The sequence below is a fragment of the Filicampus tigris genome, chromosome 1, assembly GCF_054856515.1.
Source record: "Filicampus tigris isolate MCC_2025a chromosome 1, RoL_Ftig_1.0, whole genome shotgun sequence".
In the NCBI taxonomy this organism is placed as follows: domain Eukaryota; kingdom Metazoa; phylum Chordata; class Actinopteri; order Syngnathiformes; family Syngnathidae; genus Filicampus; species Filicampus tigris.
Genome location: NC_141217.1, coordinates 28,799,892 through 28,871,980, shown reverse-complemented (window position 1 = coordinate 28,871,980; position 72,089 = coordinate 28,799,892). Strand labels below are relative to the sequence as shown.

Genomic DNA, 72,089 nt, shown 5'->3' with positions numbered 1-72,089 from the left:
ACCCCAGCAGACCCGGCAAGATGCGAATGTGTGCGTGTGGAAGTGAGCGAACCCCTGAGCTATTATTCTCCCATTAATTTTTCCATTTGAAATCAAACCTCGGTGGGCCTTCATGGGGGAGTCAGAGGAGGAGGAGGAGAGGACAAGCGTGCTGATAACCTCATCACGAGGGGGTTGAACAAATGTTGGTTGTAGCAGCCGGAATGTCCAACAGGGGAGGCCATTTCTCTATCAAATGAGAATTCCGCAAGTTGCTAGAAAGTGTTCCCTCTTTCTCCAAAGTGGTGTGGTAAATATACAGAGACCTTTTTGGAAACATTCCAGGGGAAGTTTGGATGAGGAATTTTGGAAATATTCAGTTGGATGTGTGTCAGTGGAATTAACTGGATATGTGGAGTATTTGTTTGTATAATTATACAAACATAATGGAGATTTTCTTTTATTATAAAATGACATGCAGGGAAGCTAATCAATACACAAAGGTGATGATTCTCAAAGTGTGTTGTACACAGACTCTATAGTTTGTACAAATATATTTTACATTTAAAATGTGCATCTATGCATACATTTTTTTGGTAACTTTTAACTTTTTTGCTTTTCATGTATATTTTTAAAGTACAATTCAGTTCAAATCTTAAGTACAGCACAATACATTTGCATTTAATCATTTAAGCACTGTAATGTTCTAAACATTTTTATGTGGAATTTGAAATCAATTTTATGTGCAATTCAATTGAATCAATAGCCTCATTTTCATCAACACATAAACATATTATGTCACTGTAGTTTAGTTTAATGTTAGTCACAATGTTTGTACTTGAAGAGCTAAATAGACTGTTTCTTGAGGTGGTACATAGTGTTATAACCACTGTACTCTAATATGTGACAATGATTTACAGTATTTGTGAATCATGCTATAATCCCGTTCTTCTCTCTAATGACCACTGAGTGGGGACTCAAAACATGTTCTGCTGTGAGCAGGCTTTTAGAAATAATCTGTGGAATAGATGGAGAAATCCACAGTGCATGTAGTAGCTGTTGCCTATGGTACTGTATTTATTTATGATATTCCAATTCATTTATTTAAATTCCAATATACTTTGTACCCCGAGCTTGCAGTTATCAGAATAAATGACAGTCAAACACTTACTAGTTGAGGTGTTCAGATTTCTGCTGATGACTAAACTTCTCAAACCAGCCTCAAATCGTACATGTTTTCATTTCAAGACCTGCTGACCTCCATTCCTCCGCATCCACAATACACTCACCCCTGCCTCCACACCATGTCAATGAGTCTCCTTCAATTCCAATCGGCACGCCTCACCCCGCTTTCCCCATCTTTCTTTGCAAAAAGCGCCGGCGCTTGCTAATCTGTCAATCACAGCTTGTCCCGTTCTGGCACTGACGGGAGGTCCATGACGGTGGGCCCAGCACCTCCAGCGGCTCGCTGCTCAGAGAAGCTTGATGATTAACAAGGCAGGTATAATAAGTCAAAGTGCTGACATCAGAAACACACTGACAGCCGATTTGGAAGAGAATGGGCCCGCTCCCTCTATTTAACTCGTCATGGCAGTCAAAGCATCTTTTCTATCAACCCATGTGGTAATATTGGAAACGATACAAGACAGAGAGGTTTGTTTGCAATATTTCAATGTGCAAATGGAAAAAATGATTAATTAACTGAGAAGGTTAAGGGTACTGTTATAGTTGGGCTATGAGTGTGGGTAGAATGGGGAAACTTCATGGCTTTCTCTAACTACGTACCCAAAAAGTGAAAGCAAATGGGGATGCATGGCAACACAGAATAGGAACCTCAAACCCATCAATATTTTTCAGATGAATGGTCTAACATGATGTTTCCCTACTTTTATTCAGTCAAGGCACAATACTGAAATAATTATGCTTTTGTCTCAACTTACTAACAAATTTCCTTACATGGTGTGAAAAATGTTTGACTGTGTAGTTGAATGACAAGCTATTATTTTAATATTTTCTTGTGCAAAAGGCACTATGTGGATAGACAGGTTAATTGGACCCTCTGCCATCTAGTGAAAGAGCATTCATAGTCAAGTCTGTAAATATTGGGAAACTGGCAAAATTCTCTTAGGGCTGTAAACGCAACCACAAAGGATTTACAATGATGTGCTTTAACGGTAGATTTTCAGATTGAATTTGAGAGTATTTACACAGAAATCAGGCGAACAGTGTAGAAATTGCAACAATTTGTATACAGTATGTACCTCCCACTTTGAAGGGACCAAATGCAACGGGATAATTGGATACTCATTTGTTCCATGGCCAGGTGGGAATGTCTGGCTGCCAATGGAACTGTTTCCATTGTAGCCATTGATGATGTGACTGCTGACATGTAGCAGAATGAATTCTGATTTGGGCAATGTGTTTATCTGCTCATATTCAGCCAAACATGTCAGAACTCACTAGACAGCTGGCGCTCCACAGTGCAGAAATACAATGTCCCAAAGCATACTGTGAAAGCAACAAAAGTGTTTTTGAAGGCAAAGAAGTGGAATGTTTTGCAATGACCAAGTCAATCACCTGACCTTAATTCAACTGAGCATGCATTTCTCTTGCTGATGTGTGCCACTGTGGTGGTGTGTACAGCCAAAAATATTAAGACTTGTTTCCGTGTCCCAATATTTATGGACCTAATTATAGTTGTCATCCTGTCACTTCACAAGGCTGGCACTGATAGGTGAACAAAGCTCTACCATTTTTAGTTGATAAATACTCATTTCCAGACCAATTAGAGGCAATTGGATAATTCCCCACACCTGACGATGTCTCACGGCACAGTGATGTGCTCGTCTCAGTGATTGGTAATCACTACTCTAACACTTCCCACTTATTAACCGCGCCAGCAGTGTACCATTCATATTCAAAAACTTTTCCCTCCCTCCACTTCCTGTGTTTTGTGTCTTTGCAGGAAGGAATGGACGACACCGGCACATCTGTCAGTCAGACCCCCGCCCCATCCCGCTCCATAGCCAGCCGTCCATGCAGCTTCAGTGAATCCAGCACCTCTTCAGCTCAATGAGTAACTAACCTGCAGGTATTGAATCAAACTGCTGACAAGCAAGTGGAGGGGAGTAGAGGGGTGGGAAGATGGGGACTGTGTAGGTGGATATAGAGAAAGCTATAAAGGGAGGGGGAGGCTGGGGATGACAATCACATCATTTTGCGGCCCACCTTGGTGACGTAACCTTTAACTTTGCAAAGAAATATGCCTCCCTTTCCTGTCCTTAGCCCCCCGTCCCCTCTCATTTCTGCCACTGTAAATGGCACTCTTTGAGGGGCTGTCCCTTTCCCTCGTCTCATCTCCTTAGACGAGTGCTGTCAGCGCTGCCATCACTGGCCAGCTAAACATTAATGACTTTCTCGCCTGACAAGTGTTGGCGGGACAAAAGGGAGGTGAAAGGGATACTTGTGGACAAACCAAAGAATGAAAAGGAAAAGTGACGGCTTTATCTGCTTGACAGATCCTCTTTGGTCTCTCTGAACTTGCCTATATGTATTTGTGCCATCAGCAGATTCTTGACTCCACATGACTGTTTTATTGCCCTGTTTTTCCTCCCCTCTTTGGAGATGGACCCCTTTGTATTCCCATCGCCCCTCATCCTTCCTACTGGCATATCTGACATTCCTTCAAGTATCTGTGCATGTTGGTGTGTTTGTATCAGCATTTGTGAGCTCATGTACGCTTCCCCTGAACACTTTTTTATGTGTCTTGGAGAACGCATCCTGGACTTTGATGCTGCTGCTGTTAGTGGTGATGTGGGGGTCACAGAGAGTAGAGTCATCCCAGAGGGATGTCCTGTGAGCAGAGAAGAGGATGAAGTGAGAAGAGTAGGGAAAGGAAATGCAGCATATTGTGTGTTGATCAGGATATACTGTACAGTATGAGAAGGAATAAAGAACAGAGAATTAAAGCATTTAGTAGAGCATAGAGATGACCAGATGTTGGGTTTCATCCCCGGTGATGCTCTGCAATGCCTCTTCTGCAACTGTCTTCAGTTTGTGCTTGTTTTGTCTTTATAAGTGAATTGCATACTCATTCAGATTCCTGTCAGCTAATTGACTTGGCCAATGCCATTTCACTTCTAGGCCTTGAAAAACGATGTGTTTCTCACAGTATGCTTTGGGTCATTGTCCATCTGCACTGTGAAGTGTCATCCGATGAGTTCTGAATCATTTGCCTGAATATGAGCAGATAATATTACTAAAAACAGAACAAAGCTCATCCTGCAGCTTTTTTTCAAAGAAATACAAGGGAACCATTTCCATTGGCAGCTAATACATACAGTATATGCCAACATCGTCATGGAACGGCTGAGCAGCCAATTGTCGCATTACTTCAAAAGAGGGTGACACATATAAACTGTTGTAATTCCTACACCGTTGACTCAATTTGGATGTACTGTAAACACCCTTAAAGATGAAGTCAACCCAAACATATTTTTTTCAAGAATATGTTCTACAGTACGCAACAGGACCCAAATGGCACATTCTGATTAGTATTGCGTTAATGGAATATAGCAAAATCCACCCATTTTCAGCCATCTCAGGGGGCGGCCATTTTGTCACTTTTGTCAACTGAAAATGACATTGAAGTTGCTCAGAGCTCAGGTAACGACCAATCACAGCTCACCTGTTTTCTGAAGGCTGAGCTATGATTGGTCGTTCCCTGAGCCCTGGGTATTTGTGATGTCATTTTCAGTCGACGGAAGTGACAAAATGGTCGTCCCTGAGATGGCTAAAAACGGGTGGATTTTGCTGCTTAACTCATATCCCGCAAACACAATATACATCAGAATACCTTGTTTCAACTAATGAGCCAGCATAGAACATATTCTTGAAAAAAATATGTTTGAGTTGACTTTCGCTTTAAATTAAAGTTGAAAGTCTGCAGTTCAATCACATCTTTTTTTTTTATTTCAGATGCATTGTGGTGGTGTTTAGAGCCAAATTGATGAGAACTGTGTCCATGTCCCAATATTCATGGGCCTGACTATCCTTTCTGCCATCATTTGTGACAGATCAACAATGATGAACAGTTCTGATTTGAATTTAGGTTTATTTGGTTAAAGTGACAGAATACTGATCTTAATTCTGCTGTGTTGCAACCTATTGACTCCTGTGACTTTTGCAAACGTGCTCGGCGTCCATATCGCCCAGTGTGCTGTCCTGTAGCCTCTCTCGCTTGGTCCCTTTTGAAATATTAACTCCTCCAGCTCAAGGGACTCAATGGCTAATGCTGAGTGGACACAGCACAGTTCCGGCTCGCCATTGCACACATTTCGGAAGTCTACCCTTTTCAGGGGATTACGTTGCCGCTCCACCATGTAGACTTCCAACTCTATGCATTAAGTCTTTTGTCAAACTTTGGATGCTTGTGTTTCTTCCAACCGGCATTCCTTTACTGTAGAGCCTCAGGCCTCCTGTGGTGAAGCTACCCACGCGCCTGGCTAACTTCTCCCCAGGCAGCCTCTATCCTCTCCGGGTTCTCGGCGCAATGATTAACCCTGGTTCTGATCAATGCTTTTGCTGACTCTGATTCATCACTGGCGCCTTGCAGCTGCCATGTAAAGGAAGCGTAGACTCTGTGCTACTTGTGACAGAGCTTACTCACTCCATCAGTTACACAAGGACGCACATGCACACACACACACACGAGGTGGCCAAAATAACAGGAGCATGTGACATTGCTATGTAATCTAGGTTTTATAGAGACACACTGAATTATTGTGGATTCATCTCCCATGTGCTGGCTTGTATACCACTTGTGTGTCCATCCCCTCGTCCATTATTAAACAACCATCTGTGATTTTGTTTTTGCAGTGAGTCCTATTTTTGCTGCAACATCATAACTATTCCAGGTGGGCGTAGAGAGAACCAGATAAATATAGGGGACAAAGCGAAAGGAGGAACCAAGAGAGAGAGATTGACATCGCTCGTCACCCGCTGGTGCTTTACCTTGACAGCAGGGGAAGCCCTGATTTCCTGAAGATGACAAGAAGCACAATGGCTGGGTGTTCTGTCAGCACATCCTTCTCACACGGCCCGGTTAATGATTCTGCAGCCGCAGCCGCACTGGAAAGCGGGATGAACCCAGGGAGCCACTGGGAGGAAAAGGAGGTGGAGTGGCTGGCATTTTCCTACATTTAAGGTGTCACTACAGCCACAATAAGAATGATGGTGTGTTTTTGTCGTTTTAATTGCCCTCGGTCTGAAATCTTCATACTCCCGATATTTGTTAATGAGGCGGAACAAAAAGAACATGTCACACGTGTTTTGCAGTCAACCACACTATTAGTAATACAGCTAATATGGCATTGTGGGTAAATTGAATGAGTGCTCTGCATTCTCAACTTTAATAACAACTTTAGAAAAGATTATAAATTAAGAGTTTTCAGGAGACTATAAATTAAGAGATCTCAGGGGACTGTTATGACCTAAGCTCAAAGGCTGCAACAAAAAGGGAGACAGACTGCGTAAGGATGACTCAAAGAATAATGTATTGTAGTACATGATTGAAATGAAACCCAGATGATAACCATGAACATCTTTTTCCAACTGCTCCCAGTCTCAGATTTTGAGATCTCTCCACAGGTGTTCAATCTGGTGTCATTGTTGGCCACTTCAGAACTCTCTAGCACTTTGTCTCAAGCCATTTAGTTTCATATTTGAAGTGTGCTTTGGATCATTGTCCTGTTGTAAGACCCATGATCTCTGACAGAGACCCATCTTTCTGAAACGGAGTGTACTTCTTGATGGTGTTGCGCTCGGTAGACACAGGAACATTCGGATCTCTGGACATGGACTTGTAGACTTGAGATTGTCCTTGCTTTTACACAATTTTGGTTTTCAAATCTTCTGACAATTCGTTGCTGTTCTTTCTTTTTTCCATGCTCAGCGTGGTACACACAACACGAAGGTTGAGCCAAATTTGTCATTTGATTAAAAATTAAAGTTATAGTTGAAATTCAAATAACTACCACTTTTTACTTTTTGAAGTAATCCCTCTGGACTGCCAGCTTTCCCAGCCTTCTTCTCCACACCTTCATGCACTCCTGGCAGGATTCTTCCGGGATTCTTCACATCTCTGTCATCCATTTTGATATAACCCACATCTTCAAATCGGGCCCCCTTGATAACACACCTGATCTTGGGAAAGAGGAAAAAAAAATCACACAGTGCCAGATCTTGTGAGTAGGACGGGTACTTCTGCACGGTAATGTTCTCCTCAACCAGGAACTGGCGAATACTTAGGGCATTGCGAGCAGGCGTGAGTTTTCCTTTTGACGACTCTCGCCGCTTCTTGAGCACAGAACGAAGCAAATGATCTATTTGTAGACATGCTGGCTCATTGTCTGGCCCTGTGGCAAGAACGCATTTTTATTGAAAAATATTACCATACCCACATTGTTGTAATTGTTACAACAGTAATGGCTTAGAGAAATAACGGGGTAAAATGCAGTAGGGCTACTGTAAAAGCGGGAGGAGTGGCTGATGGTTTCATGTTTCCTCCCTATAGGAATTGGACCCCAGGAGTTGGTTAAAGTATTAACCCACTGCTGCTTAACAATATTGCTGACTGTTGTGTGGAAACAGGAGGGATCAAAGTTATCATGTCGAGGACAAAGGTGCCTTTCACTGTGCCTGTACAGCCTGTCCACTCTGTCTTAACCAGCCCATTCAGACGAGCCACCCAGAACAGCACTTGAGACACTCCCATCCTCCTACTCCTTATTCTCCTCTCATTTTCTTATTTTCCTCTTTGATTTCACACATCCTCCTCCTACTTTTCTGCACTCCTTCCTTCATATACTAATGAATCATCTCTTTCCATCTGGGATGTGACCCTTTTTTTTTCTTGTCCTGTACACCTGACTTCCTGCTTTATTTGTCCATCCATCTCGACATCTGTCACCTGAAGGAGTAATCACATCCACATTTGATAAGGCTGGTTAGGTGGGTCATAAAAAGTTGATGCTTGTGATGCTGGAGCCTCATTTATTATCTGTGCTAATGTAGCTGTATGAAGTGGACGAGGGGGGGGGGTAAGAGTGCAAGAGGTGGTGAGGTGGGGAGGTGGTTGGGGGGAAAGAGAGGCCACCACATTAAGAGATCATTACCCGTCTATATGCTGTGTCCCTTGCTTTCAATGCTACATAAGTCCTCTTTATGCTTTATGGCCTCGATGAGACCAGAGCTTTCTGTATTTAAGTGTTCAATAGCCACTAAGAGTTCAAGATGCTTATAGCACAGGACGTAGTTACCATTCTCTAACCACAGAACTATTGGTTGTTGCTCTAATGCTTGCCTCTACACTGTTTACCTTACATTTATGTCCATGCATTGGCTTTCAGTATGCATTATATAGTACAGGGTGCAATTAGAACAATTGCACCAAAAATACAACACTGTAGTCGCTTGGCTGGTGAATGATTTGTATCAGTGGGAACTCGGGATATGTTGGCCCTCAGAAATGTTTTACCCCTTTTTGTCACATAAGTACCGGTAACACAAATCACTTTGAATCCACTATTCATTTTAGTCAAGAGCGCGCTTACACTCAGTTAATTTACAACGAAAATAACCGTTTTTATTGTGTGTTCTGCCCATTCCACGATATACATGTTACATTATGTTACTGAAAGTGGAGGTGAAAAGTTTTGTTTTGGGGCCAATATCATTATAAAGTGACTTTGGTGTCCTTAATCATGAATGATGAATCATTCAGTCATCATGAAAATGTAGTAGAATAAGGAAACTTTAAAGAAGAAGTCAACCCAAACTTCCAAAGCATGTTCTGTGCAAGTCCACTAGTTGAGACAAGGCATATATTGTGTTTGTGGCATATGAGTTAAGCAGCAAAATCCTCCCGCTTTAACACAAAAGATAAGAAGTTCAATGGAAAATCACAACCTTTCAGGGGTGAAATGGGGACACCTAGAAGTCAATCTTTGCTGTGAGTGTGTATTGTTTATGTTGACTGCGACATGGGCCACAACAGGGCAAACAGTGAGAGCATACTGGAAGGTTTACCACTAGTTTGCAGTCCTGCCATGAAATTTTACAACACAATGATAATATGCAGTAAAAGTAAACTATATGAGCATTGTTTACAGTGAAATAAACTCTCGTTGCTCAAAGTACCTCAACCAAACATCAAACACGATTCTGCGGGAGAAGCTATCCATGATGGGAACATGCAAATGGTGTATGGGCATGTATGAGTGTGTTAGTACAAGGGGAGAGGGCCAGGAGGGGGGGGGGGGGGGTTACCCAGAGGCAGAGATAATGATAGATTGGCCTGGGAGAACTGCGATGCAGATCAACTCATCAAGATTGATGTTCTGCCATTCTGCTTTAAGTGCAATTAAATTGGCCCCTGTGTTAAAAAGCCCGGCCGATAACATGGCTGAGGATGAGATTACGCTACATTTCCCTTGCGTTTTCCTCCACCTGCACATCCCCGCCGCACTTCATTGTAGCTCTCTGGCCTCCGTCTGAGCTTTCCTGGCATGCGTGATGTACAACTGTCCATGAAGCTTGGACATTTTCCACAAAGCCTGCAAAGTAGTTTATAAATCAATACACCCTAAAAGTTGTAATCACTTTCGGGTTGTTTCCATACCGCAGAATTGATTAGTTGTACATTAGTGCATGCTAATGTGTAATAATGTATGGTGATTACTGAGAGCGGCAGAGAGGACGTTAAATGTCTTCATGAGCGATTCAAATGTAACATAAGGCAGCAGATATGACAAACTAATCTGTAGGAATTTCTCACCCATTTTTGGGGTGTTCAAAAGCTCCCCAAAATTGAATTCCAACACCCCTAAAATGTTAGATTTTTCTTTCTTATTGTATGTCCTTTTTAAACAAACTCGAAAAGTGTATAACCAAACAGTATTTGGTTGGATCATAATATTCTTCCCTTCTTACTTCTCTCCGACTGGGCTAGTAGCGCTCTCTGCATAGAGCAACACACCGCCAATCCAGTGATATTATACATTTATGGTGTGGGTTAAACTAGGATATTGGGAACATTTCCCAATTTGTACCACTCACGACCAACACACCATTCTCAATACCATTAATCATTTTTACTGCATTTAAGCTCACATGTTGTTAGCTAGGAGTTAGATGATTATTTTCTAGCTAGGAAACGTTCAGGTGGGCAGAGAGCAAACCATGTGTCTGCTCTCCGACCTTGCTCCAACTGCGCAAGCCCTGTTGCCGCTCTCTGAGTCGTGCGGCCTCCCTCATCTCCTGTGTGGCCCCCTGGACGGCCACCGGACTGGCCCTGCCAAGAACCTCTCGCCTGGCCATCGGGTCGCCAACCAGACTGGTCCCACCAAGAATCTCTTGTCTGGCCTTCTCCAATCTGTTGTTGATTTTGGTTTTGATTTAGAATTTAGTTTCATGTTTTCCTTGTGTTCTTTTGTTTGTCTCGTTAGGTTATTTTGTCCACCTGTGCTGTGCTCGCTTACTGGACCCCTTGTGTTACCTAATCAGCTCCCTCGAACACTTTTGTGTCTTGTCCAGGTGTTCCTCGTTGTCTCGTCAGATGGTTTGTATTAGGTTCCTTAGTTTCATTGAGTTTTTGTTGGTTCATTGTCTTTGTAACTGCTGTTTGTTTGCTGTCTTAATCCAAGTCAAACTGGTTTCTAAATTTTATTTATATAGCGCATTTCACAACAGCCACAGCTGTAAAAAAGCACTTTACATACAACAACAAAATAGGCCTGAGGTCTTAGTTTATAAGATCAAGTTACTCAGTGACACGTGGTCAGATTTATCTTTGCGTGAGGATGCAAGCTTTCTTCCAGTCAGAATTCCTCCAGTCCTGCTCTATGTAGTTACTGGTGCAGTTCTTTGTATTTTCATTGATGAAGACTTACTTTTCAACTTCTGTGTTATGTCTGCTCCTGGGTCCTAATCTCGCTCCACGGGTGAGAATACTATTAATGTGCTTGTAGATGTGCTGCTGTATTAAAATGAGTTGTCTTATAGATAAGAGAAGGGTGCAATATGTTTGTTTAAAAAATAGTCACAGACTTTCCCAAAAAGTGCTTCTCTTTCATAAAAGTGCAAAAGACATTGCATTAAAATGTCCAAAACAGTTTTTTTTTCTTGCCTGAATGACCATGAGCTCAGAACCCCTAAAGCTCTGAAACTCGAACTGCCCCTGAGCTCATTTATTCCATCAGAAATAATATTCTGAGATCCGTGATGCATGATAATGCATGTCATAAATAAATGTTTGTTTTCACCAAACAATCACAAGAAAACAACACCATTTGTACGTGTGACAACAGTAAGGAATGCCTCAGTTTAAATCATCCTCCGCCAGCTTGCACACTTTATGTCCACAATTTCCTACTTAATGGAAATATTTGCAATCATTCAAATTGAATGTCGATCACAGTCCAATCCATCTTTCTGCAAGTCGGCCTCCGTCTTGCCGCGAGCATCGCCTACCTCTGTCAGTGTCAAGTTGTTAACCTTGTGTCAACAGTGGCGCAGGGCGTATTTGGGCACACTTGATGGATGGGTCTTGGTGGACTTGTCCCACACAAACATATTATGCGTGTCAGCTGAGAGCGGTGCAGCACGTGCGTGTCACAGACTCCACCCACACATGCAGGCTCATGCTCGCCATGTTCGCCGGTGATCTTGTGACTGGTGCGCTCCATGACAACACGTTTGGGTCCAAATGGGTTGAGCTCTGACCCCACTATCACAGAGCCAATGAAAAAGTGATTCCTTTTTTTTTTTTTTTTTTTTTTTTTGAGCAAATGGTGAAATTGACCCGTGTCCTTCGCATCCCTGCATATCTTACTGAGGGCATGACATATTCATGTAAGAAAGTGGTCACATTAACTGCAAGCACACCCCAAGGGAAGCGTTCAGTAATCAAGGGGATGGCCTATGCAAACTAGTGACAATGTCTGTCTTTTGTCACACTCTTTTCATTTGCTAAGCTTTTTAGTAGTAATGTTACTTGACAGGTAATTGCTGTTGTTTTATGATGTGGAATTATTTGCCTACGACTTCTGCCTCTGTCAAAAATGACATACAGAATTTGATTGCAAATATATCTACACTAGTAATATTACATAGGTCATTTTCATTTAATTTGATCAGGAACAGTTAAGGTATGCCCCACGGAATTTCCTTTTTAAACGCAATCATTTTTTATTGTTATTATTATTATTATTTTTTTTTACAAATGGTCCATCTTTTTCACTGAAATTGCCTTTACTGTTAAAGCCACTGTTGAGAACCTTATGTTGTTGCAATGGAGAAGTGGGATCTGTGAGCCTACATACCGGGGATCAGGCAGCCATTTTGCTTTAACATAGTAGGCACGGTTCTCTGTTTATGTTTGTCAATACTGTATGTGCCCTGCAATTAGCTGGCGACCAGTCCTGGGTGTACCCCACCTCTTGCCCCAGAGTTGCCCCATCCAGCTACTTGAAAGTGACAAGTGGAATGTAGTTCAACATCAATGGAAAACAGAAAACATTAAAAACAATAAATACATTTTAATGAATGCCTGACAATGTTGAGCAAAATTGAGCATTATGGAAGATTTTTTTGGAGTGCAACCTTTAGATAGTGCTAGGCTGCTGTGGTTAGTTCCTGTATGTCATTACATGCAATCATTTAGCAACGTCCTCTTTCGTTATCATTGGTCTTTTTCTTCCAATCCCACACGAGAAAACTGCATTTGTGCCATCACCATATGGTTAAGGGCAGAGACGGCATCAGTGCATGACTGATCACTCGTCAATAACGTGAGTTCATGCAGCATCATTAGTCATCAGCGCTGCATCCTGTCACTCCACACAGCTGCTCGCCATCTCTCCCTCCTCCTCGGTTGCTTGTTTTCCTCTTTCCGACCAACTTTCTCGTGTGTTTTTACACTGGATATGTGCAGCTTCTCGGGGCTTCCTACGGTTAGGAGTCAAAGTAAACCACGCAAGAAGGATAAGAATGTCGCGTGTCATGCGTAGGCGGGCGACTTTAGCTTCACGCCATGTGTCCTTTTTTTGTGTTTTCGGAAGGGGGTTGTCATAATGTGTCGTCCACTCTGGCTCAGAGGGTCAGATTAACAAGGAGCCTGGCTCCCTCTTTGCAGCGGTCCCCTCACAGAGCACAATGACAGGAGCGATCCATCACTTCTGTCTCTAACAGGGTGGGGGTCACTGGGGGTGGAGGCAATGGGTCTGGCTGATGGAGGGTTATGGAGAACAGGATGGGGCTGGTTAAAATTTAACCAGCTCTCTTCCTACACACCGAAGATCACATTCAGCAACCATTCTGCGACGCGGGGAGATTCTGATGTTTCCTCACCCGAGACCCATGACCCGCCGCCCACTGGGACCCCCTTTCGCCCACTCACAGCCCCTGTTTCCATATGGATCACTATGGTGAGACACCAAACTTTTGACCATGGCGTGGGAAGAAAGTCACCGAAGTCCTCCGCCAATTGGCTCCATCTATCTGTACTAGACAGTGCATCTGCAGTGGGGCGCAAATGCCGGCAGATCTGGATTTTTGTGCATGTTTACCAATTTGGCAGTCAGGTCTCCGCCAAGATGTGGGTGCCGGTGCAGCTGAGGGAGTGTTGCTGGTGGAGTGACAATTTTAGGTATCAGCGCAGCATAGACCGCGAGTTAAAATATGTTTTTGGTGAATTTGATGGTAGGTGCAGGCAGACAGATACCAAGTTCTGTGGACATGTGTTGCGGGTCTCAGGTGTATTACAGTCGTGAATATGGAGTGGGCATCAAACCCTCAGAATAATTGTAGAAGTCAATTCACTGCACGTGTTATTATTGTTATTATTATTATTTATATATATTTATACATATTTATTAATATTTATAGACTTAAAAATGAGCCCACTGGTCAGCACAGCTATGGTGTTTGGGGTCCAAGTGCCCACTTACAGTGCAGATGTTTTGGACCCCTATGCACTCACTTTGCCCATGTCAAAAGTCGGTTGTCTGCGCTCTGCCATGTTGACTGCCAGTGCGTGACTTTAACGGGATGCATTTAAAGGGAATGAGTGGAGCCACTGTGATTGGCTATGATTGAAGCTGTGAAGCTTGAGCGTGTGCGCCACCCTCATACACTGTGTCGACACTTTCACAATAGCCATTGCCACTGGATCAATAGCAATAGCCCCGCTTGTGATTGCAGAAGGGTTAGTCCCGGGGCACGTCATGGTTATGGCATGAAAAATGATGGCTGGCCTTTTGATAGTCATTTAATACACAGTTGCACGCTTTGATAGAATTTGGCAAAGCCTTCTCCCCAGTGAGTTAACAATGCGTTTGCAAAATCATATTTCCATGGCGGCCCGTTCAATCTTTGGCCCCAGCTCCAGGAAAAACTGCAGTGACAAATGGGATGTGAGCGCACCATGGGTGGCTGTGAGTCACGTCAGGTGCGGAGCAGGTTGAAGGTGTTAACCCAATGTGTTCCTGTTCACTGGTCCAATCATCTCCATTGATTGAGCCAATGATTGAGAGGGTCTTACCTTTCTTTTACGATACCAGCGGGAGGAGGTGAGGGCTGCTGTATGGAGAAAAAGGCTTTGTTTTACTCTTCATTCACTCACTGTATGTCTAAACACAGAATACTATTTATAAATATTTGCAAAAACAAGGAGCCCGTAGGTCTTTTAAAACTCCCTATTTTTGCACCATGTCCATAAGAGGGGTCATGTGGCAGTTTGATTGAATTAGATTTGATGAGATGACTTGGCTGTCCACGCACACTTAATAATGCAGCGATTTCTGCCCATTTGACATGGGGAGAGTGAACGTGCGACAGCATGCTTTGAGATGCAGTCAAAAAATGGGGGTCGAGAAAAATTAAGCACTCCTGGCTGGCAGAGGAAAGAGGTTAGAGGTTTAGGCTGAGAAGGCGGGGAGCTGGGGAGATGTCCGTTTGTACAAACCTAAGAATCTGTCATGTGTCGGGTCACGTTTTCTTCGCTGAAGCGCTAAGGTGCTTTTGACAGCCACGACTTTCTCTCCTTCAACCGTGCGGCAAATGACATTACCAAAATTGTGTTTGTGGTGTTGCCGAGGCCCAAGACTCTTGGGAAAATGGCAGGGTCACGACAAGAATGACAACCAAGACGTGGTTTAAAATTGTATTAAGAAAACAAAACAACAAAAAAACAAGTTGCATAAACATTAAACATGAACAACAGAATTATATTGGTCCATCTAATTAGCTTCAACATAGCTCGCCTGGACCAGAATGTGTAAGGATTGCACGAACCAGCATACTGTATATCCACGACTTTGTTGAAGATTTCCTACTTCGGGTCTCTTTGGGCAAAGACTTTTAAATATTTCAGCAGTAGAAATTAACTGAGGCCTCAGGGGGGCAATGCTGCACCCGATTGCCCTGGCCTTGCGTTTATGACTTGGTAAGTCCCGGTTTGCCTCAATGAGGCCTTTAGCCCCCAACGTTCAGGTCCACATCTCCCTAACCTTCACTAACAAGGACCCAGGGAGCACCTGAACCGGAGTCCCTCTGTAAAGCACAATTACAAGCTAAAGGCAGGATTTTGTGTTGGTATATGTGTATGATTTCCCCTTTTACAGCTCACAATTAATCTTTAATGAGCCATTGAATATTAACTGGATTTGTAGAAGCTGCGTGTCAACTCCCATAACTGCAAGCTTGGGGCTCAAGATTTAGGAACGATGAAGAAAAAAAGAGGACTGGATCTGCAAGGTGTGTGTGTGTGTTGGGCGAGGGGGTGTTTTACATAGTGGTGACATGTAAAAAGTGGTTATAGTCAATTAAAATTACAATCAGTCACCATCGGGAGGACAACCGGTGAGACGGTAGTCTGAGTACCCACATTAAAAGCCTCATCAGAAACTGGATTACAGTGGAGCAAATAAAAAGAGCATCGCCGATTTTAGCTCTAAGAGTATAGAAGATCTGTTAGATTTGTGCACCCAAATCTCACTTGTGACATTTGGTAATTAATCACAGCTAAACCTAAATGGAAGCCCTTGTCCGGTCCTTGATGTAGGCCTGGAGCATTGCCAGGGCCCTGCACCAAGACCGGGGTGCCTCCCCTGCTGGGTTTCCACTTTGTTAATGGGCTTCCCACCACTGATTAATGGACGTAGTCTTGTGATTAGAAGACTCGGACGTGGCTTAGGACCTTGTCTAGCGGACTGACAGATTAGGCCTTGATGCTTGACCCTATGGAGAGACCCCTGAGGTGGGACAGCCCATGGGAGCCTGGGGATAATGGCACCCCTCTCACTTGTTTTGCAAGAGAACATGTTTATGGCTACTTAGAGGAAATTGATTTGATTGTGCCAGAAATGCATGTGTGAATACGCCTGGCATTTTTATTGGCAATTTGTCTTTTAAAGTCACAGTGGAAAAAAATTATGCCCACGTTGGGCGTTAGGAGAGTGGCTGCCTGGCTGTGTTAAGGAGACTAAATATTAATTATATGCGTGCATGCCCACTGTCATGTATGCACAGCACAGGTTGAAGGTGCACTTTCAGTCATGAAGTATTAACATAGAACGACTCAAAGTGCATAATGGACGCACTGGCAGGAAAAGAACACATTCATTCAGTGAATTGCTATTAACATCCAGGTCCTGCCCTTTTCGGAGGCTATTTGGCTATTAAATGACAAATGTGCTAGCCGTTTCAAACTCCACAATTTTTTGGGGTCTTTGAAAGTGAAAAAAGAACACAAAATTATGGACACAAGAGATTTTACTTCTGATTTTCAAAATATAATTCAAATGGGGGCAGCACGGTGACCAACTGAAGTACATCAGCCTCGCAGTTCTGAAGTTGTTGTTTCATATTCAAGCTCCGGCCTTTGTGAAGTTTCCTGTGCTTGTTGTATAATGTTTTTATATTTCATCAGCCCTTAAGTGCGCTTATCCCCTGCGAGAATGCACCTAAATGAAATAAATTCATAAGCGGAAGCAAACAGTTTTCCTCTGTTCTATTATTGTGATTGCAAAGGACTTGAAACTTCCGCATATATTGAACCGAACAGCAATGTTCTCCCACGTCCCGTCCTCATTGCCATGCCATGGTGACTGCGAATCGGGGCTCCATTCATGCTGTCTTTTCATAGTCGAGGTGCACGCGCTTAACTCCAGGTGAAGGTACTCCGAGTTGAGTAAACTGATTCAAATCAGCTGCTCAGGAATCTGAAACTCAGAATTTCCTATCTCAGAGTGGAGTCCAAGTCAGACATCAGGATTAGAGTTTGATGAACCTGCTTTGTGAAATAGACCCCAGGTGCGCCTCATTTTCTCTTTCGTGTGTTCGTATTTAGCTCCTTTGTTTCGTTCAGTCTTTGTCAGATGATCGGTGCTGTTGTTAGTCTCATTAGTCTATTCATCTTATGGTCTTGTGATGAGTTTATTCCGTGTGTCTTTGTTACATTGTACCTTTGTTTTTTTGGACTTTGTAAATTGTGTATTTTGAGTTTTCTACGTTTTTGTAAATAAATCCCCTCTTTTTCTTTTGTTTTAGAAAACTCCTCCCTCTCTGCTTCCTACTCTTGGGTCCACCTTTTAGCCCCGCACCATGCTTCCATCCATCAGAGCCCAAACCTGAGAACACCGTGTTTGACATGACACGTAAACTGTTATACCGCCCATTTTGCATGATGTAGTTGGCCATGTGTGACGTGTGAAATTGGAGACAGCCTTGCACCTCCCGATCGTGCGTTCGTGTGTGACCCCCCACCACCAATAGTGACAGGCGTAGTATCAAAATATTTTCAAGATGATAATGATTATAATTCCTTCAATGAATTGATTACTGCAATAATTCAGAGGGATTGCCCCATGTTGGTGTCATATTATGAATGAAATACCACGAGGTCCACCACACACGTCCGCAGAGCGTCTGCCTGCGCCTCGATTACATACACCAAAATCATGCTAGCCAGTCTAAAATGTTATCTACTTTTTGTCACCAAATTGTAAGATGTGCTGGGGGGCGCGGAAGTAACAGCCAGTGAGGAGCAGCGTGGCTACCAAATTCAAATTCACCTGGCTACAAGCACAGTATACAGTAGTTATGAATATGTAATATTTGTACCCCCCCAAAAAAAACACGTAAGGACAATGACACTCAATTAATGACATGTTAAAAGATGATGAACCTCAATCATTACTACTACATCACTACATTTCAATTTTAGCTCGCAGTAAAACAAAATAGCAAGCTGTGATATGTCTACAAGACATTTTGCGAGTTTTTTTCTTTTGCAATAAACACTACAATGTCCTTGTTTTGCATGTGTTCTGTGAGGCTACTTGAATGAATTATTAAAAACAATTTAGCAAGAGCTATTAACAGCATACATGCGATACATACTTTTTTGTCGATGTGCTAAATTGTGGGTACAGAAGACTAAACTATGGGTACAGGTAACTAAACTGTGAAAACAGAGCTACATTGGACACGTACTAATGCTAACAGTGTAACGCGTCATTCGGTGGCAATCTATAGCCGTGAGCCTGTGAGTCCAAAGCTATTATTCAAGATTCAAGCAATTTTATGCAGTACATTATAATTAATTAAGTGGATATACACGTTATTGACTTTACCTGCTGTGAAGATGCCTGCGTCAATCGGAAGCTGTCCGACTCCGAGGGGCTCACGATATTTGTTTTCTTCTCTACGCATGCGCGAGTGGAGGAATTGCGGCTTGCCTAGCTCCCCTTGGGAGCCTGCGTGACGTCATCTTAAGTTGCATGTGGTGATTTGTCACCTCACAAAAGTGATTCGTATGCTCAGCTGGCAATTCATGCATAGTGAAGATTTGTCATCATGGAAGCGAGATTTGTATTGACAAAACAATGCGCTCATAGATTTTGGATTTGTACTCATAAGAAAAACATTTCACACCCACAATTTTGATTCGTACTCACAAGAAAAAAATTCAAACCTTCACAATTCTGATTTGTACTCACAAGAAAAAATTTCAAACCCTCACAATTTTGATTTGTACTCACAGGGAAATAATAAAAACACATTATTACGGTTACGCATACAAATCGTTAATCACGCATATGTCTTTTTGACAGCTATCTTACCCCATATCAAAGTAGTTGTGCTTGCTATGTTCTGACTTTGTTGGTCTGTCTTTTTTTTCACTTGAATTCTTTTTAGATTTCCCATGATGTGAATCAAGAACTGACAGCTATTCTGTTTAAGCACTGAATATCTGCTCATAACTGCCGCGCAGTATCTTACTTTAATGTTGGTTTGTCTTTCACCTTTGGTCTTGCATCCAACGAAACAGCTTCACTTTTATCATCAAGTCTAACAGGATTGTTGAAATTGCAGTAAAGGTAAATGGCTATGGGGGCCGGAAATATTCAAAGCGTTTGATCACATCATAAGGAACTTGGAGGGATAGTGGATTGAGTGAAGGAAACAACAGCAATTGAGTTATGCAAATAGCAGAATTACCTATTGATTTGTAATTCATTTATTTTGAAACACATTCACAACTGTTGTGTTGACACTTGCAGCCGCCTGCGGTCCCCCTGCGTTAAGACAAATCAAATCCATCCATCCATCCTTTCTCTTGCTGCTCATCCATCAGCCTCATTGCATCACTGCTGACAAAACTGATGTGTGTGTGTGTGTGCGTCCGTGTATGTGTGTGCACAAACTTGACCTAGCAACCTCCACCTATCTTGGAGCAACGTGCCGATTTAAGAGCAAATCAAGTCACACATGAAAATGATGGACACCGAAGGACGGAGCGACGAACACGTGCTCACGTGCACAAAGGTTATACCCAGGGTTTGAGTTAACATCTTTCGGCAACTTTTTTAGGGATCTATTTCATTAAAGTGTATAGAAACGATTTTTACTCATTTTAATATGTTGTATTAAACAATATAACATACATGTCGCAATTTATGGTTTCTCATATAAATACACATTAGGCAGGTATTTCATAGATTTAGCATTACGCTTTGATAATCTTCCAGGCGGGACCAGCACCACAGTCGTATCGTAAAGAAGGCGGATATGACATCATCGAGCTACTTGGCTGTGGCTGTGCAATGTGCTCATGTTTATTTCTCTGATTTATTTCATTGTTTCACTTGTATTTTGCCGCCACGTTGCGTGTGCTGGCTTTTTTTTGAACGGACCGGAGGATGGCGTGAGCCTGTTTCAGTTCCCCAAAGATGCGATTTTACACAAAAAAGACGTGTAACGCATGCTGGAAAGAAGCATAAATCGAAAGCAATTCAGAAAAGAGAAAGAAAAGAGGTAACAACTAAAATCGGTTAACACACACACACAGACACGGTCACGCACCCAGTCAGTCATCCACTCGTAGCCACCGTCGTGCAAGAGAGAAAGTATACAGTACATGTAACAAATAACTGCTGATGCAAAATTAATATAGGCTACGGTCTGACAGTCAATGAAAATGTACCAAATTTATGATGCTGAATTGTACTGAACAGTTTTCATTGACTTCTAGGATATCTATTTTGAAGGTTTCATGCACAAGTTAACAAAGTTCAAAGTTTTTGTAATGAATGTGAAAAACAAATGGCCTTCCACCTTGTTTTCAAATTTCTAACTTACATATAATTTACCTACACTACTATGTCCTTGGCTTTTGTGTACTGTGAGACTCCCTCTATTACAGTAATTACAAAACAGTAAAAATGGAGTGCCTGACTTACGACAGCTTGTCATCGCGTTCTTGAGAGCCTGAAGACGACCCCATTGGGCCAATGACGTCACGCACGCACGCACGGGGTCAAACTAGATGGGGTGGTCAATGAGCTGATGTGGTTCATGAAAATATCGATTTTTCGATTTTTACTTTTTCGAGGCCTTTTCATCGCATTTTTACAAAAGTAATAATTGGAATCTTATTATTTGTACTGTTTCTTAAAAAAAGCTTGTAGGGCAGGGGTGCCCATGTCCGGTCCTCAAGAGCCCCTATCCAACCTGTTTTAGGTGTATCCGTATTCCAACACACCTGATTCAAATGATCTCTCATCAGCTAGGTTTGCAAAAGCCTGATAAAGATCCTGAGCATTTGAATCAGGTGTGTTACATGACTGCCGGATTTGGGCACGCCTATTGTAGGGTGACATTTTTTGTCTACCATACACTTTAAACAGTGTATATATTCTATTCTTTTCTTCCTATTGTTAAAAGGGCTAATAGAAGTCTGTGTTTGTCTTAATGATGGACTGTGTGCAATTATGTGTGTGTGTGTGCATGTATGCTGGGATCTGTTTAAACCTAGAGTGTGTTAATGTGTAGAGAGAGAGAGAGAGAGTGAGAGAGAGAGAGAGAGAGAGAGAGAGAGAGAGTTATTTGGTCGTCCCCACGGGCCAAGGCTTCTGCTCCTCTCTCTCAGGTAATGGAAGCAATGTGTCCATAATCCCAGTGAATGACTAATAAAAGAAAGTAGCGCCTTGGGCCTGTTCCCTCAGCAATATTATGTCTAGGTATTAAACTGAGTGCCTGTGTAATACTGTCAACTCACAGTTTTTTCAAACACACTCCACATGTGCCATATTTATTTATCTTTCTTGCATATCGATGGTACCCTTTATGGGCCGAGATTGTTCTCATCAGTGTGAAAGCAGTTTATAAAGCCTCAGATGCGTTGGATCCATCCGTTTGCGATTGACGCCTTAATGGAACCCAAACGCAGCTTGAATACTAATAAGTCATGACACCATAACCCGCAGCCCTGCACCTGATACCTCCATACTCTCTTTAAACGCTCTTTAATGGTCATGTTAGTGTTATACAAGACGCTCATTAGACACTTTAATTGGTTTGGCTGCTGTTGACAGCGGTGTTGATTGGTCCAATGTTCGTATGGCGGTTTGCAGGCTTGCACAGTTGACTCGCGTGGTCATAGGGGACGCTATGTCCCGGCTGAATGGTTGATTTTGACAAACGGCGAGTGGGGGTCGCAGCGTAGCTACATGAGGTCATACTGTCTTGTGTGAAGGTCTGTTGACACAGTGGCCAATGAAGGAAGGTCAGTATGCACTAATTAGACAGGCGGATTTCAGAATGTTCGCTCTCCCACTTGGTAGAAATGGTGACATTTTTGATAGCATGGTGTCAATTTGATATGCCTAGTGCTAAGATAGCCGGTTAGCTCTAAGACCAGATTTGAAATGTTCGTGACAATTTCCATTTTTTTCAATGAAATTAACTTCTATCACAATAGATGTAGCTCACCGCCATCTAAAACAGTGATTTTCAAACTTTCCACCATAATGACCAATATTAAAATACAAGTCGTGTAGTAGGTCCGTGGTGTTACATTCCTGTTTTCCTGTCTCCTGTTCACTTCTTTTTTCTGTATTCTCAGTCACCTTTAAAAGTGCTGATGGGTGGAGCTTCCCTGTAGCACCTGTTGGCAATTATTGCCATTTGATATTTAATCTCTGTCACAGCAGAAGAATGGCGCTGGGCTATTGCATCTTATTGCACCATTGTATTTGCAGTTTGGTGTTTGTGTCTTCCATAGTACTCTGTTAAGTACTGCTGTGACCTTTTTCCAGTTTTCTACCAAGTGCAGATCACATTTGGTTCTTTGTTTTTGTTTGTTTGTTTTGTTTTGTTTTGTTTTTTCCTTGTGTAGGTTGGATATGATTTTGTTATACGCTCCGCTTGGAACAGTGTTTTTTTTTTTTTTTAGATTCCACTAGCTTATGTTAAGAGATTCTTTCCTTTGCACTGGCTCCGTCCACCTCCTTGAGTTACTATATTATGTGTATTAATTCTCAATGACCTACTGTGATTGTTGTTTTACGTTTCTGTTATTCTGTTGTTTTGCGTTTCACACTTGCGGTCTCCTTTCGTTTTGAAAAATAGAATTGAATGGCTCAATTGTTATCTTATAAAGATTGAAAAGTATAATATTGTTTCAGTTAAAGCACGGTTGGGCAACTTTGGTCCTCAAGGGCCGCTATCCTCCATGTTTTATATGTATCCATCTTCCAAAACACCCGATACATGTAATCAGCTCATCAGCAAGCCCTGTCGAAGCCTATAACAATCCTGAACATTTGAATCAGGTGTGTTGGAGGGGGAAAACATCTAAAACATGCAGGATAACGGCCCTTGAGGACCGAAGATGCCCACCCATGAGTTAATGTGGTATTGTTGCGAAATATCTGTAATTTGCACATTCCCATTTTATAGTTTTGTCTAGTTGATATTAATGCTCAAATTCCAAAGTTACCCACCAGTTAATTTGCAAGGTCATACTGGGATCTTCCCCCCACCATCGGTGCCAACACACCCACCAGGTGGTAATCGGTTGACAGCTCCGTCCACTACTTGAGTATTTTTGGAGTTGTCATGTTTACTATATGCCATAAAAGCGATGAATGTGCTGTGTAGTCCAGTCTTCCCTCTACCCACTAACTGCACCATCCCAGCCTGGCACTGTAATTTTGATTGATTTGGGTCTTGGACATGCCCACTTGGCAGGCCCTGACTGTTCTTCATCACCAGTCATGGCTAAATGGTTTAAAAGCATTGATTTGCCTGAATTACAACAGGGCATCAGACCTCTCAACTGTCTTTGCAAGAGTGTGAGTTGGTCAATGGGGGTGGGGGGCGGGGTCGATGGTGGAGACAAACCTCCCCTCCACATATCATAACGCTTGGCTCTCCACTCGGTTTATACCACTATGTGCCCAGACACCACCGCCCTCCCTCATCATCTCCATCCCATCGATTTGCCCCATAAAAGGTGTTTAATTCAATCAAGAGGAAAGAGAGTGCCTGTTTTCTGGGTCCCTGTCGATAGCTGTATAATCAGTTTGAGTGAGCCAATACCTTCCTCCTGTTTCCCACTCTCCCACACACACTCGCAACCTTTTTTTTCGACAGAGCAGTGCAATTCATCTGAGCTCACCACAGTACGGCAGAACGGTAAACCCTGATCAAGCTTATGTAGCCAGGATAGTGATACAATCGAGGTAAATATTGTGATTTGGCAACGAGTTAAAAAAATGTGACCATCTTCTCGACATGTGGGGTGATACCACAGTATCACTCATCCCTAAATGCAGAACACGCCGCACTGTGCGTTGGGCCTCATCATCCGTGGAGAGCCACATTTTGCGCGAGGGGATGAATTTGCACAAATGCGCAGTGGATTATGCGCAACGCATGTGGATTTCCGCATCCATTGCACATAAGCGCTCCAATGAGATGTCCAAACTACCACCATTTACTTAGGAAAGAGAGAGGCAATGATTGCGGCAATGAGCAGACTCCACTTCTAACCAATCAGAGGGAACGCTCAGACCCAGACTTGCATAGCAAGACTTCCGTCCATGCAGGACAACCACTAGGCTATCAGGGTGCTAAAATGCTACCTTCAGAACTGCAAAATGGCATTTTTAATTCTTAATTTTTGCTGGATGCATGACGAAATAACATTTGTTTGAAAAAAATGATTTCACCACTCCCCAGTTCATCATGATAATGACGATGGCAGACTGTTGGACCGGTGAAATTTGCTGATGGTCCTAAAATAACGGTGACCAGTGAAAGTAACTAAATTTACTTAAATACTGGTGACAACCTGTAATTTAGCAATGACAGAAGTGTGGTTAAAGTAATTAGGACAGATTGATGATTACAATTTGGTTCGGCTTGAAATAATGACAAAGTGATGCGATGGACGGGTGGCGAATGATGTATGGGCAAAATATGCACCTACCACTGTCTAAACTCAGAGATGGGCACTTTACCCTCTCAGCTTCAGAAAACAGGTCAGCCGTGATTGGTCATTACCTGAGCCCTGAGCAGTTGTGTTGTCATTATCAGTCGGCAGATGTGACAAAATGGCCACCCCCAGAGAGAGGTGAGAACAATACTGCAGGGAGGGAACGCACATAAAAAAGCACTGTACAGTGTTGCGCAGGCTTAGTCATGGCGGCTCCGTGGTATCGTGGAAGAGAACAGCGGTCTTTCTTTTTAAAAGAACCCAACACAACACGTCAGCTGGTACTTGACCCGGTTAGGGACAATTAGGGAGACGGCTGGAAACCCACCTCTATCCTTGCTTAGTCCGTTCATTTAAAAAAAAAAACTTCTGTCCATTCACAAAATGACGGACGGACGGACCGTTCCATCCCTGGGAAGGAATGCCCCTCTCTGCGCATGACACCAAATCTCATACAGATGTTCGGGAGGAACACATCACCAACTTTTTTCAGAGATATCCAATTCACACTCAATTTACCTCCGTATCTATCATTGTGTAGTGTAACATGCTGTACTTATGTTCATGCACATAGTCGACACGCTCGAAAGCACAAGCGCATGACACATAACCACCCGACAATAAAGTGAACGGAAGAATAAAAACTCGGATTCATCAAAATCACACAAGGCTCTGCTGCCCAGTAAATTAAACAATATTTCATAATCACACTGACAATAAGACAAGAGACAGCAATTTGGGCTAAGAGCTCCTTTGTGCGCACATGCACACACGCACGCAAGCACAATTATCAGAACGGACATGCTCTGGAGACCCGAGACACTCCCGGAGTACCTGCCCAATCAACTTTCCAACAACAGACACCCAGCCAGCCTTCATTTATCTTGTCTGTGTGTGTGAGCGTGTGCATGCGCGTGCATTTGTGTGCGTGTGTGTGTGCGTATGAAGCTAATTACCACCATGAACCATCCCACACACAGATCTAACCCAGACATTGTGGCGCTGTCCAGGGACACGGGAGGTGGGTAATTAGCTTTCCATTATTACAACACACACACATACACGCACAAACACACGCACACATGAAAAGCGTAGGAGGTCTTGGGGTTCTATACCTGTTCAAATAAATTGCTACCATGTTCATCGTGATTTCATCTCTGGATGGAGCATGTCTATAAAATATCAGATTACAGTGGCACCTTGAGATAAGAGTTTAATTAGTTCCGTGACCACGCTCGAAACACAAAACACTTGTATCTCAAATCATCTTTCCCCCATTGAAATGAATAGAAATGAGAAATGATAATATAATGAGAAAAATAGCACTCTATAATACTATACTTTATTATATAACATTATAGAATTAAAAGTAACTGAAAAGTATATGTCAAAGTTTCTCTTTCAATGCACACTGTACTGCTCATTCTGGTGTGCACACCTTGGACACCTGGGGGCAGTTTAAGACAGATATATGGATATATTGTACTGGGGACTCCGATCCTCTCTTGGCTTCTCAGCATAGTATTACTATTAGTTATTATTCGCAGGGACAAATAATGTACGCAGGGGTGCACATAAGTGATGTGCAGGTGTGTATGCATATTGTAGATTGCCCTGTGCGCGCCGATTCGTTTGCCCAAGTGCGCTTTTGCGTTCCAAGAATATTGCAGCATAGACATCTGTAATTGCAGCCCACTATCAAAAAGTCAAAGTCAAATTAGCAGACGATTGCTTCCTAATGTTAATTTCAGAATGAAAGACTACTAAGCCAGTGATGTCCAGCAGTGATGTCCCCAAACTACGGGGACGGCCGGATACAGCCCGCCTTCACATTTGGCCTGGCCCCCTGAACAATACCAGAGACTTATTCTTTTTTTCAGTCTGGCCACGCACACTAATGCATGCATTGATCGTGACATTATATTGCACCTTCTCGTTCAGATTTTAGAATGTCGGTTCTAAATTTCGATTCGTAGTTAGCTGCACAGAAGAAGCACGAACAAAGTAGGATGTATATGAATATGCCCATTGTGCCGCTGAAGCTGCGCCGCCTATCCGTCTATGACGGACGCCTATTGTGTTGGCGATAAACGATAGACGGGAAACTTAAAAAAAATAGTCCGACAAAGCATAGCCAAAGCCCATTTTTCTAGTTGGAAACACTAACGGAAGCCCGTTGTGTCTTGTTCGGTGTGCCTCGTTGTCTTGTCAGTTTGCGATTATTTGGTTCCTTGGTTAATTCCAGTCTGGGTCTGCTTATTGTTGTTGCTACTATGTGTTATGTGTAACTACTTTTGTCATGTATCCTGTAGTGGTGAGCATTTTGTTTCTTAATGTTTCTTTGATTCTTGATTTTCTGAGACTTTGTGAATTCAGTATTTTAGATTTTTCCATGATTCTCGTTTGCCTTTTTTAGTTTTTGAAAATTAAATACTTGTGTTGAGATCCATCCTGCCAGGAAATCCTACTTCCCTTTTTTTGCCAAGTGAACCATGGAAACCTGCAAGCTTAATGAAAAACTAAAACTAAAACTCTACTCTCCAAGAAATCCAAACTTTGTAGAAACCCACTCTGCCTGGTGCCATATTGTGAGGAGGAAGGTGCAGTTGGAGTGAAAGTAAAACATTTTCCAATAATGCTAAGCTGGCCCAAATACAAAAACATCTCACCTCTGTCCCAGCTGTTGTCTGGGAGCATATAATCAAGTCAAAATCCTCAATTCCCATCCAAGTGCGCTCCCCTAAAGCAGTTACAAACTTCCCCCCCACATGGTCATGGGCATCATCATTTTCCAGCGAGCATCCATCTTCGGCCTGCGATTAATTCTCTTCATTTTCAAGCACAGGCCATAAATCCTGGCACACTTAATTAATTTCACGGCCAACGCGGGGCTCCTGTAAAGCGGGGATTGTTCTTGCAAAAGCCCATATTAATTATGCTATTTTACAACCATCTCATTGAAAGCTGTGTTTCATCTTTCATAATTACATTTGCGACAACAGCAGAGGCAACAAAAGGAGTCTCATTATGGATTTGGTGGCACATTCGCATGTAATAAGTCAATGTTAGTGCAGCACTTACGATATGGTGCTGAGGTGTTGTGACACTCCGCGTGTATTAGGTTGACAGTGATTTTAGCTGCGAGGACAATTGCAACGCAAAGGCATTTGCCGGCCTGCTGGTGTAAATTGTGTTGATGAAGTTAGAAGTGATTATTGTCACGTTGACGCTGTGCTGATCATTACTCTTGCGATGGAGCTCAGCGGGCTTCTGCAGTTGCCCGATGTATTCCTTCCCGCCTCCACTCAACACACAACAGATGCTACGAGTCGTGGGACCTAGGCGTCCTAATAGAACACGAATTAAAATGAGCTAACACGATGAAGCGGATTCAAACTTTTCAAACTGGGGTCACAACTGGTGTATGCCACAGGTCAGGCCCCAGTCATGATGGGTGATGACGCCTGTGTTAACCATCACCTACGCACGCTCTCGGGTTTTTAACCTTCCGCCCACTCACTCCACGCGCCCCTCATGCAATGACAATATGTTGTAACCACAAAGAGATGTAGTGGCATTGTCATCGCCATCTGGTTATTGGGAAATTTGAGGCGCAAATTGTACACGGCTTGCTGAAACAGAGCACAGGATTGACTAAATTGCATTGTATTTTTTTTTTTTATCTTTTTTTATTTAAAAATAGTTCAATAGTATTTTAAATAGTTTAATAGTATTTTTAATCGTTTAAAATACATCGTACTCCCCAGAGATGCAGACCCCCTTGATTTGCCTCTGCCTGTCTTTATAAATTAGCTGTAGTGTTCATATGTGCTGCTCTCCAGCTGCCGGAAAGAAAAATGTTTCCATGTTGAAACAAGACAGCTGGTAACAATGTTGGTTGAACTAAGCTCACAATGTCCAATTTTGTTTTCCTATGACACACAATACTTACCTTGGTGACTAATCACAGAGTACTGTAGTAGGATTATGTGTTCGCTTGACCCAAGTCACGTGTAGTGGGATCTGCTCTTTCAGTTTGTAAACCTGTGGACCCCTCTAAGTCAAACGCAGTATATTCTTGGGAGTTCAACTTGTTTGGAAATCAGATACTTGTCCAACTTTTGGACTATATATTTTTTTACCTTTTAGGTCAAAAGCTGTAAGGGTTCACTGTTTGTCATTCAACCGACAAAGTCATATGAAGGTATTTTATAGACAAGCAAAGCCCCCAAAGACTGTTGGAACTAAAGCATGCACCTGCAACGTTATCATAGGAAAGACCCTAAAAGTGAATTTGCCATAAAGGCTGGTAATAATGGCTGCCTCGCTGACCTCAAAGTGCTCCTGTGTCACCTCTGATCAGTGGTGTCACACTCCTTTCACTTCCCATTAGGCTCTTCACACTGGGGCAAATGGTGAGAGCCCTCAGTCCTCTGACAGCGACCTTGAACGTGTGTGTGTGGTGGTGTGTGCGTGCGTGTGTGTGTGTGTGTGTGTGTGTGTGTGTGTGTGTGTGTATGCATTCATCCATGTGCAACAATTCCCAGTCTGCACGTACATGTTATCTATTCCTTCGCTTTTCTCCACTTCCTTCTCGTCAAGGCCATCGGTGATCAGTGGAGGTTAAAAGTTACAAATCACCCTTCCTCCTCTGTCCTACCGTTCAACCCACCTCCCCGTCCTACAACATGCCGCACTCCGTACGCTATCCCAGACATGGGCCTCCGGGGGAACAAAACTCATTCATGTGAGGGGCTATGGCTCCTGTTGAAGGTCCGTCGGGGATCAGAGGCAGCGACTGGCAATTACTCTTCTGCTTTAATTGCCATTATCATTTTAGCAGGCTGACAGAGACGGATCACTTGGCAGAACCCAGTTGGTACTGAAGCAAGGGGGTTGTCCAGTTAAAGAGTTTGGGGAGAAAGATGGTGTTAGCCTAGTGCAAGGGAGCATGGCAGAGAAAAGAACATACAGTATCTTTAAAATGTGACGATGGAATAAGTGATGGAATTCAGCTATCGGCTGAATGCACATGGACAAAATCATTAAGGCAAACTCATCAGGTGTTGGATGACAAATTTATTCTGGACCTTATGGGGACATGTAAGAATAATTGTAAATACATTATAATATTTGGCATAATTTTATGACAACTCTTCTCTTCCACCTTCCTGGGAACATTTTACAGAAAGCTCTTTTCAGTGCAAGGCATGCTTGAGTGGGTTTTCAATAAATTAATAAATTAATGAGTTCTTTACTTCAAATGTGTGAAAATAACATAAGAAAAGAACAAGAAAACAGACAAAATATAACTAATATACAAATAAAATTTAAACTAAAATTACATTGTAAATATTCCAAAAGGAGTAGGAAGACAAAACATTTATCTAATCCTACTCCTTTCTTGTAACATATTATTTTTACAATATAGTACTATAGCAATATAATAATAATAATTGGTCAGAAATATAATAATATTGATATATACACATCCATATTCCTCTATACACTAATGTTTACCATTAAATTGTCAGTGAGCAGTTTGCGAAGTTGTGATATTAACGCAAAATCAAGAAAATCTAGCGAAATCACACTTTTAGGCAACTTTGTATCAACACCATAACAACTACGTTTTAAAAATGAACATTTCACGTAAGTTTGGTGGTTATTTTGACTGAAATGGCTCCGCGGGCACCCTAATGGAAATAGTAGTGATAACTGACTTCACGAAGAAGAAAATCCCTACATCACATCCTGTTTTAGATGATGGCGAATGTTGACAGCAGAGAGAGATGTTGAGCAGACAACTAAAACCACGGCACAGGACCATACAGATCAATATCCGGACCTCCTGCATGAAAGCAGGGGTAAACTGTTTTGTTTTGAATTCAGTGTCAATTATAAAAGTATATTATAAAAGAAAGTCATCCATCTACAAGCACTTTACGACTGTATCATTCCAATTACACGCGAAAATGCTGGAGGGACTGATTGAGTAAGTTGTTTATACAGAATGTTAGCACAATAATACAAAACTGTTGAAGGAAAGGAAAGATACGACAACAACACTTATATAACAGGAGTCGGGAACTTAGTTACTTAGTTAATAAACCTATTTTTTTCCGAACAATTATATTGTGGCTCGAAATGACTTTTTCATCAGGAAAACCCTGCTTTTCCAACTAAATATATCTTCTTTCCAGTTGGGATGTAACAATACCAAAAGCTCACTGTCTTGATCAGACTTGAATTTTTCGGCTCTTTTCCAGTGTCAATTGTATATAGTGTTTTATATCAATATATTGGCTTTATTCATTTATTTTTATATATTATTTAACTATATTTATTAATACATGTACCACAGCCTTTAATTGTTTTTGTTTTATTTACTGTATTATAAAGTGCTTTGTTACAGCCCTAGCTGTTATGAAATGCGCTATATAAATAAAATTGTATTGTATTGTATTTCATCTACAGTCAGTACCCTTCCGGCCTCCGTTTATCCGCCATTTTGTCCGGCCGGCCCAAGTAGCCTATAGGCCGGTCCGACTATCATTTTAAACGGGCTTCCATTAGCGTTTCCGACTACCAACTTCGACAAAATACCGCTAGGCCCGGAAATACACCAGTAATTCGAGAATATTCACATATTTTCTAGAACTTCCCGATGACCAGCCCGTGCCTGGTAGCAGCCAAAAAGATCATAACTGACTCTGTGCAGTTAATGTTCCTTGCCTGTCCCTTTGGACGGCTAAGGTTAATTTAGGGGAGAGTTGAAGAGACTGTAGTGTAGTACACTCACCTGTTATTTATTTTTATTCACAAACCACAATACTTACAGTTGCATTGTAATTTTATAGTTGTGTAAAAATGTTGGTGTTTTTTGTCCATCCATCCATCCATTATCTGAACCACTTTATCTTCACAAGGGTTGTGGGCGTGCTGGAGCCTATCCTAGCTGACTTGGGGCAGTACACCCTGAACTGGTTGCCAGCCAACAGCAGGGTGGTGTTGCTTGTTTCCGAAGAAAATCATTTTGTTGGATTTGTCTGGTTTTATAGTGAAATGACATCAGATATTTCTTTGAATTATTTATAAAAACATTTCACCCCAAATTAGTCTCTTAATTGCTTCATTTATATTGACTTGGAATACATTAAAGTAAAATGTTTTAGTTTTAACCTAAATAACAGAAAAAACAACCTAATTTTACTCCATTCACAAAAAAATGTGATATGTTCTTCTGGGTGAATGAACAATAATCCTACAGACACATTCAGAAATCTCATCACCACAATTTACTGTTCTTGTATGCATTGAATGGTCTGGTCTCCTAACATTTGTGTCCATGTAACACACAAAAGTGTGTGGGGGGATTGTGTGGCAGAGAATCGCTCCAGAAACGTGAATATGTGCATGCATAGCCTATCCTAATTTTATGCAAGTGTGTGCAGGGAGAAAGGGCAGAGCAAATGGGAGGAGGCATATTAGTGTAACCTACTGTGAAGCTTAACAAGCAGCACAACTGCGCCGCCATAATTCAGGTCCTGTAAAACTGTCAGTGGAATTAAGAGGCCCCCATTATAGGTGCCCGCGCAAGTGCCTCAATGCAAAATATCAGTCTCTTCCCTTGGGCCAGCAGCGCCAGATAAATTTAGCTACTTAGTGAATCATCTTCAAGGCTCAGTTGAGGTTACATACCGACTTTATATAAATTCTCAAACTAGGTTCATCTCATTTGGTGCTTTCGGAGGTCAGGCGTCAATGTCCTCACATCACCACAGCCTGAAATCATGACAAAGGGAGGGAAATGATGGATGGAAATATATTACCAAGCTGTCCAACCTGAATTATGGGTTTGTATGTTGATAATCCTGATATGTCTACTGCTGCCATTAAGACAAAATCCGTCAGTGGGGACAAACAAGCGAGGGACTGTTGATGGAATATCGAGGGGAGGGGGTGGGGCGGTGGTTGGGTTAAGGCCACTGCCTCTTTTAGGGAAAAGAAGATACTTGAATGGAAACCTCTGCTTTATTTCCCAGATGTGAAAAATGAAAACTATAAAGGAGACAATAATAAAAATAGCAATATGAGTGGACAGGCCCGAGCAGTCCATTACTCAAATCTGCTTTGGTCGGCGTGGTAAAAATGTGCTGCTCACTGCAAAAGCATGCATCACCGCCAGCCCAAAACAAATGGGCTGTCTCTCACGTCTTTACCTCCAATTGTTCAAGCATTGGTGGGGAGAGCTGCGGCCTGTCTGAACAACTCAGGCCTGTCCTTCTGAGGGACGACAGACTGCTCTCGAGGAGACGGCATGAGAGAGACACCAGATGCATGCCATGACAACCGTGAAGGGGGAGGCTGTGTTTTAAGTGGAGGGATGGGTGCACTTATGGGCGACAATACTGCAAAACAATATTGTATTCAAATATATTTTTCTAATAATACATATTTTTATGACAAGATCCATTTGAAACTGAAGAGATAGTAGAGGTGTAAAATTACAGTGGAAATGTTTCTTGACCTTTATAATGTCATGCCCCACCATTTCTGTCTGTTTCAATCTGTTAACTTGCTGGCGTGTTTTGGATCGTTGTCCTGCTGCAGAAGCCAAGTGTGCTTCACCCTGAGGTCGCAGACTGAGGTCCAAACATTCGCCCTCCGTATTTTCTGGCGAAGAGCAAAATTTATGGTTCAATCAATCACAGCAATTTGTCTAGATCCTGAATGAGAAAAGCAGCCCCGGACACACAACCACTACCATGTTAGACTGTGGTATGATGATCTTTTTTCTGAAATGCTGCATTACATTTACGCCAGGAAGGAGACACACACCTTCCAAAGAGTGAAACTTTGCCGTGTCAATCATTCAGATGTTTTTGTTTGTTTTTGGAGGGGGAGGTGTTTGTTTTGTAAAAATTAGACAAATTTTGATGTTCTTTTTGGTTAGCAGCGTTTTTCACCTTGGTACTCTGCTGTGGATGCCATTTTTACCCATTCTCTTCCTTGCTGAGTCAGAAACGTTGACCTTAACTGAGGTGAGGGAGGCTTGCATTTCTTTAAATGTTGTCCTGGGGAGCTCTGAATGAGCTTTCCTTGATAAATAAAATCACCATTTAAAAAATGAATTTTATGTTATACATGAGTTATGTTTGTCTGACATTTACGTTTGATGATCTTAAACATTAAAGTGGTGAAAATATGTATGAAAAAGTAAGAACTTGAGGAGAGGGCAAATACTTTTTCACGGCACTATAAATGAAATTGAGTTGAGTAACATTCTCATGATTAAAGCTGTATTTGTTTAGCAAGCCATGAGGAGGAGGAAAAGGAGTATGTAAACACAGCATAGAAGACAGACGGAGCGAGGGAGTGTCACTGCCCTCCCTTGTCTTATTGACTTAGCTTGAGAGTCCCTGGGAGGCCATGATTGAAACATTCAGCGATGGATATTAATTTAATGCGGCTGCATGTTTTCCACACTTATCTCGCATTCTGTGACTGTTTTTTTTGCTCAGAAAGCGCTATTAGGGCATCATTGGCCCCCTGCGCCGCTCGAGGCTGTGGCCTTTGCCGGCGTCATGGCGCAGCTTTACAGCTCAATGCGGGTCGTATCCTGGTGCGACGCAGCTGGGCTTAATGACACAGCTCCACTCTCAAACAGCACTCCTGATGAAGACGCCGCTGCGCAACGGCTCCGTTCGTCTCCAGTGCGGTCATTAGCTGGAATGGGCCCGCTAATGACGAGTAGTTTACAATATGGCATGGCGGCATAAACGGCCTCCTGTCGTCATGTTGTGGCAGAGGAAGCTGCCGTTTTACAGCCTGTAGCTCTTTACACGTCATCCATCTGAAAGACGACACATTGACAGAGATGAAGAAACATATTTTCTGTAATGATGATCAAATATCGCCTGATGAGGATTACATCGAAATCATTAGCTGAAGGCTAAATGAGTGACAGCCACCCTCACTATACAGTGAAATTTGCAGCACTACTGACTGATGCATGTGTGACATTATATTACATCTACAGTGTACAAAATACAATGAAAACATCTAAAAGGAAACACAGATGTGAGAAAATCAGTAAGATGAGTGTGAGATTGAATGTGTGTAATAGGAATGAGTGGCAGTGATGCATGAATTTGTTAGTCCATTGACAAAAGAGAGGAAATGTATATATTTCATATGAAAACATTCAACTCGGAGTGATATGGCCACCATCCATCACACATTTACAAACAGGCGGGATAATACTTCTAGCAGTGTGACCCTGGCAAGCACACACACACACACACACACCCACATGTGCGCACACGCACACACACATACACGCGTACATGCATGCACCCATGCACACGCACACATTCACAGGCACGTGCACACTTGTTCTTTTGACCTATTGACGCCAAGTAAACAGACCCTGACTAAAAATGAAAGCTAAATTGTGATGTCAAAAATGATATTGTTGCTATCTTTTTACGAACCAAAGCCCTTTATTGGACAGGTTGTCCCATTTGTCTGCAGGAAGAGCTGCAAGTCAAGAAGCATTATTAAGAGAAATGCCCACACAAGGGAAGACAATTCATTCAGTGCCAGATTCTTTGCAGAGTACCGGTAAGTTTGTGTGTATATGTGAGCGCAAATATGAACATCTCTGAGTAGAACCTGCTTTCTTCATTGAGAAAATGTGGTAACTTTTAAAATATAAATTAGGCTGAACTATCCATTATGTAATATTCAATGGCCTCCCTTTGGTGGCATATCATTGTGACTCAAAACATTCCCGCCAAGGTGATTTAATCTTCATTAACATCACATTTCATCAAAACACAAATTGTACTAAAAATGTATATATATTCACTTCAAGAAGTTTACATTTAATTAAATTAATAAATGTGTAAATTCTGTATAACTGGTGTGCATGTGTGCATGTGGGGGTGTGTGCATGTGCGCGAATGTGTTGGGGATGTATTGGGGGCATCTTCGCTGCGTCTCGTCGTCCAGATGGATGACTTGTATGGGGAGTGTATTTATTTTGCAGGAAGGCGACATCAGGAGATTTGTTATTCCCAGGCATTGCCGAGTTTTTCACATTGCTCCACATCCCTGGAACCATATTTCATCCGTGCACCCCCAATCCCCAAACAGATTTATTTACAGAAACCACCCCCTAACGCACACACACACTCACCCCCACACACATACATACACAGGCACACATCGCGACAGACACATAAAATCATGCATACAAAAAGCAGTGTTAAAGCTATGAAAGCAGAAAACACACCTTATCTGGAATCAAACACACAATCACACATGACACACTAGAAAGCTGTAGCCACATATCTATATTTATGGATCTATTTTCTGCAACGTTGTGTGATGATATCTAACAGTATTGCCTTATTACCATGGGGCAGTAGCTCATCTGACAAAGACGAAATCCACTGTTCATGTTCTTAGCATGATTAGAAAGGAAATGAGAACCCAGTTGCACAGAAGTGACTGTTAAAATCAAATGATTATTACTACCATTATACTCGGTATTCTGTATAGGCACGGGCACACAGACTGCAATCGGTGCTCGAGCACCAGCCCTTTTTCCCTGGATGAAAAAAAAGTGTCCTTTTTGCTGCAGCTCTTTTTTTCCCTTCATTCATATATTTAAAAAAATTGATAGAAATTATGTCTGTCATCAATTTGACATTTGAGTCCTTGGGAAAAATGTACAACCATCCATCCATCCATTATCTATACCGCTTATCCTCTCAAGGGTGGAATGTACATCCTCCCACCTTAATTTATTTGGGATTAATCAGAGGCACTTTAAATAGTGGCAGGAAGTGCTGACTCCAATTTAGAATATTATGAGTTCTAGATGAATTTTGAATGTGATTGCTTCATTCTGAACACAGCCACTCCCCATTTATGAGAGAGTGTGTGCACCTGTGTAACTTCCCCTCTAATTTTTTTTTCAATTGACTCATACAGGTTATAGGTTAACTAATAAATATTTATATTTTTGGTATACCATGAAAACCTGCCATTTGAACAGGGGTGTGTGGATTTTCCACAATAGCTTCTCTTCACCTCCTTTTTTAATGTTTTTTTAATTGACTGCAGAAGAAAATACATGCTTTAAATATACAAACATCAGGCTACTGTTTTTTCTTAATAGAATGAATAATTTTAGTGTTGACTACCGTTTTATTTGGCTTGAGCGCCTTCCCCAAAAATGTCTGTGAACATGGCTGATTTCGATATACAGCACATGTATACAGGCCCACCCACACACACACACACAGTTAATTTGCAATGTCTCCAACCTGGAAGGGTGAGAAAAGCGGAGCAAGGCAAAGAGAAGAGAGGATAAGAAGTGGAAATGAAATATTGGGACAACTCAAGAGTGAACAGGTAAAGAGCAAGGGCACAAACAAAAAGGCCCTCCCATAGGGGAATCCTGAGTATGAGTCACGAGTCCATATGTAGGTGAGGGAGCACTTGCAGTGAAATGCCAGGCAATATACATGGAATATCCGTGTGTGTGTGTGTGTGTGTGTGTTTGTGTGTGGGTACCTGCAGTATATAGGAGGGAGCACGAGAGAGCTGGAGAATATTCTGGATAGCTCAGCCCGTGGTCTCTCCCGATCAGTGTGAGTGATGATGTGGACTGCCAATACGCTGGCGTCTTCAAATGTATAACCATTTTTGCGAAAGCTCACAGACCTGCAAACACACGGGCAAGAAGATTCATAAGAAAGGAAATGGGGCAGGTGGATGGACTCGGCACCAAGCTGTGGTCATCCATTCAGACTTCAAATAGACATGCTGTTGAGACACATGGGTCCTATTTTGATAGACAGGTGCACGTGTGTTTGATGTAAGAACTGTCATGTCTTCATTTTTGTACAAGTGTCAGTGCCAGTACAAGTCTAGTTTACCATGTTTGGGAATTTGACAGACCGAGTTGCACCTGGCTGGGCTGAAAGAGGGCATTTTTCATTACATACTCCTGGCGCGCCTGACAATTTGGTGATAGAAAGTGGACTAGAATTTAGACCAGTTAAAAGCAGGTCTAAGTTGTGGCACAGGTATTGTAATGCGATTTTGGTGGATTTGATCCAGGTGCAGGCAGACAGATTCTGCAATCAGCAGATGCGTGTGATGTATGTCATTGTATTTCATTCATAAATACAACAAAAGCTTAGGACAATCCCTATGCATCATTGTAGAAACAATTAATTGAACAAATTATTATTATTATTATTATTATTATTATTGTTATTATTATTATTATTATTATTATTATTATCTTAAAAATATTTTTGAAAGCACCCCCCTGACTGTGGCTCAACTATGGGATGTGGGGGAGCATGATCAGGGGTAGAAGGCAGTCTCCAAGTGCCCACTCCATAGCAGCCAACTTTACATCATCCGCAAGTGGAGATCTTGCAGTTCCTTTTAAACGTAGGCACCTTTGGGCACGCTGATCTACTGCATCTATAGAAGTGATATCTAACCTTTAGTGAGCCAAAGTACACTGAAAAAAATGGTGTTGAATTTACTCAATTTTCTTCTGTCAAGTGGTTGCACACAATAGAATAATTTGAATTTAAATACATTTTAAGTATAATATATAACATATTGTATTTATAGTATAATTATATCTGCAGCCAGATTATTTTATTTCGTCATGCCCATTGAAGCCTCGCCACGATGAAAGTGAAAGTTTAATCGGACTCGCCGACGGGGGATGGCCGTTTAAAATTAGAGACGGACCAGCCTATAGACGGGTACTATAAGCTATCTATCTATCTATCTATCTATCCATGCCCGTCCGTCCGTCCGTCCGTCCGTCCGTCCGTCCGTCCGTCCATCCATCCATCCATCCATCCATCTATCTATCTATCTATCTATCTATTTATCCGTGTGTCGATCTGTCTGTCCATCCGTCTGTCTTCAAAGTTATTCTACAGAACCATAGTTTGAAGTATCGGAGGTCAAAAGGCAAAGCAGTAAATGTTTTTCCAGTAGTTAAACAAATAAAAAAGGGTTTTCATTATAATGGTTCTTTGTTTATATGTTAAAGCAAAATATTGTAGATTTGAAATTATATTCTACCCTTTACTGGTATTTGATTTCGTAAAAAATTGTGTATATAACTTTCTTCAGTTATAATGCTGTCCAGAATATACAAGTCAATAGTAGAGTGGGTTCAAAACAGCACATGTATCAGTAGATGTTAAATTGTTATGGACACCGGTCTGAGGCTGTTTCAGGAAACAATCAGCCAGTAAATAAAACTACCTTTGCATTACATGATGTAAGTGAACATGAGAGCTGCTCCTGCGGCTTTAGAGTAGGCTGGGTGTGGTCCAGTGGTCAGGGAAATGGCCGGATGACCCGAGCCGTGCTGAGTCATGTCCCAGGTGAGGGATAGAGCTGCCTCCACTGAGCGCCGGGACGTGCACTTAACCTGCAGTAATTACTGGAAACAACACTGAGAACATGACCAACATGGAACTGGTGAAAGGCGGCTGGAAGATTTCACATTACTCTGAGCCTCTTGAGGCTCGCCGTGACGATGACTGCCAGGATTGTAATGTGGAGTGGAAAGTTGGTTATCAACATGCTTGGGATTCATTATGCATTAGAGGCAATCAGCTGGTGGGGAGTAGATATCTGGGCCGATACCAGCCTTATTTCAATGTATCTCATTGTACTCATGAATTTAGCCAATACCAGCCACCAATGCTGATGTGTACAGTATGACTTAAATGAACGTTTTGATGTGTGAATTTTATCCTGCGCCATATATGCCCATTCATTTATATATATATATATATATATATATATATATATATATATGATATGCTCTTTCATTGACTGACAATAATAGAGTGTCATCATTATTCAGCATTAACAATGTATATTTTTCCTGTTGAATGCAATAGAGGCAACATGGTTAGTTTACCTACCTGTGTGTGTTATAGAGAGCGCTATACTCACCTGTTGCCTACTGTGGGAGCCTGAGCGGAAAAAATAAGGAGATGGAGTATGAGAAATGGTCTTAAGGAAGAAAAGGGAAGCATTACAAGTGGCAAAAAGAGGGCGTAAGAAGAGAGAAACGGGGTAGCACTCTCCCGAATAAGAACCAAGTGGCTGCTAAAAATCATTAATCTTGTGGGGATCTGTGTCAGCGAACAGCGGCGACACAAAGAGCTCTCGGAGCAGCGAGGAGAGCGGCTCACTGACCCGGACCCAATTGGCTGAGAAAGGCCCACTAGGCTTTAATAGACTTTTGCTGATCCGACACTTGTTTGCTGGGAGCCACAAAGAGGCGATTGCAGCGGCTGACAGGGGCCTGCAGGCCCGGGGGCTCCCCTCCTGCTCCATGATAAATGACCCGGGGTGGGCAGGGCCAGGGCCGGAGGAGAGGGGTGAGAGAGTGTCGAGGCGAGGAGTTGACCCAAGCAGGGTGGACACGGGCAGAGTGGACACGGGGAGAGAGGGACCAAGAAGAAAGGAGAGGGAGTATTCAAATACTGTTTTCCAAAGTCAAGTCGGCCAGAGAGCGGGAATCGGAACAGTGGACCCTCCGGTTACTGGACGATCTGCTCTTACCTCAGAGCCACAGCCGCCCATAGGGGTAATCCTCTTTGTTTTATTTTTAGTTTGACATTGCTGACAGTGACAATAAACAGCTTGAAGACTATCTTTTGGTGAATACTTACAAATATTATCTGCCAAATCACTTGTGTGAAGGGAGTTGAGTCACCTGCCATCACACAGCACTCGTATGTCAAGACACCACCGTTGCACATTTAAGACCACACAGAGAAGACTGTTGTTAACAACCCTGTCAAATTTGAATGATTTAAAATCGCAACGTATATTAAATGAGTATGCTGTGGGCATGTCCGCTGAATGTTTAAATCACATCCGCTGAAAAATGTATGTTACTTCATCCCGCGACTTTCCTAAAGGTTTGAGCCACAAAAATATATCCACATAAAGCCTCCACTGGCTGGAATATATCCCACCGGGTCATCGCAGGAAGAGGGACTGGGCAGCTCAACCTCTTATTTACTAGGGGAGTAGCCACTTGTGCTGGACGCCCAAATGTATCACTAGGTGCCGTTTTAGCCATACCTCGAAAAACATCTGGAAAACTTAAAAGCCAAAAAACAATTGAATGCAATATCCGCCTAATTGAGTACAGTGCTACATAGTTCTCAGCATTATCTTCATAATGTATTGGATCTCTGGATTCCCTAGAAAGGCTCTTATTCGAACACACACCACACACAGGTCATGAAATAACATACTAGCAAGACTCATCCACCTGTGCCTTCGTCACAGCAATATGGTCACACACGCAAGATGATCTGGAGTCAGCTAGTGCCTATGGAAAGAGTTGTACTCACACCTTTTTTTATTCCCAGCTTCATCACAAAGTGCATTGAGACATTGCAAAGGCCTTGTTTTAATATTATCCTATTAACCTGTCGGTGAAGACACATCCTTTACATGAGTTGGACAAATATGTGACAGCACATGAGCAGCACATGAGCAATGTGCTTGTTTCAAAAACGACCAGAATTGAATATTCAAGTCATTATTGGAATTGATTTTACTTCACAGTGCTGAATGTTTCTTTCTTAGCACTGGTGCAACTTCCAAAGAATATGACTTTTAACCATTTGTTTGTGTTGGCACTACCCCAAATTTGTGATAAGATTCCAATGGCATGCATGAGATTCTGAACAATTAACTTCTAAAAACAAGGCAGACTATTGCGCAAGGTTTTGCAATCAATATTCGTGAACTACATCAATATGGCCGATTCATTGTTGCTTTTACTGGCATAGCAAGTCAATAGGTATGTGACATTTATTTCTTGTTATAGTTATAGAATGCTAAGCAGAGACATCTAAGCCCAAAATCAGCCACCATTATACCTCCCTCTTTGCGTTGTAAATTGAACAAAGCTATAATAAGTTGATGTTGTGAAGTTGGAGCTGGGTACCTGCACGCCACCAGTGCGGCTCATCATTAAAGTGCCGGTAATGAACAAACGTGCCACCAGGGGCGCCCAGGCACAACAAATAAACGAAAGATTGTTCATGCAACACTAAATAACACTGATGGACAATTGCTGAGTTGGTGGCAGCAACAGAGGAAGCAAAAGTTGGTTAAAAAAAGAAAAAAAGAAAGACGAATTATCTCACTGTTTAATCGAAACGCGTTCTATATTAATGAGTTTGACAGAACTTGCACTTATCTCACCTCGCGTTGTTCCTGTAAGAGTGGTTGGTGTGTGTCAATTAGGTCTTATGCGGCTTGCAGTTGGCTTCCTTCGCAGACTGGACTCGCCCTGTTTACACAGACAGCGACTTAATAATGCATGTTTTCACAGAGATAGTCGATCAGTCCGGAGTAAACAAGAATGCCTGAGTAAGTACACGCTGTTAATGGCCAATTAAAACGGTAATGCAAAAGGACCGCCGCTTGTGTATCTTTTAGAGGTTTAGCATGCATGTTGTTACTGGAGTGATTTATCTTTGCAAATAATTATCGAGGTGCAATGAAATTCCTTGGAATTAAGTGAACATGCGGTGAAATGGTGTTAATAATTTTGGATAGTGATTGTTTGTTCGATGTAAATAATAAGATAAATTCCCGTAAAGTTTTACCCGTAATGTCCAGTTCTCAATTAAAACTCCCACGCGTAAAAGTAGCTGTTCAAGCAGCGGCTCTTCATCGTTCTTGTGCCCGCCACTCGGCCTTGAATCTCGGCTCCCCTCGGGTGTCTGCTCTCGGCAAACTGCCATGAGGCGACGTACAGTGGTACAAAAATATAACTGGGAAAAAATGATCAAGTATTCCTTGCAGTGCTAATATCCCGGTATATCCAAAAAGTTTGGCGACATACCCAGGTGAGCACAGATGTGTGCCCACCCGGTCAGAGATCCATCGTGGGTGCCCCGGGCCTCGTGTTACAGGTGTGACACAGCACAAGTGCGATGTGAGCCGCTCAGTCTCGAGATGTCGAATGTGAGCAGCAGCCTCCGCAGCCTCAACTGCTCAATGCAACATTTTAAGGCGGATTTCATTTCGTGCTATTCATTCCTAAAATCCGTAGGACGGGACTCTCATTAGGAGGCGAATAAGCAAGCATCGACACTTTTCCCGCTGCCCATAAGCACACGCATCACTTAATAGATCATTAACCGCCGATATGATGCTGACACAAACGTTTTTTTTTTTTTTTTTTTTTTTTACATCTGGTCCCTCCATTATGGCCCTTGTTATTAGTGGAGTGGGAGAGCTGCCTTTATTCTCGTGCACGCCGGACCGTAGTTCCGCGAGGAAGGGAGCATGAATGACCACCAAACGCGGCCGCCGCCGGCACGGCCTGGTCAGGGAGGACCTTTGAGCGCTGCTCAGTTCGGTTCGATGCTCTTCGGTCGTTTTGTGAATTGCGACGCTCGCCTGCAGGTGCCTGGAATAAAATTAATTACCTTGACTTGTTTTGTGCGTCAGTGTATGTTGATACGCGTAATAAGGCAAAATTAATGGTGTCAGTGTGTTCATTAGAACATTTTTTGATGTTGATCACTTTCTGCTAAAACCACCAAAATTACATTAGATCAATAATTTCAAAATATACTGTACTATATATATACACATATATATATATATATATATATATATATATATATATATATATATATATATATATATATATATATATACGTGAATTTTACAAAATGTGTCTTCGTGGTTAAAATAATACATACTTAATTTATCAATAGAATTCCACAAATTATCCAAATAGTATCCGATGTCGTAAAATGCGTGTGCGAGATTTAATTAGTCTGGAAACTGCACACGCAATTTAAACACAGCAGATGGAAGAAATAACAATCCTTGCTTATATCAACTTTAATTTGATATACAGCAAATCCAATAAAATCTCTAGTTTTGTTACGAAATTGGTAAAATATTGAAATGCACAATACTCGAATTATTTTGTACATTTAAAGACAAACTATTCCTTTCTTTTTCGGTGTCAGCTGGAAGCCTGTTGAAATAGGCTTTTTGGTCTCAGTTGCTTTGACGCGTGGGAGTGTCGATGGACATAAAAATAAAATTAATACATATAATTGACTTAGTTACATATATGGTATTTTGCATAAACAATTTCTTTTTCTGCGTATATCATAAATAATGTCATAATTGACGTGACGTCATGACACGGCAAGGTGTCAGCCAGCGGGTTTGACACCTATGAACTGATACAATTCCAATAAGCATGCATAAATCAGGGAGAGAACGAAATAAGTGCACGATTAGTGTGTCCACACAGCTTGCAAAACAGGTGCTCGTGTTGCCCACGCAGGGGCAGACTTGAGCCTGACTTGGACTCACAGCATGGCTAAGCAAAGACGAGGGCTGGCGTGGGGATCACCAGGAAGACACAACATGCTCGGGACATCACCTCCCACACTAGGTATAAATACAGTTTATTGTTGATTAAAAAGTAAATTAGCAGACATGTTGATAGATAGATAGATAGATAGATAGATGAATGGATGGATGGATGGATAGATAGATAGACAGACAGACAGACAGACAGACAGACAGACAGACAGACAGACAGATAGATAGATAGATAGATAGATAGATAGATAGATAGATAGATAGATAGATAGATAGATAGATAGATAGATAGATAGATAGATAGATAGATAGATAGATAGATAGATAGATAGATAGATAGATAGATAGATAGATAGATAGATAGATAGATAGATAGATAGAATAAGTGTAAAGGTTTTGTGACTTAATTTTGTCATTTAGTGATTTGTGCTACAGTACTACTATGTGGGTGTGTGTGTGTGTGTGGGTGGGTGTGTGCGTGTGTGATTGCGCGCATATATGCATATATGTCTTCATATTCGTATTTATGTGTGTACATTTATATATGATGCACATGTACACACACTGTACTTTGCAACACATACAGTAGGTATATGCATATATACTATATTTATGTCAGTGTGGTTCATTAAGTGTAGTCGACTTGACAGACTACAAAATAAACAATAGTCATACAATTTTAAAGGAGTTCACTTAATGCAGTTGACAATCCTTGGCCCAAAGTTGTCTGTCGTTGTCACACCGAATGTTCATAAGGACGTGTCGTCTTCCAGCACGAGCCCAACTGGACGTCAATAAGGATTTTTGAAGGTGATGAGAACTAAGGGGAAACTAAGGAGCGCCGGTAGTGTGGTCCCAACCTTCTGGTCGCTCGGTCAGCTGACTGTTCCTTGCTCTCCTCCGCCTCCCTTTTCCCTTGCTCTATTTCAAGTCAAAGTCCGGCTCCCATTGGACGGTGGCGTGCCCCGGATCCCGCCTATGGGCGCACGTCACCGCGCGCTACAAGCATAAAGCTCAGGCTGGCTGCGAGCGCAGTCTGCTAGATACTAGAGTTGAGGAGAGAAAGAAAGCGCCAGAGAGACGCATGAAATCTCTGCGGTGCAGAGCTGGAAAAAGCTGCTTCTCAGCGAAAATCAGACGCCCTATTTAATCTGCTCACTTGCTCCTTTTATTTTTCCTGGAGAAAAAGAGGACTTACCAAGAAGGTGCAACGAGGACTGGTTCCCGTCTCAGCGAGCAAACTTGGTATTTCTTTTCTGTTCTTATTGATGTTTTGAAAGTTGTTGTGAATGCACATCTACTGAAAGGACTGCTTGTGCACTGAGGCCGCTTGCTTTCGTTCTACCTCCTGCCTGGTTGTCAATGCCAGAGCAGAAGTCTACATGATGCAAACAGTGAGCAGAGCTTAGTCTGAAAGTTTTTTTCCCCCCTCCTGCGCTTTTTTTTCCTCAAGGTGTTTCATGCTACAGCAAGTCAGCGCGCAGCGCTGGATGAACCAAAAGAACTATTGCATGAAACAAGAAAGGAGAGAAGAGACGCTGATTCACAAATCCGTTTTGGCGACGCTCGCAAGCTCCTTTGCGCACCTGCAAAAGAGTCGCGACGGCAGCATGAGCGCAGAGCTGAGCATGGGCCCGGAGTTACCCAGCAGCCCTCTGGCTCTGGAATATGTCAACGATTTTGACCTGATGAAGTTTGACGTCAAGAAGGAGGGTTTGGCCGGCCTGGAACGCGGGGGAGTGCGTCAGTGCAACCGCCTCCAACCGCAAGGCTCCGTGTCGTCCACGCCGATTAGCACGCCTTGCAGCTCGGTGCCGTCGTCGCCCAGCTTCAGCCCCACGGAGCAAAAGAACCACCTGGAGGAGTTGTACTGGCTCCCCAGCGGCGGCTACCACCAACAAATGGACCCCCAGACCCTCAGCCTGACCCCTGAGGACGCAGTGGAGGCCCTGATCGGAGCCACGACCCACGGCCACCCGCCGCCTCCGCACGTCCAGCAGCAGCTGCAGCAGCAGCAGCAGCAGCAGCAGCAGCAGCAGCAAGGCGCTTTCGAGGGCTACCGGGGTCCGCATCACCACCACAGCCACCACGGCCACGGCCAGCAGCACCACCACCCTTACGCGGGGGCCATGGGCCACCACGCCGAGGAGCTGTCAGCTCACCCGGGAGCGCACAGCCACCCGCACGGCCAGCATCATCATCACAGCAACAACAACCAGGACCCCGACAGCCCGTCCCCGATGTCCCCGGAGGCCCACCCAACGCTCCACCACCACCGCCACCATCACCACCACCACCACCACCATCCGCACGGCCACTTGAGCCAGTCGGGGGCGCACCACGGCTCGGCGGGCGGCGGTGGCGGGCTGAGTGTGGAGGAGCGCTTCTCGGACGACCAGCTGGTGTCCATGTCGGTGCGGGAGCTCAACAGACACCTGCGCGGCTTCACCAAGGACGAGGTCATCCGCCTCAAGCAGAAGCGCAGGACCCTGAAGAATCGTGGCTACGCGCAGTCGTGCCGGTTCAAGCGGGTGCAGCAGAAGCACGTGCTGGAGAACGAGAAGACGCAGCTGATGAACCAGGTGGAGCAGCTCAAGGCGGAGATCAGCCGGCTGGCCAGGGAGAGGGACGCCTACAAACTCAAGTGCGAGAAACTCGCCGGCTCGGGCTCGGGGCCCAGCGGCGGCTTCCGCGAGGCGGGATCGACCAGCGACAACCCCTCCTCGCCAGAGTTCTTCATGTGAGTTGTTTTCCCGGGACCACGGACGACTAAGAAATAGCATCCACCTTGAACACAAATTGACTGATGACATTACCGACAAGAATCCATTTCGGACCCTGGGGCGACAATTATATCCACGTTCGAACATCTGCTAGTATCCACATGTAATCACGTGTTCATCCAGGCGTCCACTGAGGTGTCGTGGCAGCATCTTTGTAGACTAGACTTGCTCGTTGAGAACACTTTTCAATTCCCTCCTCCGAGAAAAACATGGCCTGATGAACTTTGGCCCTCCTTGGAGGCTTTTACCACATAATCTTGCTATTAAATGGTGGAGCATGCAGGCTCAGCAAGGAGGCCTGGCGTCGAGAATCCTAAAAACTAAATAAAAACAAGCAAAACTCCACTTTATGCAAATCTGTCGACTAACCTGTCACCGGGGAGGACATTTTATGCAACATCTGGTTGATTTCTTGCCTGCTTGGTTATTATATTCCAATATATAGAGAAACAAACGAAAACACAATGCGTATTAATCCTGCATGCTGGACATGTATGGTAATAATTTCTATTTTGTACTTTCATCATCTTGTCTATATTAATAAGAGCATGTTGTTGATCTGCGCTTCTCCATATAGATTTTGGGGAGGGTTCGAGCAAAGCAGCGGGGACAGAACAGCAGGACTGCCTGTGCAGCATCTTATAGCGTCATATGCTCGCGGCTGGCGGGGAAGGTTGGGGGTGGGGTGTGGGGTTATTTGGGCCTGTAAATATTACGCAACCGCAAATACTGCACAAGATCGAGGAGGCTGGATTGAACTTCTTTCTTTCTTTGTGTTACGTTTCTCATTTATATTTTGTACGTTCTATTATCATTTCTCGTTTGCGGGACTGACTGAGAGAGGAGTGCACTTTTGTTCCATGCATGTTTGTCTGTTGAATTGAAGACAACAACAACAACAACAACAACAACAACAAACTTTGTGGCGAGTGCACTTTTGGATGATGCATTTTTTATTATTATTATTTTTTGGGTGGAAAGTTTTCATTTTGACATTTGCACATACCCCCCTCCAGGAAAACAATCTGATGCTTTAGGAGTGAAGAGCAAAAATAAATAATTTCGGGAGGTTATGCGACTTTATCTTTTTGGGGGACGAAGATTACACAATTATCTATTTACTCATTAACAAACACACTCAGGGTGAGAATTTGGACAGGCAATAATATTCAAAATTTTACGTAACATTTGTACCCTCTTTCCCCAAAATAATAATTGTTATTTGGTTAATTATAAACCAGAATAATAATTTAAAAAAAGTATAATTTCGATTGACAGCCACCTGTAGCATCACCAGCGCATTAAAGATTCACAGATTGTATTGCGGCATATTAGATATGTCGTAATGCAAAGTTTGACATTAACGTTGTGTTCCTGATTTTTTTTCTGCAGGTCAGTAAAAAAAGGGGATTCAGGTGGTGCAAATGTTAAAAATGAAAATATTTTCTATGTTATTACGTGTCGATTTGATTTTGTTGTATTATTATTTGATGATTCTGGTTCTGCTGGCCAGATGCATATACATAAAGTTTTTATTTTAATGATTTAAATTAACAGACTCTCCGATCATATCGAAAAAGCATGGTGCTTGCATTTGAAAGTATTGTTGAAAAGTCATGCATTTATCAATCTTTGGTTTTCTTGATTCAACTGTGTTGAAATCGAACTGAAACTGCAGCAGCGGGTTGTTGTTTTGTTTTCAGCATTTCCATGTACTTTGTCATGTTGGGGATCAATTTTCAATCCTGTTTATATGAATAATATAGGTAAACACTTAAATTTGAACTGTTCCATTCAGGCTGGTTTCTGTTTTGTCTAATTTTGGGGTTGTTTTTGGAAGAAATTGTTTCCTATTTTGCTTATTAAAGTCATTGAAATGGCAATAATTCCATCTCAGACTTTTTCCTATACATCGTCATTTATTTTATTTTATTGCACATCGACATCACTGAGGCATTTTAATATCATCGTAAAGCATTCACATTCCAATAAACTGCAGTTATGGCGGAGATGATTCAGTACAACGTAATCACACACAACATATTTTGTACAGCCTATACAATATTTTCTACAGATATCACAACAACCTGCACATGATGTGTCTGGATGAGGAATGGGGTGCGGCGTTTGGGCGAGGTTAGGGCAACGGTGGGTGAGGACGCTTGTGGCGCATGCTGCTGGCCTCTGCTGACTTGTGCACAAACCTCCGCGCTGGGCAAAAGGAGAGCTTGACCTTGCAACAGAAGAAAAATAAAATCAAACCCGTAGATTTTCATTGAGGTGAGGAATCATTTTGGGGGTCGTGCATGGCTTTGAATACACTTAGAGGCTCAAGCTGGCGTGTTGGAGGAAAAACCCAAAGGTCCTATCCCATCGCCTGCTGAGATGATAACGAACGCGATCGTGTGTGGCCGAGGGTCTATGGTCATATATTTATTGTTAATACGGATCCCATTTATGAGTGACGTGAGACTATACACAGACAATTCACACAATGCAGTGTGCATATTTTTATTTTTATGTCATTTTTAATTACTTTTTTTTTTGTGGCGATTGTGTAATTCACCTGCACGAAAATGTTCAACACACATCCAGCACACAGAGAGCGCGTCAATGGAAGCAGCAAAGCAGAATAGGGGAGCAAGTTTTGATCTGAGTTTCTGGTGTCAGAGCATTATCTGCCCGTGTCTGCACATTCTCAAGGACAAAGCCGACGAGAAGGGGAGTAGAGTGGCTGTAGTTTACATTCCCCCTCCCGGCTCTGCTTCTGCTGTCTGGGGGCACTAGTGCAGCTGCATGGGCTGAACCCGGACAAACGGTTCTCCACTTACACGTACTGTATATGAGTGAGCAACACTGAACGAAAAGGGGGAAGGTTTGTTGTCGTTTCTGGATGGGTTTTGAATATGCACATGAAAAAATAGGGCCTATAAACACACACACGCACGCACCCACCCACGCACACGCACACGCACCCCCCCACACACACGCACACGCACACGCACATTTATATGTATATGGAAAAGTGACTTTGTGCGTCATAATGTTCTGGGGAGGTTTGAGATGATGTTGCAATATCTATGGAGTACATTTTGAGAACTTACTACGTTATCTTAAAACATGTATCATTAACAAATAAAAATACAGGCATTAATGTAAAAAATGATTTAGCTCTGTAAAATCATAAGTGCATGTGTAAGTCTACTTTTGGCCCACACCGTATATTAGGGGTGGAACAGTTCACAAAATCCACCGTTCAGTTTGGTTCTCGGTTTTGTGCTCATGGTTTTTGGTTCGATCCGGTATGCGTTGACTCTTAGAAAAATCAATTTTCTCTTGCAGTTACTGTAAAAGAGAAAGTGTATATTCACAGCATTATTATTTATTTATCCATCCATTATCGATACCGCTTATCCTCACAAGGGTCGGGGGGCGTGCTGGAGCCTATCCCAGCTGTCTTCGGCCAGTAGGCGGGGGACACCCTGAATTAGTTGCCAGCCAATCGCAGGGCACACAGAGACAAACATCTGCACTCACAATCACACCTAGTAGCAATTTAGAGAGTCCAATCAACTTACCATGCATGTTTTTGGAATTTGGGAGGAAACTGGAGAACCCGAAGAAAACCCACGCAGGCATGGGGAGAACAAGCAAACTCCACACAGGGAGGCCGGAGCTGGGATCGAACCCACGTCCTCTGAACTGTGAGGCGGACGTGCTAACCAGTCGCCCACCGTGCCGCCCATATTTATGTATGTATGTATGTATGTATTTAATTATTATTATTATTATTGAAATTATTATTATTGAAATTATTATTATTGCTTTTCTATCTTTGGCAGTAGCATACAGTGACAGGCATAACAAATATACTTCTCCTCACTGTTGCCGGCGATAAACGTGAAATAACTCCCAAAAAAGATGGATTAAGCATATGTAGTAAACATTTCGTTGGGAGCCATATGGTGTTACAAATGACAGTCCGGCAGATCCCTTGCTTTTTTTTTTGTGTGTTTTTTTGGCATGTGCATGTGAGGCTTTGTAAAGCTCTTTGGGCAGAATGATGTAGATACACAAAATAATCGCATAATCGTGCACTATCTGTTCGAATATGATGTGGGGTTTTTTGAAGGGGGGGAGGATTAGACGGATAGATGGCTAGACGGATCAAAATTTAGCGGTAATTGGTTACAGTTTGTAGTCGGAAACGCTAACGGAAGCCCGTTTAAAATCATAGGCGGACCAACCCATAGGTAGGTACTATTTTTTCCAGTCGGACAAAATGGCGGCTAAGGGTACCCCGTCTGTAGGTGGAAGACAATAAACATACTGCAATTTTTTTGTAAAATGCTCTGCGCTGCTTATATGATGCACATAGACTAAGGTGTGTCATAATTCATATCTAATATGCATAGAGTAATGATTATGTGTATTGTTACTCTATACCTAATCATATTTATGTGTGAATGAGCTCAGCTTATGTATGAATGTTAACTTCATCATCTCGTCATTCACGGGACATGAACGCACACAATTTTTACCTCTTTGACTCCAAACACAGCCACACTGGATTTCCAATGAAATGAACAAGATGTGCTTTAATTGCAGACTTTCATCTTTAATTTGAGGAGATTAACGGTACATCCAAATGAGGTAACCGCTGTAGGAATTATAATAGCTAGCTGGTGCATATTCCTCACAGTTTTTAACAACGAGGGCCGGCTAGCTGCGATATCCTCGGGTGAAACCTCGTTTCCCTGAGAAACAAAACACTTCAGTCATGAGCATTTCCAGCAAGTTGTAATTCCAAGGTCCATTTTATGTACTAGATATCTTGCGTTTGATAGATAAAAACTCAGTAGAGATGGCATACGATGCAGACACTAGCATTGTTATGAATCCAAATCTAGCAGCCTCCGAGGCCCCCCAAAAAAACAACCTCTGAGGCTGAACCCGGCACACTGCAACCATGCACGCCTCCATGTTGGGTTAGCACTCATGAGGAGAAAAAAAAGAGTTGCGCAAAAGCACCCAATGCAATAGACTTGCAAGAAAACCAAAATGGTTGAACCGACTGGTTTTGAGTTCTAGCTCTAATATATACATCTACCCCGAATGATGGACGATGAATAACAGACACTCCATTTTCAGTGTCAAAGGAACTGCAGACAGATATTGTGGCAAGGCACAGATCTGGTCTCTTAATAGACCTGGCCGTCCAGCCAAACTGAGCAATTGTGGGAGAAGAGCCTTGGTGAGAGAGGTGAAAAAGAACCCAAAGATCACTGTGGCTGAGCTCCAGGGATGCTGTCGGGAGACGGGAGAAGGTTCCAAAAAGTCAACTATCACTATTGCAAGATTGAACATTTTGGTGTTAATTCTAAGCGGTATGTGTGGAGAAACCCAGGCATTGCTCATCACCTGCCCAATACAATTCCTACAGTGAAACGTGGTGGTAGGAGCACCATGTTGTGGGGGTGTTTTTCAGCGGCAGGGACAGGACGACTGTTTGGAATTGAAGGAAAGAGGAATGCGGCCAAATACATAGATATTCTGGAAGAAAACCCCTTCCATAGTGCTCAGGACCTCAGACTGGGCTGAAGGTTTACCTTTTAGCAGGGCAATGACATGAAGCATGCAGATAAAATAACAAAGAAGTGGCTTCAGAACAACTCTGTGACCGTTCTTGACCTGAACAAAACCAGATTGAGCATCTCTGGAAAGACCTGAAAATGGCTGTCCACCAACATTCACCATCCAACCTAACAGAAATGGAGAGGATCTGCAAGGAAGAATGGCAGGGGATCCCCAAATCCAGGTGTGAAAAATGTGTTGCATCAGTCCCAAGAAGACTCATGGTTGTACTAGCTCAAAAGGGCGCTTCTACTCAATAAAATCCATCAGGGTCTGAATACTTATGACCATATGATATTTCAGTTGTTCTTTTTTTATAAATTTGCAAAAATTTCTACATTTTTGAATTTATCTGTCAAGGTGGGGTGCTGAGTGTACATTAATGAGAAATAAAATGAACTTTTTGGAAATGCAATGACACAGAAAGTGACATATATATATATATATATATATATATATATATATATATATATATATATATATATATATATATATATATATATATATATGTTCGGCCGGGGTCACGGGAGTAACCGATTCCAAACTCTCCATTGGAAATCATTGTACTTTTATTGCTTATAACGTCCAACAACGGCGATCAATTGGCACCAAAATTTATGTGGACATCTCTATTGATGCCCACTTCAACATATCAAAAGGATTAACCTCTCCGTGGCTGATTTATATGAGAATGAGTAAATGCGGAAGTGAGCAGAGCTACATAGGCTGGGACCAGCCCACACTGCTTCTTTGCTTAAAAAAAAAAAAACAAAAAAAACACTGCTAATCACGGGCAAGGCATTAAACACCAATCAGGATATTTACAGAGACTGAAGTACGAATGAGTGGACGTGCACATTTATTTGGATGAGGAATGGTCCCGGTTTGATATATATATATATATATATATATATATATATATATATATATATATATATATATATATGTCATGTCATGTCATCGTCCAAACCGCTTATCCTATATAGGGTCGCGGGGAGTTGCTGGAGCCTATCCCAGCCGTCAATGGGCGAAGGCAGACTACACCCCGAACTGGTCGCCAGCCAGTCGCAGGGCACACATAGACATGTCACTGAGCGGGAATCGATCCCACGCTGCCCGCACACAACTCAGGCGTGTGTACCACTACACTATCAGCGGACATTTATATATATATATATATATATATATATATATATATATATATATATATATATATATATATATATATATATATATATATATATATATATATATATATATATATATATATATATATATATATATATATATATATATATATATATATATATATATATATATATATATATATATATATATATATATATATATATATCCCAGACGCAGGACCTGGTTTTGTAATTTACGTCATATGAACCACCCAGCAGAAGAGTGTAGCTCCATGTTGTGAAACTGTAGAAGAGCAAAGAGGAACAAAGGTGACAGGGGAGAGTAGACGAGAGCATGAGGCTCGGCTCGGCTCGGCTCAGCGGAAGAGCCAAGGACACAGTGACCAGGCGTTCCGTAATGATTTTAGTTTCCGATCACACATTCATGCCCACCTGCAGAGATCCTATCTACATTCAGCCTTCTCATCCTCTCCTTAGCAGAAGCAGCAGTGCATCACCACTAACGGTAGCTCTTCACACCAGTTTTCAAAACGTGAGGTCATCTACTCCCACCTTGGTCTTAGCTGTGCTACTGTTTGATTACTTCACCCTGTTTGACCCCTGTCTCCAAACATCATGAGTTCATTTGGCTCTTGTATAATTAGCAATATGCTCATTGTACAATATGCATTCCTAGAGTTCATGTGTGGTTAGTTTAATTATTGGTTCTAATTCTTTCTGTAAACACTCACACAGAGAACCAATCCAGAGCTCCACCACAAGATCGGTCCACTGAGCATCACGGAATGTATTTTTTTCTGCTTGCAGATCCAAATTATTTCTTTGGAAATTTACACAGGTAGATATAGTTAAAAAAATCCACTTCCGAATGTGTGGAGCAGACTTAATATACTTTTGGATTTCTCATTTTAGATTATATTTAGTTTTGGCTTTTTTTTTTCAAATTCGGATAGTTATAATTAGTTTTTAGATGGATTTGGATCTTTTTTTAGTTTTATTTTTGGGAAAATGCTTAGTTTCGAGGTTTTTAAAGAAATAATTATAGCTGCGTTTTTGTATTAGGTTGTATTTGTCAGGTGTGGGTTAAAAAAAAGGGCACTATAAGTTTTGCTTATTAGAAACTCAAACAACTTACCTAAGAAAGCTGAGGCTCAGCACAGGGCATCTATAGGTGACAAATACACCAGCTCAAGGAGTCGTCTGCGCCAGGACAGTACCATAAGCAGCAGCCGCAGGCCAGCACCACGGAGTCCTTGAAGTGCACGACAAGTGCACCACATGTAAAGGGAATGAATGGAGCCGCTATGATTGGCCATGATTGAAGCTTGCTGTGACCACTCCCACAGTGGCGAAGGCCTCCCTCTCTCAGTTCCACCTGCCTGCGCTCGTCTGTGAAATTCATAATCATCTTTTTTCAGTTTCTGTTCATTTTGTACTCATCTGCACTCCTTCAGGTGGGCCAGTGACAGTTCACATCAGTTTCACTGCAAACCCCAAATGACAAAAGTGATTTACGCAAAGTTTAGCTTAGCTTAGACATCTGTATGAAGGCAATTCCAACTGTAAACTCCAGATTCACAACTCACTGTATATTATGTTTGAATTGACCAGAGCTGGCCACTTGACCATTTTTTGCTGGTCCGGCCGCGACCCTCCACCCTTGACTTGGGTACCCTTCCGGCCGCGACCCTCTGACCATATTCATAAACATTGTCGGCCCCCACCCCATTCCGTCCCCCGACCCGAAAAAAAAAAAGTGTCCGTGATTGACGTCGCTGCAGGAGCGACGCTAACGGCAGAGGCTTTTTAAGGATCATTAGCTGGCTAATTTACTATTCGAACCCGCTGTGGACACACTTCAAATGCGCCAGTAGTATTTACCCAACTACGTGCTTACTTGCATTGGATTTGTCGTATTGTATAATTATTTGGGTCCAATAATTATAGAGAAGAAGTCGCAGAAGTCGTAGTCAAGTTACTTATTTATTTTGCACACTTCCCCTCCTTGACGGCCTTCAAAATAAAAGCATACCAGCAAACCACTATAGACTGCAGGTTTGCTATGGCGTATTTCCGGAAGTAGTGAACGCCAGAAAAAGTGCATGAACTCCACCTTGATGTGCTAGCGTCTGAATATACTCGTGGACACAAATTGCTTTGAAACAAGTCGTGGGGGTGTCGCTTCAAAAAGACAGCGACAACAATGCATATCGTGCCTGCTACAACCATAAAGGGATGACTAGACGATGCATTTAATTTGATTGTGAAAACGATCTGGAAGGTGGCAGCTAAGGGGGAACTTGGGTGAGTAGCTTGTTTACTTTGAGTGATGGGACTTTGCAGCAGCAGCAACGGGCTGCGTGGCTCATCCGTCTCCGTGTGGGAAACTGAATGTCATCGCAACATGTGAGACAGCAACGTGCGCTCAAGCGTGTTTGTATTTCCTCATTGTCACATCACTAACCCGCGCCTCCCACCTGCAACTGGGGCATACCATTACAATAGGGGGCGGAGGGGCAATACCATAATCCCTATAACAGCAGTTATCGCTCGCGCCGACGCGGGAGTAGAAAGACGCCTAAAAAGAAGCCTTTCGCCTTGTAGGCTGAGATGATTTTTGGCTGCCTCGCGGTCACGTCACACACATGAGGGCCGATTAGTGGGCTAGACAAAAATCTACTTCCGGCCATGCTTAGTCCAGCCATTTCTTTAAATTTGTCTCCCCCCCACCTCTCCGTCCCAAAAATGGGCATCCGGCAGGGCCGGAGGGTCCGACCCGTCCGGTCCAGGGACGGACTGCCCAGCTCTGAAATTGACTTATACACTAAACTACACTTTCACACTGATGCACTCAGAAAATGTCATATCACAATTTATTCAGACACTTCCCATAACAACATAAATGTTTTATGCTCATGTTTGACTTGATGCATGCTGTTAAAAGATTTCTTTCTCTCCCCATTTGACCCACTGCAGCCCCTCTTTTGTAATGCATTTGTACTTTCTTGGTCATAACTGCATCATAGTAGCTCCGATTGACACAGCAAGTCAATAAAAGTGACCCGTGCGTACACCTCTGCTTCCGGGATGTGAAATCCAATCCCGGGTGTGATTGATCCTCATCTGGCTGCTGTGTAGCTGAGGCCAGCAGGGGAAGGTAAGAGAAGACGCCAAGTGGTCAATAATATTCTTGAACAGAAAGGAAACTTTGAGATCGCAGGACACAGGAAAAGTCCATGCTGCAGTTTAACACTGTCCTCCTTAGAAAGGGATTTACAGGAAGTCGCAAACAATTGGCTGTTAAATTTGAAAGTGATGATAGATCATTTATTTTAATATGCTTTGTGTTTAATGTTCAAGTACAATACGTGTTTGAAATGACCCTAGGATGAGTGGTAAGTAAAATTACAAATATTTTAGAACAAGACAATTACTTTGACAACACGGTTCTGATCCATTACTTATCTGTTCCAAACACAGAACAGACGGCTCACGTGAACACGCCGTGTACTGCGTGCATGTGTGCCAACTTCTGGCCTGTCGTCCGTCCCTCGGGTGGGAGGTAAATAATTGAATGGATCCATTAATAAATAAAGTGTAGGGGGAGACGGGAGGAGGCGGTAGAGGGGTCAGTCGTCTTTACAATCACCAAGCGGCGAGTGGTGCGGTGGCAAACGCGCTTCCACTCTCTCCATGCTCACTCCCACTCAGGCATTAGCTGCAGTGGACCCTGCATGGGCTCAGAGCAGGACGTGCCATTCCAACACATATCCTCCCCTCATCCATCAGGACAAGGCAACTTCCTGTTAGGATATAGTGGAGGGACGTAGGCTATCAGGCGTACTTTATACCTTCAACCCAACCGATAGTTTTACAGTACAGACCTTGCTAAAGTCCAGTTGGCGGTTGTTATTCTTACATGACATTGCCTGCTTTTTTCATTGGAAAACTTGCCAAGGGACAACTGAGTGGAGAACAGAATAGGAAGATGTGGTTTGAAAGCATGTTGAATTTTAATAGAATCCATTATCAGACTTTGAAAAGCTTCAGTAGTTGTTTAAAGATTACCCAGGCTCTTTCTGGGCTGATGCGCAACTCTTATATGGGGGTGCTTCTTTCAAATTAAAAACAGTCCGTCGTCATTGAAGTCAGACTTTTGGAATTGGGATATGAATCAAAATTCATTAAAAATAGAATATAAAATAAATAAAGATCAACAGCCAAATGAAAACATGCTGCCCTGAAAATGTAGCTCCAAATGCAAACATGAGCCCCTACTCTTTTCAATTCCCTATTAATGCTCAGCTTTCTTCTTCACTCTTTCAAATCTGCTCCTCTTGTTTTCTCTTTCTGTGGGCCTTCTTCTATATTTTACAGCCTGATCTCTATTTAGATTTCCTCGTTTGGAGTTGCCACAACGCTCCCTGCTGCCAACATCTGTAAGTGGTTTGGAGGCAAGAGACACGATGGAAAAACATAAAAAAAAAAATAAAAAAAAAGAGCAGCACTGTGTTCTACTACTGCGCTGTGATGGAATGAAGGCTGTGAAGGGATACAAACTGCTCTGGGATCAGAGGCCTTGCTCAGGAGCCAGGCCAGGCTCAAATTAAAAACGTTGGCAGTGATGCTTGTTATGTGCAAGGAGATAATGTCAGTATCAGGAAAAGATCAGATATTATTGACTCGTAATATTCTGCGCAGCATGTAACATACTGTAAATGTACAAACCACACTAGGCTATACTTGACACTGACTGGGGGCGGGGGGAATGGCGTTGTTGGGACCCCGTAGTTTAAGGTTTACTGGGGATTGACCTTAATCACGTGTCAGGTTTTAGGCAGATTGGACTTGAGCTGCAGCACTTTTAAAGAGATTATGTTATTGTAAGAGATTAGAGGAAGTAGATACATTGAAGGGAGCTAATGAGGGGGCTCTCCCCTCCCTAGCCGCATGCCGGCTTAATGCTTTGCTCACTGTCCTGTTGATAATGCACACTACAATGCTATTATTGTGTTATCAGAGGCCTTACGGCGTTTATTTCTTCCAGCAAGGCTACACTGTTGATAGTTTGCGACATACAAAGTTTCATAGTTGTCCATTTATTTGAGGGCATGTGGCTGCCATTTACTGTATCAGTAAAATGAGTGAAATGGCAAAGGGGAGAGTCAGGGTGTGTGTGTGCACAGTAGGGTCTCATTAGGTAATGAGGGTGATTACGCTGCATTAGGTAGTGGAGAAGCGAGGCAACAGCCACAGGGTGGGAGGGGAGAGGAGAAACATGTGTCTGTGATTTGCGGCATAAGCACATACCATTTAATTGAGACAAGCTGTCTCTGTGTCCTGATTGGTGCAGATCTGTCCTCTGCATGTCTGCTTGGCCCTCGCTGTCCTTAACTCAGAGGGCAGAAAGACAGATGTGGTGGGAAAGGGTGGAAAGGGAGCGTGGAAAGGTACTGGACTCGGAGGCAGTCGCAGTTCAAGGTAGAGAGCGGAACAACGCCCGTCTCCACTTTTCTAGGTCAGACCTTTGCATGTCGAAGAAGTGGAAGATGGAAATGTTTTGTCTGCGAGTCAAGAAAGTGACCGATTGCGGTGCAATGCTTCATCTTGGATAAAAGACAGCACATTTACCAACAAAGATGAGCGCCTGAGCACTAAATGTGCCACAGGATTCCCTTTGCAAGGCACGGTCGTGTCTTCTACGAGTAGGGAGGTATTTTTACCCTGGATAAAGTGCTGACCCAGTCTCAGGTAATTACACCCCTGTTGGGCTTTGGCACAGACATGTCAAGGCAGTGCTGAGTGCACCTTACACCCCAGCGACGGGTAAACCACACTCATCTCACCATTTACAAGCGAACACGGAGCCTGGCTCCAAATGAGCGCGGGGGAAGTGGGGCCTACCTTGGCAAAGTCAAGAAACCTCTCTCTTAGGCATCCCATCAACAGTCCAAAAGTGTGGAGGAAGCAAAAAGAACGTTGACAGATATGCAGTGAGTGAAGAAAAGAGAAAAGACATCTAAAAGTGCCAAACAGTGGGATTATGGTAAAGTGGTGCCTGTATGTGGTGCATTTCCTGGCTATGGATTCAATCCAGTAATCCCTAAGAGGGTTAGGCATGTTCTAATCACTTGTAACACAATAATATTGAACGAGCATGAACAAGATACATCATTCTTGGATTTGTATTCATGTATAGAAACAAACAAACAAACAGACGTTTTAGCGACAAGCCTGGATGGGTTGATGCCACAAAACCATTCAGAGTCAGTTCTTAAATTGGTTAAATTGAGATATTTAACATGTTTTGGATCATAGTAATATTCATACAGCTCTGAATCTAATCATGAAGGTATTTGCAATCTGCAAGATGGCAGGTGGCCAACGTGTCTTTAGGGTATTTGGGCTGAGTTCAGTCCGCTTTACTACTTTCCATGGGTGCACTTCGTAGTCTATAAATCTGACATTTTTAACATCAAACATGCATTGATAAACTGATGATAGTGCACCCTGATCATATGGACTTCTTCTCACGTGAGGAATATTGGAAATTCCGCAGGTCACTAACTTGCTGGAGCTTACTGTATTGACAAGTATGAGGAATGAAGTGCAGTATTTGAAAATGTTCCTCACTTCAATTGAATGTGTGTTTGAGCAATGTATACTTATATGCAATGGATTTTCAAGCATTAAGAAGACATCCAGTTTCAAAGTAATATGTTTGCACAGTTTAAGCCTGAAGTGGGCATTGCCAGACTTGGGCATGGGTTTTAAAAGTTTTCTGCTGCTCAATCAGTGGGCACTTTGCCTTTTTAACAATCATTTCAAATTGCGTATGAGAGAACCAGAACAACACAACTTGTTTTACAATTTTAACTTTGCTCCTTAGGATATTGAAGTTTGATTTGTGTTGGGGCCTTGAGGTTTTCTTGATGAAGAATGTTTTTGTTTTGTAAAGCTTTTAAAGGGCGAAGGCATAATAAGATGAAGCTTCACCCTACATCTGCTCGGTTAGCTTTATCCTTTGTTGTGTTTTTGAAGTGACTGATTGTTTCAAAGCTAATTGAATAAAACCTACCTACAAATACAACTTTGGTCATGTGACAGACAGGGCATGGCAATACGAATGCATCAGTCTTAGCTCATGTGACTTTGCCTATATTATTTTCTCTTGTGTTATGGAGACATGCTTCAAATTTAAGCCCAGCATTTGAATGGTCTTCAACGAGACGGTTTAAAGGGTCGAGCCAGTGAACATGTGCTTTTCAGACTTTGTGAGCAGAACAGGAAACCTTGAGTCTGTGTTGTCTTTACTTTGTCCAGAATCTATGTATCGTCTCTCCCGTTAAATGCATGTTTTATGGAAAGTATGCGCTGTGTGTTGCGCGGCAAAGGGAAATGGTTGTGGTCAGACCATAGTCCTTGACGGAGGAGGGAGGGAAGCAAAGAGAAGAGACAGCGAAGGGGTAAAAAAGAAAAAAGTACTTGCATTTAAATGATGAGTCGATATCCATATTTTCTCCACATGTGTGCAGTCACATATACATGCAGGAAAGTTCCAGCTGAGGTGCAGTGTGTGTTCTATGCTGGTGGGAATGTGCCACTGCACGTTAATTCTCCCTTCACGCTTGCGTTGAGGAACACAGAGCCTCTAATTGATGCTAAACAAACTGCTGACCCACTCTCAGGATGAAAGTCTGTCTCTGATGCGCACGCAGTGACACAAGCTGAAAAAGTTCTGCCCTCAAACTCACTAGAAACTTTATGTGCAGCAAGCACATTCAATGTTATTCACAGGTGACAGGCCAGGAATGTAGGATTTGCAATTGTACCTTGGAAGTTTGAGGAGTATTTGGGAGAGTGCCCATATGTTAGGAGACGCTAAAAGGTAAAGGGTGTCCTACTCATCCTTGTACACACACACACACGCGAACGCGTCCGCCGCGAAAGGACGAAGCACAACGATGCCTTTGTGCAGGCCACATTTCCTCGTGTCTCCTCGCGGATAGATCATCTCCGTAGCCTGCTGCATGGAGGGCAAGTGCATGCACGCCACGGAGAGGGAAACAGAGGGAGGGTGGAAAGGAGTGGGAGAGAAGTTATAACCTGAATCATTTTCCACAGATTCCCCTCGCCTCTTGTCTTCCGAGTCTCCCGTCACACCCTCCCCCTTTTCGCTCACTCCCTCCACAGAGGAATCCAGTGCCTCCGTTGGGATCGGAGCCCTTTGAAGGTGATCCAGAATTGTGCTGCTCTGCCTGCTCGGCTGCTCCCCTCTGCCACCTCCACTCCCTCCGCATCGGCCCTCGGGGGTGCTGGATCCTGTTCAACCTGGGAGCAGCCATGCCTCAAATCCAGGCCCGGACGAAACGCCGCTGCAGGCCCCACAGAGCGCCCTGATGTACCCCGGAGAGAACACAGGCGGCCCGCAAAGACGGAGGACAAAGGCAGACGCACGCACGGTGGCGTATGCTGATTAAATGCAAAGCATTGGCTCTACCTTCATCCCCTTGCTTTTCATAAGCTTTTTTTTTTCATCCTTACACCTCCTCCCTCATTCCAGGCCACTTCCCCTCTTCCTTGCCTTCGCTTCCTCCCTCGGTCCCAAGGGCAAACTCATCAAACTGGTTCCTTTGGCACACCAGGAACACACAAATACACACCGGGATGCCAGCACTACCTCTTTAGTCAACAGAGGGCCTTTCACTTGCAAGGCCTCAGAGCCGAGAAGCAGAAGACAGCGAATGACAAACAGACTCAGAGAGGAAACAAAAAAAAGAGAAAAAGGCAGATAAAGAGAGAAGTGATCCAGAGGGATGTGCATTCCTTCGGCTCGCCTGGCTCGAGAGCACAGGAGACGTGTTGCTGGCTGTTCGTTTTACTATCCCCGAGCCACATGGGCTGGCACGCCTTTGCGCGTGCCCGTGTGTGTGCGTGTGTCTGTGCATGCATGTGCTTATGTTTGTCTGTGTCAAACTAAGGCAGACATTGCAATTTCACTTACATTACTACTTTTATCACCTATACTGTACGTGTATGTTCTCAACCATAACCAGAGGAACACACACTTCCAGCTTACTGCTTTCAATTAAAACTAAAGAGCTTCCAGAAACGCTGGGTCCTCTTGCCAAAATGTGCCGCACGTTTACACACAAGCAAATTTACACAAGATGGTCATTTATCTTATGTGACACAGCATAACTTAATTGTAATCACATGATGTATGGAGCCAAAATGGTTTGGCGTTGAAGGGCAATTCAGGTTTATTGCTAGATTTTATATTTTGGTCACATTAACAAAAAAAAAAATCTGAACAGGTAATTCCAAGAAAGTCACAGTATTCTATAAAGTGCTGCCTTCTGATGCAAGTTTAATTTGTTCTGTGACCATGCTCATAACTCAAATCATCAATTTCCATTGAAATGAATAGAAAATGCCTTTAGTCCGTTTCAGCCCACCACCCCGCCCCTAAGAATAAACACATATTTGTATTGTGTATTTTAATGAGGTAATATTGCAGTCCTTAATTTTGTAGTATCATGTACACTGTCTCATATATCTCATCACAGAGGATAAAGAATATGACTGTGAGTACTGTTATATGGTCTGCTTACATGTTCTTGCTGAACCGGTTGTGTTTAATCCATACATTCTAATTAGCATTAGGCTAGCAGGACCTTTCGTTCGGCAGTATGATCATTTAAATACACATGGTGAAATTGTCTTAGGTTCATGTTTAATTTGACAGTCAGCTTCAAGGAGAGAGGCATTAAACAGCTTGAACAATCCTTTGAAGAACTGTTCACTATCCGATGCTCATTGTGAAGTGAGTTGAGTTGAGTTCACTGCCACAGCGCTTGTATCTCAAATTTTTGCTTGTAGGTCAAAGCAAAAGATGATCGAACAATGGGTCCCACTTGGAAAACTTCAAAGTCAGGTCAATTGTTTCTCAAGGCACCACTGTACTTGGTTCGATGATTACATTGGCATTGCTCATGAGAGTGGCGGCTAAATCAATATTATTACATTCAAATTACAATTATCTGTGATTTGTGTTGCACATAAACGCGATTTACTGTATCTACCTTTCTTCCACTGAAACCTTCATCTTATTCACCTGCGAGGGACATTTCTGTGTCCCAGCCCTGTGACGTCACAAGGGTCATTGTTGGGGTGTTCGCTGTGAAGACGAGCATTCAGTGTGTGTGCAGGCTATCTATAGCCAGTGTAGCCCTGGGGATTTGTGTCTTAAACTCCATATTCATGACACATCACTTTGAGGATTAGAAGGGCATCATCAGATAGAGGGGCTTACAGCAGCGCATGCACACACACACACACACGCGCACACACGCACACACGCACAATTAAGAGACGCTCAGTAACGTTCTGGTCCAGCTAAGCATACAATGCACGCTCTCTACGAAGTTGTTCACTTATTTTGTAGGAAGCGCATTTTTGTCTATGAATTTGTGTTTACAGTTTTTTTTTTTTTTTTTCCAGAACAGTAAGGGTGATTGCTTTGTATCACTAACCCAAGATTTTTTTTTTCCACAGCAGTCAGGGTGATTGCTTTGTATCACTAACCCGAACAGTCGGATGTTCATTTGGGCAGTTGATTATTTGACTACTTAGCCCTAACAGCCTACAGTATTCAAACACTTTGCATTGGACTCGTGAATGTCAATTAAGACACCGATGTATCCAAATTGTATGAGGCGAATGTTTATTAAGGCCACAGGAATTTGATTTGTGGTGGTGGTGGCGGTGGTGCGGGTTGGAAAGGGAGGTGGGGGTGTTAGTGCCGACATTGTGTCTCTGTGCTGTCATTGTATAGTTTGTGGCAATGTGTGCATCCATGCATGCATGTGTGTGTTCTTATCTCCCCGGGTCCACAGCAGCAGGAGCATCAGAGGAAGCGTACCCTTTCCTTCCTGTGCCTTTCACACTGTCACAACACACTCTGGCCATGAAAATCTCTGGCTTCATCCAACTTACACAGCAACCGAGTGAGCTCATGAGTGGGGAATATACAGCACAGTATGTTTGCGCTGCGCAGTAGAATGTACATATCATTTACTTGACATGACGAGACGAATTAGGCAGATTCTTGGTGAAGGATCTGAATTGAAATCGTTATTAAAGTATGCTGTGGGCTTATAATTGAACAGTAGTAGTAAGAACAGTAGACATTCAGTTAGGGCTGTGACCTCCATCGGGAAGCTGGGGAAGGACACCTAACCCGATGTTTTGCACCTGCAGCTAGCCACTGGCAGACAGCCACTCCTTCCTGTTTCAGTCCGTGTCGTCCTCAATAACAGCACCGGCCCTCATTCGATGACATCCAAACGGCCCACAATTACAGGATTACACGTTATGACAGCTGCTGAGCAGTAAATGCCTTAACTCAAGAGAGCCAAGGTAGTTGTAAAGATAAATATAGTGGTGCGCTGAAATACAACATAAAATCATTCCATGGCAACGCTTGTATCACAAATCACCTTTTCCAATTGAAATTAATGCAAATAGAATTAATCCGTCACAACCCCCCAAAAAACAACAAAATTGTTGTAGTGTGTATTCTAATGTGGAAAAATAACACCCAACAATATTTTACTTTATTAAAACATACACTAATGATAACATCCAATAAAATTAGAAAGAATTAAACCATTTTTGTCAGAGAGTATCAACTGAATGCCGCTCCTTCCGTTGTGCCAGCATTGGCTGTTGAATAAAGGCCTGCCTGGATGGAGCAGCCAATCATATTGCATAATAACGCTTCAAGTCTTCTGCCAGCTCATCAGTACAACATAATATTAGTTGTTCGGTTAAAGAGGTTAAAGAATACATGAATGTGAGTACTGTTATATCGTTGCATGCTGCTGAGCAGCATTTGTGTTCAAGCAGTTGCTTAAATTAAAGCTATGGTTTTTAGAAATGTAATGCAATTCTCTTTTATTTTAGCTTTGTGGTAAACTTCAACTGGGAGCAGCATTAAACAGCTTGAAGTTTTTGAAGATTGGTTCCATGTTCGCCAAATTGCTGTTTAATGTCATGTGTGTTGAGTTGAGTTCACTGCCACTAAACAGCGCTTTAATCTCAGGTCTGTTTGTAAAAAAAAAAAAAAAATAGGTTGAACAACAGCTCGCATATCGTAAAACTCAGAAATCGGCTCATTTGTACCTCAAGGCACCACTGTAAACATGAAGTCGCATGAATGGACATCACGCTAATTCGTTCCATACACTATTAGAACAAAATTTTCATGTGCTTGTTGTGTGATTCTTGTCTTTCATGTGCCAAGTTGTTAGTTTGCATTCCAGAAGAATGTGTCTATATCAAACCTTGGGAAAAAATATGGATAAATGAGCATCTAGGTCCCACTCTCACGTCAGTAAGTCATAGTGGGACGTCATGTTTTTTTTGCACGTTGCCCACTGACCCACGCTACACCGCTGAGACAAAAAAAACCCCAAAGTCTCTGGATAAATATATGTTTCCTTTTTAAACAAACATAATGGTGTACATTATTACAAATTGAGCTGTTATGTTTAATAAACATTCAGCCTTTTGGAAGAGCCCGCTCAGTAAAATTTTGTTGGGCCAGCACGAGCACATTATTAAAGACATGATGTGACACAGCATGGAATTAAGTCAATATTCATAGCAATTTATTAAAAAACAACAACTTATATATAAACAACTTATACTATATATATATATATATATATATATATATATATATATATATATATATATATATATATATATATATATATATATATATATATATATATATATATATATATATATATATATATATATATATATATATATATATAAATGAATGCAGTCCTGACAACGTAAATGTGCAATATACAGTGCAGCACACTGGACACACACAAAGACATACAGAAACTCTCTACAGCTATTAAATGGGACCGGTGCCAAACCAACACTTCATTTCAATTTCAAATCCAAGGCCCGATTTTGACCTTTTAACACTAAAGTAGTTAAGACGTCACTTTCCCTCTTAGTCTGTTACGCTGCTTGTCAACGCACCCAATTTGCATTACTGTGACAACTTCAAATGCATTATGCTAAGTTGACAAGTCGAACCCGTCCGCAAGCAAGTTGTGATCAAAATTTCAATAACCAGAGACGAACAGTTACGATCTGGCTCTTCAGCTCTTTTTATTATTTTGTTATTATTGTATCTCATTTTCTAGCATTTAGTTAAGTGGTCTTTTCCCCAAAACAATCATGTTATCTCGGCGGGAACTGGACGGCCAAATTGGACAAATACCCGCAGTGAATTTTGGACTATTGTGAAAATCAGCATCCAAAGGCATTTGTGCCACCATGCAGGTGCACTGTCTAGGAAAATAGAGGCTATAAGTTATGTGGAATTTAACAAATAATGACAGGGAGCACAAAAACATCTGTACTTTGGAAAGCAGGCAGCATTTTCCCATTCTTAAACTGGAAAAATGAGGCCACAGATAAAGATGAGTATGAATACAATGCTTGTGGGTATGATGAATAACCAGTGAGCGTTTATTGTTGTAGACAGTCAAATTGTATTATTGTTGTGTCGCCATTTATTTTTGGACATAAAATGATCATCCTTGTCAAAGAATGAAGACTCCAGTCGTTAATCTGAGCTATTTTCTCCAAAAGACTTTGTGATGGGCAAAATGGTAGTTACACAACTTCTCATACTGGGAGGAACGCTGTTGCTTCAAGCTAAAGGAAGGGCGTGTGAGTGTAAAATAACACCAAAAACTACACTAAAGGAAGAAGGCAGACGGAGAAAAAGAGTTGGAAGAAAGCGGGAGTTGGAGAAGGGGTACCCGGGTGGGTGTTCCAAAAACCTGTCAAGGTATTTCCTTTTGCAAACACAAAATTTGCGGCACTTTGGAGAGAGGCGTGCCAACACTCACACATGCAGAGCCTCCAACACACAACAGCTGCAACTTTGATTTAACGCATACTTTGATTGGGTAGGTCTCAGGTTGACTCCCTCATCCCTGTGCAGTCGTGACTGCGGCCGCCGTGCACAGCTGTGCATGCGCACACACAAGCATGGTCAAACTTAATGAGCCATTGAATACGCCATGAGCTTCCCGAATGCAAGTACTGTAGGCACACAATTTCGCTTTCCCCTCGCTTGACATACAGTACGTCTCATCACTCCTGATTCTACCATGCATGTGCCTGCATGCTCTCACATAAATATGCACACACACTTACACACACACACAGCCACACGTTATGTCCCGCCGTTCTCCATCTACACCAGCTGTAGTCCACCCAGTGTGTTTACATAGCCTGCTGAACCGAGATGAAGAAAGAGTATTGGAGGCATGGACCAGGGCCGTCTGTCTGAGTAGGCTTTCTTGGGACTCGCAGGAAATGGACCCAAAAAAAATAAAAATGGGAAAGACGGATGAAAATAAGCAACCAAAACCTCAGTCGTAAGTGACGAGACGGACTGTGAAGACATTTGTCCCAAGGGTCCGCACAACCTGGGACGAAACGTCGGAATTTCCTCGCAGCTCCACCACAAATTAGTTCACAAGAAATGAATGCTAGTGGTTAAAAAAAATGATGCAATTTGATTACGGCAAAAGCTACAAGTAGATTGGGGGCGCTCAACTGCTTTTTTCATCATTTATTGGATACCATGGCAAAACAGCTTCGTCTGTATGTGTGCTCATGCCCGTTCTGAAACATTTTGCTGCAATGTGGGAATGTAAGGTGAGTCGGTGGTCAAGATTGTGCCTGTCGGCCTTGGGCAACGTTAGAACTGTTTGGCCTTTGTACTCAAAATGAGCAAGCATTAATCATTAAATATTGATTTAAAACTGCTAATTACTTCTAAGCATCCTCAGGTGAAGAGTGAAAAAGCAGCTTCTCCCAGGTTTTTGCAAATTCTTGTCATCCATTTATTGATTCACTTTTGGTCTTCCACTATTTCCTCAGCGTATAGTAATTTAAAGGCTTTCACAGTGCTTTATTCACAAGAGAAAATTGACCACAAAAATAGGGTTTGTCTTAGTGGAAGTATTTTGACGATTTATTTATCAAATTAAAAACATTGCTGTCTCAAATGAAAAACATCTGCCGGAAGCCATGATGGATTAAAATGTTGTTCAAACTTGTAACAATGGAACCCAAGAGGTTTTTGTTTGCCATCTATCATGAGAGACACATTTTTCGTTTCACATACGAACGGACACTTTTGATGCATACACAAATGAAAAAAATGAAAAATATTTTGTGGAAGAAATGTCATAGACAAACATTGGTCAATGTTTACATCAAATTTCATCAACTCTTCCATTAGTAAATATCACATATGTCATATTTGCCTTTTTGCTTTTGAAAATTAATTCTTCATTTTCTTCTTTTTTTTATATCCATGCTTCCCTGCTTCCCTACATTTGGATCTCTCAACTTTTGGCACAACACCACACAAACCCATATAGCTGCTTTTGTGAAATAAAGTGGACACATTTGAGTCTCTCTGGAAGCCTTCTACCTCATTTATTGAAAAATGAGGACAAAGGAGGATTCGATTTGTGGTGATCTAAGTTGTACAGAATTAAACGGACACTGATGTTTGGTAGCGTAATTTTGTTTTGCTTGAAAAGCATTGTATAAAATGAAGATTTACACTTGAATTCTCTTAAATTAATAAAAACAGTTATGACAAAAAAAAACAAAGAGGTTAAGAAGTGATACACCTCCCCGAATCCCACCTTACAACAGAGGTCAGCAAATGAAAAAGCCGCCCTAGATTGTGTAAGTTGCTAATGATGAAGCCCAACTGCAAATGCGCGCTTGCCTTTATACACTCCATGGTGGTCCCAAGCATGCTGATTTACAACCAGGTTCTCTTCTTTTTTCCCACTCTCACAGAGAAAGGACCAGCTGCCGTGTGCCCCTGTGTCATTTGTCTTAAGATCAGACCCCCTTAATTACTTTCTGTTGTGCCCTTTTTCTTTGGATATCCCACGTAAATATTGAGCTCATTTGTCTGGAAAAAGGAGTGCAAACAACAGAGGTGCGTGTTTCGGTGTGACTGCGTTGCTTCATATTTAAAGCAGGTGTGTGTCCAAACAGTGAGCGTGTGTGGGAATGTGACTTGAGGTCTGTATTTAACTAACAGAGGGGGACTTCTAGCCAAAGAATCTGGCCACAAAAACCAAACCAGCTAACCTCAGTGTCTGGGTGGCAGCTCTGAACCTCATCAACTAAAGCGCTATACAACTTTGTGGTCCCATTGGAGAAAGTTCAAGATGGGACAGATCTTCATTTAACATATGTGTTTACTTTTGTGTCTTCAACTTTCTCACACATTCTCCTTTTTTTTCCCTCCACTTGCGTTGTTAGGAGATTAGACAGGTGAGAGAAGATGAGAAGACCTTGCATCATTTGCTGGCTGCTTTGGGTGGCCAACTGGGTTGACCTGACCTCAACCCGCACAGTGACTCTGAGGTCACTGCCAGTTGCTTCTGTTTAGCCACAGTACACAACAGGTCCGGGAAAACAACACTGCACAGGAGAGCTGCGAGGGGGTTTCGGTGGCGAGAAGAATATGCAGTACACCTCCTGTAAATTTATAATTGCATGTTTTTGCTGCACTTACCTGCAATTACACTCTGCCTACTGCTTGTTTCGTCCTCTGTGGCAACACTCATGCTAACCATAATGAAACCGGGTTTTAATGACTTACAACTGCTTAGCAGTAGCAGAAACTGCAACAGTCACGATGAAGCTATTATTATGATACTACGGTATAATCAAGCCAATTCAAAGTGAATACCTGCCTCTCTTTCAAAGTCAGGGCCTAATGCCCACCAGCAGCCCAAATGAGGACAAGCGCTATAGAAAATGGATGGATTGAAGAATTACGTTTTTTTATAGTATCCAAACAAGTCATTTGTGTGAAGCCGAGATGTTAAGCTTTATCAGCTGACATTGACATGAATCTACAAAGTATTTATTCTAAAAAAAATATGTTTCAATCTGCTCATTTGTGGGGGACGCCATTTTTAGAGCTTTTCACTCGGGAGAGTGCACATTCACAAATATGACATCTATTTGCCAGTTCCGTCTTATTAAGCAGCTTTACTTATTAATAAATTCAAACAGAGTTAATAAATATCAAGAAAAGAGCATTTTATATTATCATTGCTAATTTAATCCACTAAAAATTGCTAATTTATCATGCTCTCATTAATTACAATGGTATAAAACGGCACCAACTGCTGGCAATGGGCGTATTATCAATTCATATTTAAAAAATTTTCTATGGTGGTCCATCGAAATACGTCTTTATGTGCAACTGGTTTGTGACACAAAAAAGGTTGGGGACAGTTGTACTGTGTTGAAAAAATATTATTGATTAATCAACTTTGACTCGACAACAAAAAAATCTGTGGTCGTCCATCCCCTATCAAGTACCACAGCTACAGGGTCAATTGTTATTTCTTCAGTGTATTTACATTTGTGCCCACTGACCGGCAACTGCAGAACCCTCTCAAGAAAATAAGTCTTACACGAGAATGTGTGCTCAAGTGGACTCATTTGCATAAGTAGGCCATTGGTTCCTAATGGAGACGTTTTGTTCTGACACTAACAAGGTGTCTCGCTGGGGCTCTCTTTCATTCGCCGACTCTGACGTCCGGGCAATCAGCGCCGCGTTTGGGCGCTCTCTTTGTGTGATTTACGAGCTCCCAGATTCATTTAAAAGCCATTGTTCTCCTCTGACGGATACCACAGGCCCCTCCGCATTCTCACTTGGGGACTGCACACACTGGCTGGCATGGGTGCCGCTTACTCTGTCACACACACACACACGCACACACGTACCCCCCCCCCCCCCCCCCCACACACACACACAGACACACACGCATTCCCATCTATTACGGAGCGATGCAGGAGGAGATTATTATCCCGGTTACAAGATTAACTCAGAGATGACCAAGGATGTAAATCCAGAGGTGAGTTTGAAAACACATATGAGAGGAACTGGAAGAGGAGAGAAAACATTTGGCTTTTCAGAAACAACTTCATTGTGAATGAAGAAACCTTACAGTCGAAAACTGATTCAGTGCTTTGTTGAATGAAAAACACGTGATGCTTGAGTCATACGGCTGAAAACACCTTCGGCCTTCTAAATGGAGCTCACAGAGCGCCGTCTTCTGTCAATTAAATTAAGACTCACAAGGCTAT

The 72,089-nt window shown here is 42.5% G+C and overlaps 1 protein-coding gene and 1 long non-coding RNA gene across 4 annotated transcripts; one reads left to right on the top strand and one right to left on the bottom strand.

Annotated features, from left to right (window-relative positions):
- Window positions 1-32,766: 32,766 nt before the first annotated feature.
- On the bottom strand, window positions 32,767-61,915 carry LOC147153473 (uncharacterized). Of its 3 annotated transcripts, none has more exons than XR_015086798.1 (6): window positions 61,333-61,915; window positions 54,979-55,232; window positions 49,149-49,294; window positions 39,140-39,320; window positions 37,409-37,558; window positions 32,767-34,676 (listed from the first exon to the last, which is right to left on the bottom strand). It is a non-coding gene; the product is annotated as an uncharacterized LOC147153473 (long non-coding RNA). The 3 variants fall into 3 exon arrangements; XR_015086799.1 differs by lacking the exons at window positions 54,979-55,232; window positions 61,333-61,915 and adding exons at window positions 59,154-59,232; window positions 59,748-61,325; XR_015086794.1 differs by lacking the exon at window positions 54,979-55,232.
- mafba (MAF bZIP transcription factor Ba) lies at window positions 45,323-48,947 on the top strand. The gene is made up of 2 exons (XM_086030483.1): window positions 45,323-45,523; window positions 45,732-48,947. The coding sequence occupies exon 2, from the start codon at window positions 45,739-45,741 to the stop codon at window positions 47,020-47,022; it is 1,284 nt and encodes a 427-aa protein (XP_085886609.1). The 5' UTR covers window positions 45,323-45,523; window positions 45,732-45,738; the 3' UTR covers window positions 47,023-48,947.
- Window positions 61,916-72,089: the final 10,174 nt, after the last annotated feature.

Excerpts from the sequence above, each read along its gene's own strand:
- mafba (XM_086030483.1), top strand. The coding sequence starts at position 45,739 with ATGCTACAGCAAGTCAGCGCGCAGCGCTGGATGAACCAAAAGAACTAT.